The following is a 72089-nucleotide window of genomic DNA, read 5'->3' on the forward strand; positions in this document are numbered from 1 at the left end:
TCGCGTCGTGTCGCTGCCGCAGCCCGCCGTCCCAGGTCCCCGGTCAGGCCCTCCACGCTCGCGCCGCCCCGGCTGCCGCCAGCGGCCAGCCGACCACGCCACGGCGCCAGCAGGCAGCAGCACTGCAGCAGTAGGCAGGCTACCAGGCTTCCACCGGCCACGCGCCAGCCGCCAGCAACGCCGCCCGGTCGTTCGAGTCCGACGAAGGTAACTGCCCTGCGCCCCTGCTGCCCGTAGCCCGTAGATGTCATGTCTAGATGGTTAAGAAGTAGGAACATTTTGGATTAGGAATATAGGATATTAGGATTTAGTTCATAGTTAAATCCATCAATCCAGGATGGTTCATTTGATTTAGGATTTACTCCCTCCGTTTCAGGTTATATGAAACGGAGGAAGTAGGATTTAGTTTATTTCAATCCAGGAATGGTTCATGGTTGAATATAGTATAATGTTGTTTTGTACGTTTGAAAAATGAAGAAAAAAAAAAGCTCCCCTCGGTTAATTTAAAGGCCTTTTTTAAGATAAAGCTGCCACAAAGAAGAGAACTCAAGAATTTTTTTTATCTCTTCTAATTTTGAATACCCAAGTTGAAAATCCTAGGCCCACCCCTGGGTCCGCCCCCTGTTGTTGATGACGCAAATTGTTTCTTGGATTGGAGCAGGTGGTTGGTGAAGAGGGAGGCGAGGCCGTGTGCCCCTGCCGCTCGCCGGGGATGGATAAGCTGGTGCAGTTCGGGAGGAAGGCGTGGTTCGTGGTGCGGGTGCTGTCCGGCTACGAGGAGAGGAGGATCCGTGCTCACAGGCTGCAGATGCAGCAGCAGATCGCGAGGGTAAGGCTGGTGTTTTTTGTTTCTTTAACCATGACACGGCCATTTTCTTGGATGGCATATCTATTCTTCCATGAATTGTGTCATGTGAAAGCTGAAGAAAGCATTTTTACTTTTGCAAGTCTCTAATACTATGGTAAAGCGTGAGACTGAATCTTCTAGTTGTCATCTTTGGGATGACCTGCTTGAAATGGGATAGGGTTGCCCGCTAAGGATGTAGTTATCTTGTTTTCAGTAGAGTTTTGTTAAATTGAAGCTGGAATCTTCTCCTTTAGCTGATTGGCAATTTGGCATGGCACGGATAAGAGATTATTGTTATGGTAAATTGGTCTTGTGTCTAATTGACAAATATGCTCTTTTTGTGTGCCTCACAATGCATATCCGTTGCTGGTTTCATTGATTGTGGAAATATCAGCTATGTCCTGCAAGTGGTACTAGTTACCATCTGCTTTTTATTCAGACAAACCATCCCACTTATTGTAGTCTTATCCAATTTCTACTGCCACAACCACAAGTAACTGTTTTTTATATTTGTATTGGGAATGATTATTTACTTCCATATCTTTTATACATGGTAACTGTGCTTATTTGGCAGGGTTACTGATGCCGACAGTTATGCAGAATACCACGTATTGTACCTATTTTACATACTCAATTACTTTGAATAATTGCTCTCTTTGAATAGGGATTTCGTAATGCAATAATCCAATCCAAGGAGATAGCCAATAGATAAAATTAGCAAATATGCTAACTGATGGCTGTTCAGTCGGTGTGGTTGTTGTGTTAGCTTCTTATATGCACGTCCCTGCTGGCCCATGATGCACTGCCTTGAAGTTCTTCTGCCCCAAAATAACTTCATTTCTAGCAAGTGGTATTCAAATTAGTCTATTATTAATAGGAAAGTAGTATTGTTGGGTGGGTAGGAAAGAGGATATGGAAGGGGATAAAACTCAGACCGGGGGTATGCAAAGGGTATAAATGAACTTATTTTGGGATAAATTTTAGAGGCTAGAAATGAAGTTGTTTTTGGTACGGAGGGAGTACAAGACAATGTGGGTCCTTGTGGGATATGTAAATAAATGGGAACCGATGAATTTGTTTTTAAAAGAAACAAAAGATTACACTTTTCTGATTTTTTATAGTTTTGGTGTTGGTAAGGGTTACGATCACTTATCCTAATTCCAGTATAGAAATTATTAAGTTTTCAGTACTCAGCTCATCAAATGTCTGTAAATGTTGCAAAAACAATGCTTTCAAGGTAGCATGGTTGGTTATCCATGGTGATAACATCAATCATCGTTGTGTATGCATTCATTAGTTGCAATGAGCATGCTGTGTTCATTTACATGAATACTTAAAATATTAGGAACTTTTTCCAGGCCCAAGCTAAGAAGGAAGAGCTTCGGAAGCAGCCAGAACAAATTATTCTATCAGAGGTTCGTCAAATGGTGCAGCAGATGCAAGCCCTCAATCAGCAGCTTGAAGAAACTGTAAGACATCCTGCCACAAATAAAATTACCCAGTCGATGTCTGAATGCCTGCATAAGGAATGTGTACTGTGGTTTTGAGAAAGTGTTACATGTTAGTTTATGAACCATCTCACAACTTGAATCATGAATAATGCTTTAAGTTACCCATGTATACCTGACTGTAAGAGGTGGATTGGCCATCATGCTGTTGGATTTTGAAGGACACCATATCTTCTATGGTTTAATCGATTGTTTGCTTTACTTGTTTGCCATGATTTTATACGATGGAAATTTAGGTGTAACAGAATGGCACATGTTATGTAGTAGTAACTTCTAGAGATGCTACTCTCTCTCTCTCTCTCTCTCTCTCTCTTTTTGTGGATCTATAACGTGCTAACTTGTTCTCCATCCTATTTTGCAGGAAACCGCCATAGATGAGTATTTCAAACCAATCGATAAGAATGCTAAGATCATAACGGACATGCAACCGGAGAAAGAAGAGAAGCAAATAAAGGAGATGACGAAAGTAATGCAAGATCAAATAGCAATGCAAAGAGAAATTGCAAGTAAGAGAGCTCAGGCCACTGCCATAGAGTCTAAAGACACCCAAACGAGTGACAAGATTGCTGAAGGCCCTCCGAAAGAAGAAACCATGAAATAAGTACGGTTCATTGTTAGTCTATTTATTGTAAACAAGTATTATGTGCAAATGGATTCTTTACATAGGCTTTGGTGGGCTAGGCAATAAGTATGGATGCATGGGAGGACAGTTGCCATTTTTTGTCACTAACAGGAGGCTATCCTTTTCTCTGGCAGAGCTCTAACTAGTAACTAGTGTGCTTTACTATTCAAGATTGTGAAATCATGGAACATTTGTTCAATGTGATTCTGCCTTTCAAATTAAAAAAAAATGCAGTGTGAATATCCAGTCTAAGGTTTGGTAGAACGTGCCATAACAATACTCCAGAGTTACTGTTTGTATATTCTTCGCGGGTGCTGTATTAGCTTATTTTTGGATTTATAGGGGATTTATGTGAAAAACATGAATTTGACGCATATGAGATTTGACCTGGAATCTCGGATATATCAGTTATGGTATTTGTGTAGTCTATATGTTGCTACATTGACGTAATCTTGTGTTTTGTTATGGAACAAGAAGAGACATCTTAGGAAAAAAAATGTGATGAAAAACAAAATCCGACCTGGGTTCCAATATTGGGCTCCTGGCGGAACCTTTTGTGTCTTACCACTTATCATCAGAGCGATCTTCTGTTCCTTGCTAATGATTTTAATCTTGTCCGTCTGTTCATTAACAATAATTTTAATCTTATCCTTCTGGGAGCTTCTGTATGTTTGAACAAACATGTCATGTAATTGTGAAAAGGTAAGGGGTTGCACTTTAGTGCAGAAGCAGAATGCTTTCATTTGCTTAATGAAACCTCAACTGTCAAGAAAAAAATGAGAAGGTTAACACAAGGAGTAAGAGATGGTTAACTCTTTTCCCTGGGAAACATAAAAGAAATTTGATCAAACAAATATAGCTTCAGTTAATTACAATACCACACATACAAGCATTAGAGCAAGGTGGATGCATGCATGAAAGCACACATAACCAGCTGCTCTCCTCTGTTCAGAATCTTCAGAATTCTTGTGATAATACAAGTGCTATAAACATTGGTAAAAATCCTGTACAACACTCACGCACCTAGCACATTGATATTCGCTATCACTTTTTGAGAGATCATGTCGAGAAGGGAGATGTGGAATTGAATTTTCACGAAACTGTTGAATTCTTCTCGATTTGTTTTTCTTTGAGGTGAGTTGGGAATTGTTCATCCTTTTGGCATTAATTGAGGGGGAGTTTGGCTCTTTGTTGTATTCATATTTTCTTTTCTTCTTTTGATTCTTCTTTTTGCATGAATGTTTAAATTTATGCATGGTGTGATATAAAATGAAAAAAATAAGAAAAGGAAAAAAAGGAGAAGAGCTTTGTATATTCTTGTGCATTCTAGTAATACTTGTTAGATAATATGATTACTAGACTAGCTGTGTGCATTTTAGTTTTTATATGAGCTTTTGATATTGTTTTTGAGTGATATGACACATGACACATAATTCCTTTATTTGAATTAAGGAAATATTTGAAGTTAGTATTTAGTTTGAATGATTAATGCTTGTAAACACTACCTGTACTACCATTAATTTGGTTCGGCTGTTGCTGTGAAACAGAAGGAACTGGAGTCTTGGGCTCTATCCATGATGTCAGCCATCAAGTTAGCTTTCAATTCACACATCGAAAATAGGTTTGCCGACCCATTGAGTATGGCGGTTTGGGAGTGCTTAATCTGGAGTACATGAGTTGGTCGCTCCGAATACGTTGGCTCTGTAACGTTACAGAAGACTGATAGTGCTCGAGCGTGGCACAGTCTACCAGTCCAGGTGCCTCATGTTTCTCGTGAGTTATTTAGCATGGCGGTAAAGACTTGCATAGGAGATGGACAATCCACCTTGTTTTGGACAGATAGATGGCTGGAAGGGAAAACTGTTAGTGAGATATCTCCTAATCTGACTAAGTTGATGCCAAAAAGACTGTCAGGCGGTGTACGGTGGTGCAAGTCTTGGACAACAAAAAATGGGTAACAGATATTAACAGACCATTGACGGTTCAGGTTCTTGTGGAGTTTCTTTAGATTTGGGACTTGGTCGAAGGGGTGGCCTTACAAGTTGGAGTTCCAGATCAGCATGTTTGGAAGCTCTCAAACTCAGAAATTTATACTTCTAAATCTGCATATGAGGCCATCTTTGTTGGGACGGTAAGGTTTGCATCTTGGAGAAGAATTTGGAAGAGTTGGACGCCTTTGAAATGCAAATTATTTATATGGTTGGCAATTAATAATCGTTGTTGGACAACAGATCGGTTGGACAAGCGAGGACTTCAACACCCGCCTACATGTCCATTATGTGATCAAGCTCAGGAAACCATTAATCACATCCTAATCACTTGTGTGTTTTCTTGACAAGTATGGTGTTTTTGGTCTTACAACGGCTTGGCTACTCTAGCTTTCCAACCTAGATTACTGCTAGGTTTGTCAATTGGTGGTCAAGAACGGTAAGGGGTTTACCTACTTATGAGAAGAAAGTGTTAAACTCTTTAATCATCTTGGTTGCTTGGGAAATTTGGAAGCACACGAACAATTGTGTGTTTAATGGCGCTACCCCATGCTTGGCCGATGTCCTCCGAGCCATCGCTAATGAGGGCGCTCTTTGGTGCCTAGCAGGAGTTGCTAGGGTCCGTGATCTCTTTACTAGAACTGTGCTGCTAATGCACTAGTTTGTGTTTTTTTTTCTTTGGGTGTGTGGTATTATGTTGTATCTTTGGTGGGTGGGTGTCGAAGTCTTTTTCTAACACCGTACACATTTTCTTCTCTATCTTAATAAAATGATATGCAGATCTCCTGCATGTTCTAAAAAAAGATACGAATGTGAGAGCTACACAAATGTTTTAGGGTGAATCTATCTAGGTTGGTGTTGGTATTTCTTATACCCTCATAAATTTGTTTCTTTAAACGTCGTGGGATTGTTGGAAGGTTAGAGGCGCCACGTCATCTGTTTGTTCAGATAATTAAAGATATGCATTAATCAGCGATAGGGCAGCTTAGGTTTTAATTGGTGTAGCGACGAGGGGTAGATGCGTTTGTGCTCCTGTATCGTTCCTATTGGGCCCTGGTTGCTGTGCCGGCCCTTCCTTGCATATGGGCTTCTCGCTTCCTCATTACTTGGCCCACGTTTTATATGTTCCATAAGCGCACAATATTATTGATGCAGTACTTTCACTTCATAGTATTCTAGAGTAGAGTATCGTATTTATATTTTCCTAAAGGACACACTGATGGCATAAAATGTTTCCTTTTTTCTACCTTGCTTTGTCTAAGGAAATTATACTAACCAATCGGGGATAAAATCCAATAAAAGATATGATAGATTAAGCCTACCAATAAAACACACATAGTCTAACCTATCTAGTTGTCAGAGTTTCAGAGAAGACTATGGGTAACCACAAATTAGACTCGAGTTATTCTTGGCGCAACTTGTATTAATGGGGTAAGAGTTTTACTTTAGGCACCAAAGCACCGGTTCCCGCTATGGAAGAACTGGTCTCCCTGGTCTTGTAATGGCAGTGTACTAGAGCTAACACGGATGACTTCAAAGGATGCTTGAAGCTATCACCATCCGACTGACTATGTCCTTTGATGTTTCTCTAGCTTTCCTTTCCTAGAACTATACGACCAAGGCACCACACCTTTGTCGTACAATAAAATACTTCCCTTGATACCTCCAGAATTAGCTAGGTGAACTAAGCCCAGGCAAGAAACATATAAGACTACACAGCAGATTCCTAGTCTAATGCACACACGATCGACCAATCATTCGAGCGGATAAATATTCTGCAAATAAAGTAAAGACTTTAAAGTAAATGCTCAGAAATGTAAAGCAAATAATGTAAATGCTTGTAAGTAAATATTCTGCAGGGGAGGCCATCCGGGCCAGCCTTGGCCTCCTATCTGAAAGGGAAGAGGAGTCGGCCGGGCACCCTAGCTAGGCTGGCCGGCTAGGTCTTGCCCAACCAGTCAGGTCATCAAGCCTAATTGGTCCCTTTTCTTCCTTCTTCCGTGCATCTCTTCATTATTTGAGTGGTACCTGCAAAATAGCTAAGATGCGACAAAACTAGTGGAAATAGAATAGTCTAAACCAAATTGATGCATTGAACATAGTTTTACCCTTTTTATTGTCAAAGGTTGGTGGTCAAAATGAGTTTAATTGACCACCATCAGCTATCTAAAACCGAATCTGAAATGAATCAAAGCCTTCTTCATTTCAAACTCATTTGGAAAGACTTTAATCTGTGGGACATTTACGTAGATGGACCTATTCCCCGTTCAATGCTAGACTTGGAAAAATAGGGATCTAGTAAACAAGTCGCTTAAGACCCACATTCTTCTTCCTTGTTGTTTCTTGTGTGTAACTCAGTTTGCCTATGAATCAAATGTCGTTTGATTTATTGGAAAGTAGATTTGATAAAATTTATTGGAAAGTAGACTTGGTAAGCTTGCAACTATGTAAACCATGTATGCTAGAAACCTCTGAGTTGGTGTAAAAATCATTATGAACTTCATGAACATAAGTGCACCGGATCTTTTGCTTGTGTGCCCCTACCTCCTGCTTAGCCCCACAAGTGTGTTTGTGTGCATGTCAGGACAAAGTTTACTGTGTAATTGGAACGACTGTATTGAGCCTTAGATGGCCAGTATATATAAGAGTATACAACTTAGATCTCAAGTAATCCCTGAGAGGCTGAGATATAGATGGAAACAAATCCTATCTGCCATAACAACCAGATGCTCTCTAGAGTCCTAAGTCCTAACCATATATACTCTAAAAAAATTATGGAGTGACAAATATAGGATCACATTCTCATGTATTCTCTATATTGTTTTAAGAGAAACAAGTTTATGTCTTGAGAACCACGTATAAAGGTGAATATCCAGTATCTAGGTATATCCACATCATGCATTCTTTGTTAGGCACTTAGGTGGTGTTTGGGAAGAGGGACTAAACTTTAGTCCTTCTCACAAAAATTTTAGTTCCTATGGGAGGGATTTATATATGCTTTTGTGAGAGGGACCTCCTTCCCAAACACCACCTTAGGCCTCATTGAGAAGCAGAGAGGTGGCAGGAACAGAGGTGATTTCGTTCATATGGGATAAAATTGTTTTTTCAGCAATTCACCTATGCAAATTGATAAAAAAAGGAAAATAATAGCTCAAGTTGATGAACATGCTAAAAAATACAGTGAGAACATTGCTAGTAGAATAAAGCAATAATTTGATTATGGAAATATAATTGTGATTTTTGGATTGTAATAAACCAGCTTTTTCATGAGGAGAATCACAATAAAATAGATTGTAGATATTTGGCAAATATTCTCTTGTAAGTAACTAATTTTAAAAATACCTGGTGATGGTACTTCAAAGCTAATATATCAAAGCCAGGACAAAATGGGCATGGTTTTATTCATATCCATTGTCCAACACAAAAATGGACAAGGAAATAATCAAGTACCTTGGTTTCAATATTTGTCACTAGAAACTGTTTATATTTAAACTTTAATCGATCTGGTTTTAGTAAAAAAATAAATATTGAAAATTATATTAAAGTATGTTGCATGCTAAATATAACCGTACAACCATCAGTCTAAACAACCTTAACTTATGACTCTATAGTTATTGATAGTCAATGTAAAAATAGTATAGAGAAATGGTGATGATTATTTGGAAGTGGATAGAATATCCGGTTTAAGATATTTTAACCGTTAACCATCAAGCTATGATAGGCACCGAAACAAAGGTGGGAGTACTATCGGTTCAATCGAAAAGACATGCATGGAAAGCTTTTATATCGGTTAACTGTCACTTCGATCCAGGGCAGTGAGGCCCCACCGCCCTCCTCCTCCCCCTCTATTGACAGTTACTAGAAGGCAGGAGATTTGTAGCAATCAAGCCCCTCATTAGCACATGCTATCGTAAATATTCACCCTCCACTGTGCACCGTATGATCCCCAAGGGGGGCTGCCTTCTTGTCATCACCCGATCGCTGCCCAACGACCCAAGATGGCAGGCACTTATGGTCCTTACCATGCTGCCAGTTTTCTCTCGCCCCCATGTCCACGCAACATGGTGTGCATATTCAGAAAGCCTTCATGGAGCCGAGCCACGCTGCGCCGCACAGCCCCCACCGCCCCGAGTCGAGCCAAAATTCGGGTGACACGTCTCATGCGTGCGGCAGCGGGTGTTCGAAGGAGCCGAACCGGCGCCACTCGGCTAAGGCCACAACTCAGCTTGGGGCCCGGGGTAGCGAGGATCATGTGACAAATGGCACTGCAGTAAATAGGGGCTCCCGTACACAGCAGGTTGGGATGGGGGCCTATAAAAGGTGGCCCCACCGAGCACACACATAGACACACTACATTGCTCGCTCCTACTACTGTTCACGTCTCTCTCGCTCTCTCGCTTCGGCTGCCTTCCTTTTTTTTCTTCTCTCTCCCTTCCCTTTCTTCCTCTGGCGAGAGGAGGTGGAAGGAGGAAGAGTGGAGGCGAGGGGTCTAGCTGACCGGGGAAGAGGCTTTTCCTTGCAAGGCGGGGTGACCTCTTCGTCGGTTCCTCCGAAGATCTGCCCGTGCTGGGAAAGCGTGCGTGTGGGACCCCTGCCCGAGTGGTTGCTACGGTTGCACCCCGATCTGCTCCACCGGTGAGGTAATCCTCCTCTGGCCGCTTGGTTGGTTTTCTCCTGTTTTCCTTTCCTAATAACGCTGAAATGTGGGTCGTCTCGCATGTAGCCGCATGGGTGGTTCTTTCTTCCCTTTGTTCATGCGGAGGCAAAGGAAGGGGGGACCATGTTCGTGTTCCACCTTTTCTTTTCTATTTTTTGGGTGAGTTTTGGTGCGTAGAGGAGGGGTTTTAGGTGGGGGAGTCGGGGTTCAGTTTTGTGGTTTGCACTTGGATTGCAAGAATTGGTTTTGTTTGGTTCAGAGGCATTCAAATAGGAGATCTGGGGATGGACAACGACTTAGCACAGATTTCTGATTGAATGCATGTGTGTTGTGTTCTTTTGTTGGATTGATTCTTATGGAATAGCATATCAATTGTGCAGGAAATTATTAGAATGTTTATGCCATTTCTGCTAGAGTATCATGCTCCCAGGATAGACTCGGAAATAAAATCTGCCACCCTAGATAACATCATGCCTAGCTAGTAGATAGAATTGTCTATTGTCGTGAAATGAGATGTTTATTGTGCAAGATACTATTTGGTGGTTTTCCATATCAGTGAAATTGCAATATTTAAGATCTGTGAGAACTATTTCCACCTAATGAAAAAAATATAATAAAATATGGTAGTGGGAAAATCTTTGTTTGGAAGCAAAGTCTTCCGCTCACATGTCTAGTGCTGTTGGGTAGCAAGTGGGACCATGGCATGCTTTGGATTGTGTCGTTTGTTTATGGAAAAGCTTAATTTCAGGAAAAACAATTTACACGAGTATCATGTGTTGTTAAAGGATGAATAGAATCATGATATGGTGCTGCCTGCTGTCAACTGTTTCCGTAAAATCCTAATTTTCAGTTAAAGGTATCAATTAGGATGGGGCGAGATGAGTTGTAAGGCACGAAGGGAAAACCTTCTTTTGAAGCATAGTTCTCTGGTCCCACATTTAGTGTTGTCGAACAGGAAACGGACCATGGCATGTAGGGGGTGCCATAGATTGATCGGTGTTCCCTTAAAATCTTCATTTAAAAGAAAATTGATCGGTGTTCCCTTAAAATCTTCATTTAAAAGAAAAATAACCTCCATGTAGGTGTTGCGGTGCCAAGGGATAAGTATAATCGGCGCATTTGGGTGGCACCGCGTTTGCCAACTGCTAGCACAAAAGCATTTTGAGGTAATGCCATCTGCACGGTATGAGGTGTGAGACGTGGTAGGACAAGTTGTAAGCTGTGACGGCAACAGCAGCTTTGTTTTCAAGCAAAGTCCTCTATGCACGCACATAGCTCTATTGAGTGACAAGTGAACGGTGGCATGTATGTGAGCATGAACTGTCAATTTGTGTCCTTATAACTTAATTGCAAAGAGAAAATCACTACACAAGTGTCATGCATTGCTGAGGAATGTGTAGGACCACGACATCAAGGTGGTGCCGCATACTACCAGTTGTTGCATAAAAGCTTAATTTAATGCACCCTACACGAATGTGTAGGACCACGACATCGAGGTGGTGCCAGATACTACCAGTTGTTGCATAAAAGCTTCATTTAATGCGGTATGACGTGTAGGGTGCATTAGGGCGAGTCGTAGGCTAGGCCAGGCGGGCACATGGTGACCTGGGTGATCACCTCCTTTAGGTTGGTCAGCTTCTCTAACAACTGAGATTATTCCTAGAAGTCGGTTTTGCTCCTTGCATTCTATTGTGATGTTAGTTGAAAGGAGGTGGTGAGTTGGGCTTGGCCAAATGGCATGCGAAATGGGGTCGACCGACCTACTTGTAGATTTGTTTGTCCACCTTTAGGTCGATAGGAGTTGAGCATGTCAGCCCGGGCTGTTGGACGAGGCTGGCCGACATCTTGGTGGTAGACCAAACCAAATTAGTGGTCCGGCCGACCACCCCAAGACTTTCGAAGGCAACCTAGGGTTACATTACTTCAGGCCGGTTGGTCCCAATGTTTTGGTCAGCTAGTCAATGTACAACTTTGAGCTACCTTGGAATGGGAAAGGAAATGAACATATAATTTAGACATGTTCGGGCTACTAGGGGGCGTAATACCCTACTCCTGTGTGTGTTATGTGCTATTCTTTGCATAGATTCAAGCTAGAATTCCCCCAACCCCTTCTCATGGTCTTGGTCCTCCACTTATGTACTCCAGGTGGTACCAAAATGATTGTACCGAAGAGATGGGCTAAAGGTACATTTCATAGGCTACATCTACTTATCTGGTAGACATCCTCCTTTGGGTTTCATGTGCCTCCAACTTGCCTGTAATTATTGTTGTGGTAGTCCTTCCTCGAGTGGAGCTGGAGAGGAGGGGTGAGTGCATGCCACGTGTCCCCCATGATGCCTGCTAGTGTTAGATAAGCTTAATGGGTGGGGGCGTGTTGATGCGAAAAACACACATTGGCCTGGAAGATTTGCTTAACTCCTGAGCAGGTCCAAAATCTTGCTTTTAGGTTCGTGAGCGTGCCAGTTGATTTGATCCTGCAATCAACAAGAATAAAAGACAAGAAAACCGAGATAAAATCCATAAATGATAGCCGATGATATATCGTCAATCGTTGAGCCGATGTTATTAGCATTAGATCGGCAATGAAGAATAAAGCAATATAAAACTAAATCTACTCGATCGGCTGTAGATATCAACGATATATAATCATTCTCTCGATGTATACTTAAACTAAGTGATTGGGATAGATGGAACATCATGTCGAGACGGTATAAATCACTTAAGTCTAAAGATAAATTAAGATCATGATTATATGAACGTTTATAGCATAGCCGATCAGATAGATCTAGCATGTATCGGCTAATACTCCGATACCACTCTATACTAAGATATCAAAACATACATGATATATTAAACTGAAAGCCTAATATACTTTAAAGCAATAAAATCTTAATATAAAGGGCAGATCTAGCATAACAGTCAAGCATATAAGACAAAAATAGCTAAATCAGGTGAGATCGGCTGAAACTCCAATACTATCTCTATTAGCAATCATAAAACAAGCTAGATATCACAATTAATAGATCGAACTCAACTGATGCAGCATTAAGCGTAAAGATAACTGTAAGATCTAAACAAGATGATGAAAACCTCTAAGAGATGGTAGATATGTTATATAATCTAGATTAATGACAAAATCTAACTCTATCGACTACTCTCTAGCAGTAAAAACCAGCCGATTGCAGGTTAGATGATGCAACTAATAAAGATTATGAAGAATATATGATAACTCGACGAATTACATAAACAAGATTAGAGTGCCATAAAGATGGAAGCACTAATCCCGAGAACACAAGCCGGCATGACAAGTTTACCTCTAGTTGAAGATCGAAACCGATGTAGCTCAACCCAAAAGCAAGAACTCGTCGAAATAAACGAAAGTAAAAGGGTGGCGATGCGCCGAAAGTGTTATTGAACTGTTGTTGTTGTTGTTGTTGTTTACATGGGTTCGGGTCATATTTATACCCGGGATACATGATATGTCCTTGCTGGACACGACTCTTATCTCTAACAAACTCTACGATACACATAAGTCTTTACGGCAGACTCTTGCCCAAACATATTTCTAAGGAAACTATTTAAAATATCCTAATTAATAGATACAATCATCTATCTAAGAGCTTATCTCCATCGTGGCAATCCTTGCGTAGCACGTCGATTGATTCTAGATATAGTTTTATAACCACCTCAATGAAATCGGCTGTATCGGCTGTCTTCTGTCCGATCCATCTCAGCCGATACAGACTTCAGCCGATGCCTCCGCAACCGATGCAAACTCTGTTATTCGAACACAATCCTTTGCCAAATCCACTTTGATTCCAATGCCAAACCTGGTTCATATCTTACCAAATTTGGTCATTAGCAGGGCGTCATCCACATTCGGTGCCCCAACAACCCACTTATCAGCGTCTTGGTGGAGTGGGTGAAAAGTAGTGGGGCCGGATGGGCCTGACGGAGTCAACTTCACCGCCTGATAGCCCACACTGGTCCTCGTTGGAAAGGCAGTAAGGGTAGTCTTGTCCCCCACTACCCCCACATTGCATGCCTAGGCAGGCAGATATCTGTCAAGTTTTCCTGAATGGGGGCAACATGAAATTGACTAGGTGGGATGGCATGCCTCACTTTAGCGCATTAAATGCTTTAGTAGCGGTTCGTCCCCCAAACACTCTTGAGGCATCAGGTGGGCAACCATGCTCGGGACATACTGATACTGTCCCCCTCCCCCCGAGCTTGGGAATGGATGATGTGGCACCTAAATGCCCTGTGCCCGTGGTGTGGGGAACCCTAGTTCCCATATCACTAATAGTTAGTGATTGAATTGGTATCTAGCGAAAGTTGTATTTGAAACAAAGTCCCCTACACATGAATCTAGTGTTCTTGAGCGACAAGTGGGACCATGGCATGTAGGTGGTGATATTAAAATGCTATTTGTTTATTAGAAAAGACTAACTGCAACAAAAATGTCTTCTACACAAATAGTGTGTTGTTTTTTTTTTGACCAGGCAAACAGTGTGTTGTTGAGGTAGATACTAGGGAAGTAGTTAATGCCAACTTTCGAAGGACTACAAACTATTGGCATAAAAGCTTAGTTCTGAAAAGAAGCTTTGTACATATGACTATGATCTACCTATGCTTCAAGAAGGCACTAGGCGCTAGTCGGGTGGCTACCTGGCACCTAGACGACCAACTAGTCAAATCCAAGAAAATAGCAAGAATATTACATAAAAACTAGGCAATAAAAGACCAACTAGCAACACAAGAACACTTAAGATAGCTTAGCCGCCTAATACACTATGTGCCTATCACCTAATAGCCGTCTAGTGCCTAATCACGACGGCTACTATGTGCCTATCGCCTAATAGCCGTCTAGTGCCGAGTTTTAGAACACTAGCTAGGTCTTGCTAAGGGATGAATAGGACCATGCCATGTAATTAATACCACATATTATGGGATATTTCCTCAAAACTCTAGCTTTGAAGAGAAGGCTTTTGCTCTACATAGCATTATTGACCAATGAGTAGGACCATACTACATGTTAACCACTAATTTGTTCCTTAAAAGCTTAATTTTGAAGAAAATGCCTTTTGCCCATGTTTTTGGAAGTATTGAGGGGCTAGCACATATGTAAAAGGTTGCGTACCTCCAATTGTTTTCTCTTAAGCTTAATTTCAAAGTGAACTTCTCACATATATATAGTGTTGTTCAGTGATTAATTAGAATCAGGGGTATGTAGCTGGTGATGCAATTTGACAATTTTTTACTCTAAAAGTATAGTTTAAAGCATACACATCTACACACTTGCCTATCTTTGCTGATTGTCAATATAGATTAAGTCCACTTAAAGTGTCAAGTCCACTTAGTTTTAAAGAAATGTCTACACACTTGCCTATCTTTGCTGACTGTCAATATAGATTAAGTCCACTTAAAAGTGTCAAGTCCACTTAGTTTTAAGGAAATGTCTACACACTTTTAAACTAGTGTTGTGGTTTGCAAGGGATATTCCTTAAATTATGGAATTTATTATTGTGGTTTGCAAGGGAATCTAATTTAAACTAAACTCCACTTTACACTTTAAAGTCTACAATCTACACACTTAAAGTAGATATTCCTTAAAACTAGGGAATCTATTGTTGTGGTTTGCAAGGGAATTTAGTTTAAAGTGTCAAGTGCACTTTTTATTGTGAGGGAATCTACATTTCCTTTTAAGTGTTGTGGTTCATTTGTTGCTTCCTTAGAATCCTCACTTAGAGAGAAGATTGAACTATATAAGTTGAAACAAATTTCGCTCAGACTGGGGTTTATTTGTAGAGGTGGGATTTTGTTGGAGGGATTGGGGTTTAGTTCTAGAGTAGTTGCTTGATTATACCCTATTTTTCTTGCTTTAATATTTTGAGAAACACAATCAGAAGTGTAGTTGCATGCAACCAATTTACTATGCCATTTTCATTATATTGTGATTAGTATTGATCTTTTGAATAGTATATGACCATCTAAATTGCGTCCTTATGATATTGTCATAGGTGAAAACGACGGGAAGCTAACTAGAACCGTGCTTCATCTAGACTTGCACCTCTACAGAAGGAAATATGGAAGGTCAATGGTTGCATGAGCCTCACGGCATCAACCTATGCTTCTCAACTTCTTCTACGTTGCCTCGGATGAACCCTTCCATTGAGACGGGAACTAGAAATGTCACACATGTGCCATCTAAAAATGTATCTACTAGTAGTTCACAAGCCAGAAAAACAACAGTTCAAAAACCTAAGAGGAAAAGGCACAGGCCAAAGGTCATCAAAGAAGGAAAAGCAACCCAGGCACACAAATCTACAACTAGTGAGCCTCCCAAGGAAAAGGACAAACCAGCTGGTAAGAGGAAGTATGTTAGGAGGAAGGAACAAAATACTACACCAACAGAGCATCACCCTCCATCTAAAGACGCCGTTGCACACACTATTGTTGTACCAACTCTAGCCAAAAGATGTTTCAACTTTGATGGGAGAGATCATCATGAAGAAAATGTGGATCTGTTATCGCAAACTCGGGTGGAGGAGACACCTACTTGTTATGGGGATGCTCAGCTGTTAACATCTGCCGTCGATGGAAGCAATATCCAACTAGTTCAACCTTGGTGTGGCATCGGCAGCCCAATTTTTGCTTCAGTTGATCCAATGGCCAATATGCGGCAAATATGGGCAGAGAGTAGTAGAGCAAACAGGGTAACTTTTGACCTTAACAATTCTGCAGTGAATCATATTCCAAGAAGGTTTTCTAATCCTACAAACAGCTATGGCCAGAATTTCCAATTTGGTTCAAGAGAGCAAATAAACCAGTACCAACATTTCTACGACGACGACATTCCAGATGAAAGTGTCTCTCATCTCAACAGTTCCTCATGACAACTGCAAAACTCCTCAATTGATCTTGATCATTACTTATGTGTGCCTCAATCATCCACACAAAAATCACCTACACCAGACCATATGCTTCGTGGTTATATAGTTCCAGAAAATCTAGTCGTGCCTGCTTGGCATACTGGAAGAACCTGGATGGTAGGAAATTTCAACCATGAAGCTTCTACAAGAGTAGTCAATCCAATGCCCCAAGGATACAGAGTCCCACAAAGTCCAAGTGAACCTCCCACATGCAGTGAAAGGAACACAACGAACATAAATTTGAGTGAGTTTCCTGCAAAAAATGATCAGTCAAAGTTTGCTACCAATCCTAATGACCAGATTGGAGCTTCTTTTGGCCTTTGTGATTCTCACTTCTCAGATGTTCATGCAATAGGTAAAAAGAGAGGATATGACACTATCACCGATCATCAGGTTTCTTTTGATGCATACCTTGAACAATCGAATAGCAGAAGGCAGTTCTATAGTGACCCCCTCTCCACCAGCTCGGAAACGTATCTTCTAACCGAAACATGCAAGAGGATGAGATCAGAGAATCATAGCAGTTGGTTGGATGGATTCATTGGAAATGTTTCATCCACATCGGCAAATCTGTCTGGTAATTGGAATACAAATAATGTTTTGGCAATAAACCATGGAGTGTGTACAACCTTGGCTGATGTACAAAGGTCGATGGCCCTTGAGGAATCAAGATCTTCCCGGCAATACACTGACCCTACTCTGCCCTGCACTAGCAACACACATTTTATCGGTTCATGTGCACAACACACAAACTCGCCTGACAGTGCCATGAACTCACTGGGAGAAAATATTGGGCACAGGAATGGAGACCATCAACTTGAGTCTTTAGAAATCAGGCCTACTCAGCATTACACCAGTGAGTGTCTTGGTTTACCCAATGAGTGGTCTGGACATTTATCAGCTGGGCACACACATTTGCCCAATGAAACAATGATCCCATCCATAAATAAGAATTGGAGCTGTTCGGTGGCTTGGGCTGCATCTGCAGCACAGCCAACAGCGACAGTGTCGCAAGTAGCAAGTGCTGCAGCAGCCACATCCACAGCCCAGCCATCTGAACAACGCGATTATATCCCAAGCAGTGGTGTTCATCAACCTCAGCCTTTGGAGAACCAGATGGTTAAGGGGCAAGATTTGTGTCAAACACATAAAACTTCCACAAAATATGTCGCTGATGGAAATCCCTCCATTAATACTCCTGTGGAGCATATCCAAAGAACACCTATTGAAGTTATGTCCAGTTTTCAATCAGTGAACCGACCGGCAACAACTAAGAACTGCCATCTAGAGGCTTCTAGAGAAACCACATCAGCTAACCCCACCGAGAAGCCAAAAGTTTGGAGCCGGCCAAGGAAAGAAGTAGAACCCGTTGGGAAGCCAAAAGCTAGGGGCCATCCAAAGAAACAAGCAGAACCCGATGAGAAGCCAAAAGCTAGGGGTCGTGTAAGGAAAACAACTGAAGCTAATGGGAAGGCAGAAGATAGAGATCCTACAATGAAAGAAAATGATGGTTGTGAAATTATACCATCATCACTTGGATTATTTAGAAGCCATAATTGAGAAGTTGAAGCTCTTAAGCATCAACATGACATCAAACAATACCGTGGAAGAGACACCAAAAGATCTTGGTGCATTGGTTCCCTTAGAGGGAAAGGTAAAGAAAAGAGGTTCTCGGGCCGAAGTGAAAATTGATCCAGTCACCAATTTGATGTGGAACTTATTAATGGCGCTAGATAAGTGTGAAGGTGTTGAAGGAATTGATGAAGATAAGGAGAGGCTTCTTGAAGAAGAAAGAAGAATGTTCCGAGGACGGATTGATTCATTTATTGCTCACATGCATCTGGTTCAAGGTATACTATGTTTGTAACATTGTGCTTTTCTCTATTTTCTACTCCCACATTTAATATTTGGCCTATGTTATTTTTAGATTAGCTGCAAGAAAAATAATATCATCAGGTTTTTCATGATAAGTGGTATCATCTAAGTTATACATTTTTTTAATGCCTTTGGAATGTTGTAGAGACATTTTGAAAAATGTCTTATAAGTGTATTTTAGTGAATTGTCTCTAGAAATGTAGTTGGCATTTTATAAATGTCTCTGTGGCATGCAGCATTTTTGTAGAGACATTTTTTTTAATTATGTCTATAAGAAAGTAGGGGCACTTTCCAAAGGCATCCAATTGTGCGATAAACATAGGAAACCATTGTGCTTGTGGCACTTTTGTAGAGACATTTTTATGTCTATAAAAAGTAGAGGCATCAGGACACTTTCTAAAGGCATTCAATTGTGCGATAAACATAGGAAACCATTGTGTCTGTTGCATTTTTGTAGAGATATTTTGTATCTATAAAAATTAGAGGTATTCAATTGAGCAACAATCATAGGAAACCACTGTGCCTGATGCATTTTTGTAGCGACATTTTTTATGTCCATAAAAAGTAGAGGCATTCAATTGTGCAACAAAACATAGGAAACTATTGTGAAAAATGAGAGAAATATATGATCTTGCTAGTGTCAATCCTCGAACTCAACACCTCTTTAGAAAATCATTCTTATCTTCAATGCACTAACCATCTTAACCTCATGTGACTACTTGTTTGATATGAACCTTATGTTGCTGATATCTTGTTGTTTAGTACATATTAACCTCCTAAAAAAATACGTCTACAAAGGTTAGAATGCCAAAAGAAGTACCTTTACATATGCGGCAAATTTTTAAGTGCCTGTACAATTCCTCTACAAGATAAATCTAGCAAAATGTGCTAAAAGTGTCCCTAGCATAAAAGTATTTTAGCCAATTTTTAAAGTGTCTCTACACTATCGATCTCCAATTTTCAATGTTTGTGTGTCAATCAGACTACAGCGAATCAATCTTCTGTACTAATTGCATGTGGGTGGTGTTTTTGGCTTGTACAACAATACATTTAGTTTTTCAGAAGATATTCTAATTTTCATTCTAGGCGACAGGCGTTTTTCACCATGGAAAGGGTCAATTGTGGACTCGGTTGTGGACGTCTTTCTTACTCAGAATGTTTCAGACCATCTTTCTAGGTGAAATGAGAACTTCTATCCTATTTGGAATAAGGCTAATTTTATGCAATTTTGCATGTTCGTGTTTCAATTATATTTTCTTTTGTTCTTTGAAAAATTTCAGTTCTGCTTTCATGGCGCTTGCCGCGAGGTTCCCTGTCAAGTCAGAAGGCCCTGAGAAGCCTGCAGCAGTGGAGAAGTCTACTCCTACACCTCCTAAACAGAAAGATAGTTGTTCTGGAGTGTTGGGTGAATCTGCCAAGTTGCAAGGTAATTTCTTTGTTGAAGAGATAGGTGACTTGGGATCATTCAATACTGTGGATGATGGGTCTCTTGAGGGTGTTCTTTCCTCGCAAAATTCCGTGGTTTCACCTCGGAATTTCTCTAAATATCTTCTAAACGGAACATATACAATGGGTTCTTCTAGCTCATTGGTGAAATTCACACAAGAGGTTGGATCATCAGGATGTCATCAAGTCAGTGTTCTTCCAACCTCAGATCTGAACAAGGCCGCACCGTTTGATCTAGACACGACATATCAGATCTGTACAGGACTTGATCATGGAGTGAATATCTCAGATGTCGCGCAATCCGAAGTTAGTCTCTATCAGCAGCATCCAATTGATGCTTCTATCAACAAAAACAAAGCCAAAGTGACAGATTATTCATCGGGCAGCTTCTTATATGATAATAGAGATGGGTCATTGAGTCAGCACATGTATTCTTCTTTCCCCTTTCAGCCTTCACAGGAAGCTGAATGCTCAGCAACAGTTAAACAAAGCTTCTTCCAGCAATTTATTAGTTCAGAGGAAGTGCCCATTTCTACCGGTCACTCTTTTTATGACAATAGTTTTACTAGTAACAGAACTGAAGATCCATATGTAGAACAGCAGGATTGTTTCAATAATTTGCAAGAAGCATACACTACAAGAACAATCCAGATCAATAGTGAAAGATCTCAACCAGAATGCAGCCAGCAGCAGGACAACGATATCAGAGTTCAAGCAAAAACATGTGAAAAGCATTCCTCTTCAAACTTGTGTGGAAACATGAACTCTCATTCAGATGTTCCCCTAGGAATTGCTTCAGGCTCAATTGGAAAATCCAAACATACTGAAAAGAGACCAAAAGCTAGGAATGTGCGGGGTCGGACTAAAATGAAACATTATGACTGGGATAATTTACGAAAAGAAGTGCTGCACAATCATGGGAACAGACAAAGAAGTGACAAAGCGAAGGACACAATCGATTGGGAGGCAGTATGCCAAGCAAATGTGAATGAAATATCTTTTGTTATCAAAGAGTGAGGAATGAATAACATGCTAGCCGAACGGATAAAAGTAAGTATTGTATAGGGAAGCTTTTAAAAAAACAACTCCATCCGTCCTAAAATATAACAATTTTTAGTTATGAGAAGTATAGTCTTATCTGAAGTCAAAACATGTCCCTTTTCACATTTCAACTTGCACCATTGTAATTTGTTTGTCATTTCTGCACAGGACTTTCTAAACCGGCTGGTGAGAGACCATGGAAGCATTGATCTTGAATGGCTAAGAGATATTGAACCCGACAAAGCAAAGTAAGTCTAATGAATACACTGGCAAATACTCAAAGTATCAAGCTAAAGTAAGTCTAATGAATACACTGGCAAATACTCAAAGTATCAAGCTATTAATTTTCATGCACCCATATTTCCTTTCTCAAACAAGCCTGAAGAGCTTAATAAGTAGTATCTTGATCACAGCTACAAGAATTTTTTTTATCTTTTATTTAAATTTTCTAATTGTTGCCACTCTTGGAATCTAAAATTTGCCATGTCATTGATGATACAGTATGATCTAGGAGGTGAAAATTGAAAAAGTTCTTCCTCGTCGGCTTTTATGCTTAAAAGAACCAATACATTCCAGAGCCTTTTTTTGACCTTTCTAGAACCTTTTCTGACTCTTTTAGGGGCTTCCTTCTGAGCATTAGAGGGCTTGGACTAAAAAGCACGGAGTGTGTTCGTCTTTTGACACTACACCAAATGGCTTTTCCAGTAAATTTTCATTGTTCCTTACTCTCATAGTTAAAATTTCAAATGTATTTCGATTGAATCTTTGTGTGCTAATTTCCTAGGTGGACACAAATGTTGCACGGATATGCGTGAGGCTTGGATGGGTGCCACTTCAACCCCTTCCGGAGTCTCTTCAACTACACTTGTTGGAACTGTATGTGTCTTTATTTTCTTGAGTTGGTTTTATGAGCATAGAGTCATATAAAGACTACAGGGGGTGTTAGGTTGCCAGCCACACTTTGCCTCAAATGAAATATGGTTAGGCAAGTTGTGGAAGCCACAAAAGTGTGATGAACAAATTGCTGGCCACAAAGTGTGACAAAGTTAGGCTGAAAGATGTGTATATGACATATGGGACATACTATTGAAAGTGTGCAAGCCACATCTGTGGTAGTGAACCAAACACATGCATAATAAACTATGACAGCTAAAAAAGTGGTGTGGCAAAGTGTGGCCATGAACCAAACACCCCCTACGTATATCAAACCATGTTTGTGACATCTAAGTCTGATATTTTATTCTTGAAGGTACCCCTTGCTGGAACACATACAGAAATATATTTGGCCTCGATTGTGCAAGCTTGATCAATTGATATTGTAAGTTAAATTCAAGTAGTACTTTGGAATATAAATATTCGTTAACTGGGAACATTTAGTAACTTCTCTCATTATGCAGGTATGAGCTTCACTACCAAATGATAACTTTTGGAAAGGTGAGAAACACAAAATATATTTAAAGATCAATCAAGGACCAGATTTGTAGTGAACTGACTAGCTGGTTTGCTTTCTTCTGATTTCAGGTTTTCTGTTCAAAAAGCAAGCCTAATTGCAATTCATGTCCAATGAGAGCTGAGTGTAAGCATTTTGCTAGTGCATTTGCAAGGTAATACTTTGAAATGCTTGATATCCTAATTAATATAGCTATTGCTATCTTCTAGTTGTCAAACTTTAATCGCATTTCTGCAAGTGAGTCTCAATTTTCTACCATTTAAGCTTTGGTCAGCTAATGCACTTCTTTTTTGCAAAAAAAAAATGTTAAAAGCACTTCATATTAATGTCATTTCTATTACTTGGTATGGTAGAAAGAAAAGTGTTCTGTGTGGACTTTTTTCAAAAAAAATTATAACGATGTGTTTGAATACAGTGCACGGCTCGCTCTTCCTGGACCTTCAAAGAAGACTTCTAAACCAGAATATCCAAATGATGCAGAGAGCAGTCACAAAAAATACACACATTCAAGGCCTATGGGCCAACTTAGCTGGAACACGAACCATCCTGGGCATGTTTATGGTGACCAATAACAACCTATCATCGAAGAACCATCAACCCCAGAACCTGAACCTGACATTGCAGAGGCAAGAGAGGCCGAAATAGAGGATTTTTTCAGTGAAGATCCCGATGAAATTCCTATTATAAATCTTAATGTCGAGGAGTTTGCACAGAACTTGAAAAGTTATATTCATGCAAACAATATCGAGATCGAAGATGCTGACATGTCGAATGCACTGGTTGCCATAAGCCCTCAAGCTGCTTCAGTTCCAACTTCCAAGCTCAAGAATGTCAACCGCTTGAGGACTGAACACCAAGTGTACGGCTTTATCTTGAACAAAATCAATGCCATTGAGAGTAAATAAAGTTTTTTTAATGTTTCCATCATCTATCTTTCTAATATGTTTTATTTCATTTGTTTGCAGTTATGAGTTGCCAGACTCACACCCTCTACTGGAAGGAGTAAGTTTGTAGCAGATATAAACTACCACCTATGTCCCAAAATATAACAACTTCTCGCTATGTACTTGTCCAAATACATAGCCAAATATTGCCATATTTCTAGATTAATGCAAGCAATAAGTTTAGCTCTGCTTGTGTCTGTGCAGTTTGATCAAAGAGAACCAGATGATCCCTCCCCATATCTTCTTTCTATATGGACCCCAGGCAAGCTCATGTGCTCCCATCCAACCTTTACTCTTATACAGGTTATACTGATGATAAAAATTTCAACAGGTGAAACGGCACAATCAACTGATGCACCCAAGACATTTTGCAACTCCAAGGAAACTGGTAAACTCTGTGAGAGTTCGACATGCTTTAGCTGCAACAGTACACGGGAAATGCAGTCTCAGAAAGTTAGAGGAACCCTTCTGGCAAGTTCCCTCTTGAGAGTCCCATAAATATTTATGTGTTGTGTACATATTAATAAGCCATTGTTTTCGTTATTCAATTGAATTCGAGCAGATACCATGCCGAACAGCGATGAGAGGAAGCTTTCCACTTAACGGGACATATTTTCAAGTTAATGAGGTGCGCATTAGCTCTCTTAAATACTTGTCTTAGCCAGCAATTAGAAGTTCAAAAGTCTCTTTTTTTTTCGCAGTAATAGAAAGTACTCCCTCCAATCATTTATATTTGACGTTAGAAGAGCTAAACTCAATCCTCCCAACGTCAAATATATTTTACCAGCGGAAGTAAATATTTTTAATCCATCAGATTTATATGGAATGCATCTATTGTGTTGTAGGTATTTGCTGATCACTACTCCAGCAAAAATCCATTTGATGTTCCACGAAGTTGGATATGGAACCTCCCAAGACGAACAGTTTACTTTGGAACCTCAGTTCCTACAATATTTCGAGGTATTGTTCCTGTAATTAACCAAGTGTTTTGACTTTGCATGACCAAATTGTGTAAATTTGTTCTCTGATATGGATGTCAGATTTGAAAGCATTACACCATAAGACTACAATAAAACAATAGCATAGGTTCGTATTCTTGGTTAAACCATTAATTGGCAGCAATAACACAGCCATACAATCTCTGAGCCTCTGGCAGAACAAGGAAATCGGTTAGCTAAATAAGGTTATTACCTATGAACTGCAAGCCCTGCATATCAAGTTCACCATTAATATGACCTAGTGTACCCTTTTTAGATAATGGAAGAACAACTCCCTCTGCCTTTTCGCCTTTTGCCACTAGTAGAAGCTTTTTAAGTAGAGTGCAAATATTCCAAAAATAGTAGCTTATCTGATTTTGCTATTTTCTCTTCTAAGACATATATTCTCTATCTAAGAGGATTAATTCAATGCAGGTTTGTCAACTGAAGAGATACAACATTGCTTTTGGAGAGGTACACACTTTATTTGCTTACGCACATTCCTTTTTTCAATGTAGGTTTATTTTATAATATATGCTGCAAGCAATTAGTTATGCACTTCACTAATTACTATAATAGTGGTTATATATAGTGCTATTTTTATTATGAGAACTGTATTGGAGGTTAATTTCATGTTTCAATAAGCTTTTTTTTTTTGAAAAGAAGTTTCAATAAGCTTTGATTATTCTAAGTCCTACCATAGTGCTGCATGACATTATATTTCGTGCTGGTTGTCCAAGATTAAACTATTTGGATAAGGGAAGAGACACTTGTAGTACTAAGCAATGAAACCTCACTAAATTTGGTCCCCTAGCTACTTAAGGATCCCGTTAGCTCCTTGACAATCTAGGGCCTTTTTGGATCAATGCCATTGTTAGCCTTGCCTTCTTGTCTCTCTCTCTTTTTTGCCATTTTTGCGATGGCAAGATTAGTAAAGGTGCAAGTTTGGAATGTTGTCAAAATTTTTGGCATAAGTATGTAGGTTAGTATTTCGCTTGGTGCCAAAGGATGCCAATTTTTTTTGTTATAGATCAAATGAGTACCAATTGTTTTAGCAACACCAAAGAATATTTCCTACTACTCCAAATATCTTATCGAAGCTATTGTCCTAAGTCCTGACCACAAGTCATCACCTTCTTCTCTTAGTGACACACACAATTCAAGGGTTAGGCTAGCACTTTTGAGGTTATCATGATCTTCACTATGTGAGAATTGTGTACGTTTATTTTCATAGACAACTAGACGATTTGGTACCAAACCAACATGATTGTTGCATATCACTTGCAAGATCTACATTGTCATCTACTGTAATTTCGCAAAATCAATTTCTTTACTACTCTCATGCATGGTGAAGTAGGGAGAGTGTAACAACCACACTTAGGCTTTGTTCTTCCCCCTTCTTTCCCAGCTCTCCTTCGTCTTTTCCGCGCGCATGCTTTTCAAACTACTACACAATGTGTTTTTTACAAAAGTTTTCTATAGGAAAGTTGCTTTAAAAAATCATATTAATCCATTTTTTAAGTGTGTTAGACTAATACTTAATCAATCACGTGTTAATGAGCAATATTGTTTTCCGTGCGGGGAGATGGAGTTAGTGGAGTTCCAAATTCCACCTCCCGAACTCAGCCTTATTGGCCTCTGATGAGAAATCACAATAGTTTAAGTCAATAACTGCCGAAATGAAAGGGCAGCTTAACTAAATTATAAAAACAAAGTCAAGGAGCATAAGCATTTTTTTTCCTAATAAATTGGTCCTTCAATTTTTGCCATAATCATTTTCACTCTAAACTTCAATAATGTACTTTAAATCTCTCAAATACAAAAATAGTGCAACAAGTATCACAATCGCATGTTGTTGCCTCATCCATTAAAGTTGTGTTCTTTGGTGCATCTTCCCAACTCTACTTCCTTGTTTTCTGCGCGCATGCTTCCCAAACTACTAAACGGTGTTTTTTTTTCATATATATATATATATATTACATAGGAAAGTTATTTAAAAAAATCATATTAATTCATTTTTCAAAAATAATAGCCAATACTTAATTAATCATAGCTAATGAGTCACACCATTTTGCGTTAGTGATGAGGGATTAATTCCCATCCCTTTGAGCCGAACAGAGCCAAATAAACTTCCAATTCTTTATCAACAACATTCAACCATGTCTCTTTGCCTTCGTTGTTGTTTCTTTGTCTCCATTACCTTTGGTGCACTTTTAAACCACCTTATACCCAATGTCACCAATAATACATGGGAGCAACAATATGCAATTTAGCTATCGATAGTTTTGCTAGATTTAAATAACCACATAGACTGCAAGCCCTGCACACAAAAAAAGTGAATATTTGGGAAGAACCTAATATCAAATAAATAGAAGGGGTGAGCCTTTGAACCTAGGCCGGCAAGCCCACCACCTTGTGGAGCTAGCCGGAAGACCCCTGGGCATTTCTCTTCCACATGGTTTCACACACTAAGCATGGGGTACATGTGAAGTGCACACATAAGATAGGTCTATAGAGAAGTTCTCTTTTACCTCTTGCCACACCTCCTTATCCTTGTGTTTAGTTTATTGCCATAGTTGTGACTTGCCACACTTTCTTAGCATCTTGTCCCACATGTAGCTTACAATTTGTAGACCACAAAAGGTGTGGCAATCCAAATTTGACTAAAGTGGGTTATGGCAATGTTAGGTAAGAACAAACAACCCCTTGAACTCTGTCTTGTCCTTGATTCTCTGCACCTAGGGAAAGTAGCAATGTAGTGTGCATGGACTAGGATGTTGTAGTGGACTCAATCTGTCAAAGGTGAGCATATCAAAGCATAATAATTGGGCTCAAGGTTGGGCCTGATAAATTGACCTTCTCTCTTTGTCCATCCACTCTTCTCTATAAGCCTAGTTAAATTTTGATGAAGGATGTATGATACTCTTTATGTTCAAACAATTGGTAGAAGGGCATGATAGGCCACAAAATACATATGGCTAGGGTTTTATGGATCTACACATATTATATTATAGTTTTGGAAGCAATCAATCACAGTTATTAAAACCGGACAGGATCAATGGTTTAACTGGAAAACCAGAATAAAATCTCAACCCAATATGGTTTCCTTTAAAAGTCAGAGATGTAATTGAACAACTTTAGACTGGATGAACTAGATGGTTTTTAGATGAACTGGGCAATAACCAGGGCAGGTTAGATTGGAAGAGGGATAAAGTGCGCTTCTTTACGGGCTGAGCGATGGCTCAATTTATTCATGAACACGTGCTCATAGAAAGTCCAAAGAAGGTAGCGGGGGCAGGATTCAACCCCTGGTCATCCTGCCAGCCCACCGTTTGTGGTCGAAATCACACATATATTTTATATTATTTAACAATCTTGGTTGGACCACCTAGAACGCCGGTCGAACTAGTAGACTGGTGAACCGAGAGCTTAACCAGTTCATACACCGGTCTGGGTTTAATAACTATGCAGTCAATGCACTGTATTATTATACATCTGAAGGGCTAAATATGTTTCATACGTAAGATAATCATAAGCCAAAGTGAGAGTGGGTAGGACTAACACTCTTGTAGCTACTTGACCTATCTTCCCTCCTTTTTTTTATATATTCATGAACTTGAACTAAAACAAGTTTAGTTGAAGGTTTCCTTCTTGGGTTATAGCATTATCTATCCTCTAACTTGTTATCCATAGCCCTTATTTAGGCTTGTCATTGACAATGCACCACAATCGTTTTGGTCTTCCTTTTGTCTCCCATCACTATGGCTGACCACCAGCATTGCAACCTCAGTTCTCATACTACCCTGGCCTTTCATTTTTTATGGAGCCTATCAAAATCAGCCTCGCTTACATTCAAATGATTCTTCTTGTAGCATGTCCTTTGTCATCCTATTTGATCTCCTCACGTTGGCTGAGCTTGACATAAATTTCCATAAGTATCACACCACAAAGACCACATAGAGATTCGGACAAATTTTAAAAAAAATACTACACAATCGAGTTCGCTATGGTTCTACAATATGTGTCATCGACATCATTGATCTTTTGCACCCACAACTTTGTTGTTGTTCACTTGTTCTACAATGTGTCAATGTCACCAGTTGTTAGTTTTTTTTTTTAAAAAAGCCCAAATGCCCTAACACTCATTGAGGCAAACTAGCAAAGACCCAATGAGTAGGGATGAAAACGGGGCGGATATTTCCCGCCCGCCCGCCCGGCCACATTATTTCGGGACAAATTCGGGTACCCGGGACTTTTCACGGATATCGGGTCCGAATACGGGTCTTTTTTGGTGGATATGAGATCGGGTTCGGGAACATATATTGTATCCGATGGATACGGATTATCCGATAAAAAATTCGGGTTTTACCTGGATAATTATGCGGATATTACCCGTATTATGTTTTTGTGAGGCACTTTTTGGTACTATGTATTGGTTCTACTATGATGTATTATACCCTATTTTTTTTCTAAGGTCCTAAGGGCCTAATATAATCGTATTATGGATATATGGCATTGTCAAATGGTTATTGTCTATGTGATATATAATATTGTTGCTTCGACTTGATATCCGAATAAATATTCGTAACCGATAGTGTATGTATCCATTTTGGTATGTATTTGTTCCGTATTTTTGCCCAACATTATCCGAGTTTGTATCCATATTCGATACTATCTGTGACCGGCCCGATTCCGATTATAAAATGTGGGTTAGGATATGGGAAGGGTGAGATGCTTGAGATAGTGCCCAAGACCTTTTGCCATCACCTTCAGCAAGGGGAGATTAGGAAGGAAAATTAGAGGAAGGGATAATGCGAGACCCATCACCGTTCGGATTGAGCCAATTGTGATCCATCATCATGTGTATACAAGAGTGCATCAGGCATTTTTGGTCCACCTTTATCATCAGATTCCTCAGCATTGTTGTATCCAACTAAATAAAAACCACCACCTTGGTAGCATAAGGCGAGATTTAAAGAAAAAAGCAAGTTGTTGTCGTATTATACTTTTATAGTTTGTAGTGATAACAAAATTGGCCAAAGTTTCCCCTTGGGGAAAATAGCAAGAAAATAACTTTTTTATAGGCAATAAACTCCCTATGGAGTACTATGTTTCTGTGCATGGTTCTGCAGGCAAATCTATCATACAATTTTGCCGTAGCTTTGTCACCCCAATTAATATTAATAGCTTCTTAAAGATGCTACCAGAATTCAACAGCCTTAATATTTAGTAACTAGAAAGTTGTACTTTCTGAGCTAGGAATCTTATACATGGTGATTAATTCTCTCAAATCCAATCGCAGGATTTGTGTGCGTCAGGGGCTTTGATAGGGAATTGAGGGCACCAAGACCGCTTTACGCAAGGCTTCATTTTCCTGCTAGCAAGGCTTCAAGAGGCAAAAAGCCTGCAACAGCAAGAGAAGAAGAATAGGTCATTGAAGAGGCCAAAATTAAAGAATACATATAAATGAGCTAAGCAAAGCATGGATAGCCCCCAAAATGGAGTGTTGACCCCTAACAAGTGTCTGAATCATCTCTAAGAAAATGACTTGTCAGATGTAGTGAACGCCAGTACCTTGTGACCTTGTGATGCTGATGTAACTCAATTCAGCAAATGAACAATATAGGTCTTAGTGCAGCCATTGTAATTGTATTCGTCACACTAACAATTGTTGTACAACAGTCTACAGAAGGATGACCCTCAGGTATAGAATGGCCATACACGCCTGTTGATCGTTTGTATAGGCATTGTAAACTCATCGGTAATCAGTCATAAGAACATGTGTTTTTCGAGGATGAGCCCTCGGGTGTGCTTCGAGTTTTTTGTGTTTCAAGAATAATTAATGAAGTATACCATCCTTAAGAGTCCCAACTCGATCGGTTAGTACACATTTCATATCAGTGTGCTAAATGTGACCTGTTGTTATGAAATGTGTTATGCACATTAAGCATTTCAACTTGATCGATTAGTATACATTTCATATCTTGTGTTGTGTACATTAAGCATAAGCACACAGAACAATATGTATGTATGATTTAAACACCAAACAAAGATTGAAGCCACTGAGCACATAATAATGTCAGTCTGGCACCTAATGACCTAAAGGGTGCATTCAAACCTTCGGTTTGGTTTGGAAATTTTGTGGCATGCAAAACGAGGCAAGCTATTAGCGCATGATTAATGGAGTATTAATTAATATAAACTTAAAAATGGGTTTATTTGATTTTTCAAAAAAAAACTTTGATATAAAAAGTTTTTGCTAAACAGTTTGGATAGTGTGCTAATGGAAAACAATGAAGTTGCAACTGCCAAACAAAGAAATGAGCGGGGCCTAAGTTAGAAACTAGTTTATCCTCAACCAATATAGAGAACATTTCAATATGAAAATAAAGTCGAACACATGCAGCATATAGAAAACAGTTCACAGGGTGTTTGCCTCTTGGTAAAACTTTTAACATCAAGAAAGAAAGAAAAAATAAGGCAAAGTTTTGTTCATTGAAAATCGGTGAAACACACACACACATACTCTCTCTCTCTACAACACCAACACATGAAACTACTCCACAAATAGATCTGGCCTCTAGTTGCGTGAATTCCATTCCCTTCTCTAGGATTTATTTATGAAATGGACCCTATTCGGAAATACATCTAAGAAACTGATGAGGACTTGGCTAAAACTTATGAAATTTACAAAAAAAAAAATTAAGGCAAAAATAGTACGTCAAGGCCGGCTAGATCCCATCCACCTAGTTGATTCTACCTTTTGGCCTTGTTTCAAAGCCCGGAAGTAAGGTCCAATTCCCTTTGGTAGGCTAGCATTTCGAACTAAAATTGACAGCATATTCACATGATAGACTGTTATTGGGCCGCAAGGCCTGTATGTCTCACATTCCAATCTAATGGGGCCTACCAATTGGGTCGGCCTATAGGCACACATATCCCAGGCCACAGCGTATGCAGTGATCTGTGAGCCCCTGGTCACCCTGGATCGATAATTATTTTTCCTTTTCGAAGATTGGCTGATAGGCTATTAGGCTGATCTGTGGCTCATGTGATATATTGACTTGTGCGCTATGGCCTACGGGACACAATTTTTTTTATATTGTTGTAAATGTAAAGAGGCTGCTAGATATCGGTATCTCATTCCAAATCATGGAACAGTATGCTCGCATCCATACCATGTGCGTGACATGCAGACCTATTTCTCCTCCCGCAAACTCAACATGGTAGGGTGGCAGGGAGCATAAAACCATAGTGCTTGATATATAGGGTGAGCCTCACGCATTAGCTATAACTTTCTATCTGGTTTGTGCTAGGCCCACGTGTGAGATGTACAATGTCGTGCATGCTGCACATCAACATGACCACTTATCCTTTCCAAAAGTTAGCCAAACTGACTCAAGTATACAAATATACAAGAAAACTAGTTATTTTTTAGGTGAGTTACATAAAACAAATATAGCATGATCCTTGTCAGTCTGGTAAAATCTTCCCATGTTAGTAAAGAAAATAATTATTAAACCCACCTAATAATACCAGCTATGATACCTGCATGTACCATGATGACACCAACTAGGTATCAGCAATGATAGTTATCATGTACCAACACGTTGATGATATTTGTAGGTACCAATTATACTCATAAGTATTGCTGATGATATCTGTTGGATATCATTGAATGTTGATACTTGCTATGTATTAGTGAGTCATGATATCCGCCAAGTGTCGGTGACAGATGATACATATAGGTATTGGTGATGATACCTACCAGTAAATAGATGATTTTTTTTACAGGTACCCATGATAATACTTGCATGTACCTGTGATGATAACTAATAGGTATCAGCGATGATATTTATTAGGTTCCAATACGTTGATGATACTTGTATGAATCAATGATACTTGCATGTACCGATAATGATACTTACTAGATATCCATGAGTGTTGATACCTGCTAGATATTGGTGGGTGATGATATTGGTAATGATACCTATCAGGTATTGGTGATGATACCTACCAGGTATTATCTATAGGTACCAGTGATGATTCCTATCAGGCATCAGTGCATCGATGATATTATTTGCAGGGACCCATGATGATACATGCCAAGTTATTGAGTGATGATACGTATAAGTATCAGAGGTGAAAAATTTTTGGGATTAAATTTTTAAAGGTTGCACCTAAGGAAAGCAATCGATTTATACTAGAAAAAATAGATAAAAATAACAAGAAAAAAGTTAAATAGCCAAGAATTTTGAAGGTAAATTTTAATTTCCTTTATTTTGACTGTCATGTTTCTTATCACTGGCATTTTCCTTTGTGAAGAAAAAGGAAACAAACTTTTGCCTGCCGCGCGTAAGAAAAGATCGATCTTGTATTGTACGGATCTAAACTGTATAGTTGCATCGCTGGTAAATAACAGAAATAAGAAATGATCCAAATTGTGGGGGACAATGGACGAAGAGAGATTTTGAGTACAAAATCTATTAGGTTTAGGTGGGTCTATCCGGTCTACCCTCTATCCCTTTGCCTTTTCCGTGGTGCCACTCACAATGCATATTGAGGCTAGAGGGTAGGGACCTATTTATAGACTCCACTTCTAGATATACACTATATTTGTTTCCAGTACACCGTTAGACTCCTGAACCATGTCACCGGCCACGATCAGACAATTCAGTTAAATGAATCTACAAGTTACAAGCACGCATGTGTGAGTCATATGCCATGATTACATTGTATATGCGATTAATTCTAATATAATCATGTGGGTCAACAGCTTACCGAGCCAATCGTGTAAACAAACCCAGCCATTTCACCCTGTACTGTACCCGGGCATAAACATATATAAATTCCAGTAGAGTATATCTCTATTAATTCCTCTAGTGTATTCCAGTACAGCCGTCCTTGGCACTTTGAGTATTAATTCCTCGAGTTAAATTCCGCATCAATAATTCCTTGTCACATGTAGCATAAATACTTTCCACATTGAGTTAAATAAATATCATAATATATAAATATTAGTATAAGCCATATAAATTAAAAATCCAATAAAATCATCTTCAATTTTTATGATATAATAGATAAAGAATAAGTTAATAGATTGTACATGTGCTGAATTAAATAGGTTAGAAATCATAGTGCAGCTTAATTAATATAAACCTCTCGGAGTCTCTCACAACGTACGTACTTCCCGAAACTGGCAAAATTCGTTCGCCGTCTTAATTATTCCGATTTCCCACCTGATTCGTCCGATCGGTCGTCGGATCAACTAATCCGAAACGGAGACGAACTAGTAAATCCTAAGGCAGGAGGCTAATCTTCTTCTTAATTAGTAATTCCTCTACAAATATACAGGCGACACTACGCGATGCTCTTCGCCTCCAAGTGATCGAACACACGCACACCAACCAAGCTAGCGATCGATCGAGCCCCAGCGTACGTGCCAATTAATGGCGGGAGCGGCGTCGGGCTCGTATCCCGTCGGCGTCGCAGCCGTCGGCAGCGAGGCGCGAATTTTTCAGGATTTATCGGCGTTGTGCTTCTAGTGGTAGGTGACGTACCCGTCGACAGCGAGGCGCCAGTGGTGACTTCGTCAATCTCTCCAGGATTTGCCGGTCTAGTCTTCGAAGATGCTCATAGGATTCGTTCAGATTGGGTTATTCTCATAGGGTTCGTTTAGATTGGGTTATTTGAGAGCTAAGTTCCCTATTTGATGGGCTAAGTTCCCAATTAAAAAAATAACATATAGAGGCTTCCAAAACTATTAAAACCGACTTATTATGCCTCGTAAGTTGTTTGAACGACGGTTTCATCCCACACGTCGCATATGTGACAGGTTAACATAGTTTTCATCTATGTTACATAGAGTGTATATGATGCTTAAGTGACATTATAGTTAGTAAAAATTAATTAAAAATAAAGTGGGACCAATAAGTAAATCATTCATCCAAAACATACGATGAGATCCATCTGTCATCCCCTCCTCTCCACTCTGTTTGTTTTTTTCTCCTCCCTATCCCCTTGCTATAGAGGTCGAGGTGAAGCGTGCGCGCGGAGCACAGAGTAGGCACTACCCGCATAAAATTTTATTTGCTAGCTCATTTTTTACATGGTAGTATAACATTTAGAAATAAAAATAAACTAGAAGTAAAATAAACGGGCAAAAAAAAGGGAGTAGCTATATTTATGACGCAATATTTTTTACCAAAAAATAGTCACCATGTATTTACATTGTAATTTTCTAAATTACATATGTAATTTTAGTGTATTTACAATGTAAGTTTCAAAATTACATATATAAGTCTCTAAATTACATATGTAAGTTCAATGTAATTACAATGTAAGTGCAATACAATGTCTATATTTTGCATTGTAGATTATATATATTTATATACTATACAGATACATATGAGTAGAACCATAAAAAGCTTAAACTAATGAAGCATGTTAAGTTTTAATTAATCGTGTAATGACAGCCGAGAGATGCTAAGGACCTGAGTAGACCGAACAACATCTGACGGTCAGAAATTCGACTGTAATCAGCCATAAAATATGGCGACATCATTTTAGCAAATCCGAAAAAAAAACGCTAGCCTGTCCCGCTTGCATCCCTGAGAGAGAAGGACGCCCTCCGTGAGCTCGATGGACAGATCCATTCAGGAGGGGCCATGGTCACCGCTGTTGCCATCTCCCTCACCTGTCGTCCCGGTAAACAAAGAACCTGACAGAGAAGCCATTGCGGCACATACACCCTACTCAGCGCTTACCACCCTATAAAAAATGCAACCACGGTAATGTGCTCTAAAATATACTCCCTCCGTTTTTAATATATAACACCGTTGGTTTTTTCTATATGTTTGACTATTCATCTTATTAAAAAATTTATGTAATTATCATTTATTTTATTGTTTATGTTTAAATGTTCTTTTAAGCATGACTTAGATCTTTTTATATTTGAAAAAAATCTTTGAATAAAACGAATGGTTCAGAAAATTAACATCATATATCTTTTCTTTACCTACTTAAAAAATTCGTAGTGTTTCTGTCGTTTCATTTGACTTGAAATATTCGTAGTATTTTTTTCGTCTCACCTGGCATACCGTGTATCACATGGGAGCATACCACCCGATGCCAATAGTGCCCGAGTCCGATTGCATGAAAATAGAAAATAAGAAATCTAATCTAACTTGCCGCACAACCCAAGCCACTAAGCTTCCTATTTTAACTTTTTTTCTTATTTATCTTTATCTTTACCTACTTAAAAAAACTGGTAGTGTTGTTATTGTCTATCAATCCAACGGTCGTGACCCTTTGTCCAACAGATCCCTACTACTTGAAACCTCCTCCTCGCTTTCTGCTCCGCCCCCGCTACCTGAGTTGAAGCCAGAGTTGATGAGCAGGAAAGAAACCATGTTGATGATAATTGATTTGTTGATGAATCGGATTTCAAGCCCAAGAGGAGAATTGATTTGTTGATTAATCGGATTTCAGTCACCCTAAACAAAATCGGTATTACCAAAGAAAAAGGAAGAGATCGATCCATGATTTCTTGAGCTGAGGTGATAAATCATGGGCTGAGGTGATTTGGACACGATGGGCAGTGGTGCAATGCGTGGCCAATGTGCAGCAACGTGCGGCTGCAAGAGAGCTCTCGGTCGGTGCCGGCTACTTTGTGAGGAGGCGGCGGAGGGGAGGTCTGGCAGCGGCTTCCTATTTTATCGTTGTTGCATCTTTACAATGACTAGTAAGAGTACATGTGCAACACACATTTTTAAGAGTACACATTATTAGAAATATATAATAAAATATAATAATTCGTAACAAAAACCACTATGCCAAAAAAATGGAAAATAAAAAATAGATCTAAAAGAGTATCGAAGGCTTAAAAAGGGTGGACATGGTCAATCTCTGCCGTCTAACCCACCAACACCATCATCACACACGCACAACTATATATTACAACTTAGAGCAAGTTATATAGTAGAGATGATAACCACCTCCAATTTTACATCATGTACTTGTTAATTGGAATGTAATATCCACATCATGGTTTAGTAATCTTATATTACCACGAAAGGAAATCACATAAATAACAATTAAATGTTTAATGGATAGGGGCATCTCTATCTTTTTAGAAAACAATATAGATAATCCATAAGGTTAAAAAAAACTTATTGTAATCGCATGAAGAATCAAGATTCTAAGTGTTTCAGCCTTTTTAAGCCTTTGTTATTGTCTATCAATCCAACGGTCGTGACCCTTTGTCCAACAGATCCCTACTACTTGAAACCTCCTCCTCGCTTTCTGCTCCGCCCCCGCTACCTGAGTTGAAGCCAGAGTTGATGAGCAGGAAAGAAACCATGTTGATGATAATTGATTTGTTGATGAATCGGATTTCAAGCCCAAGAGGAGAATTGATTTGTTGATTAATCGGATTTCAGTCACCCTAAACAAAATCGGTATTACCAAAGAAAAAGGAAGAGATCGATCCATGATTTCTTGAGCTGAGGTGATAAATCATGGGCTGAGGTGATTTGGACACGATGGGCAGTGGTGCAATGCGTGGCCAATGTGCAGCAACGTGCGGCTGCAAGAGAGCTCTCGGTCGGTGCCGGCTACTTTGTGAGGAGGCGGCGGAGGGGAGGTCTGGCAGCGGCTTCCTATTTTATCGTTGTTGCATCTTTACAATGACTAGTAAGAGTACATGTGCAACACACATTTTTAAGAGTACACATTATTAGAAATATATAATAAAATATAATAATTCGTAACAAAAACCACTATGCCAAAAAAATGGAAAATAAAAAATAGATCTAAAAGAGTATCGAAGGCTTAAAAAGGGTGGACATGGTCAATCTCTGCCGTCTAACCCACCAACACCATCATCACACACGCACAACTATATATTACAACTTAGAGCAAGTTATATAGTAGAGATGATAACCACCTCCAATTTTACATCATGTACTTGTTAATTGGAATGTAATATCCACATCATGGTTTAGTAATCTTATATTACCACGAAAGGAAATCACATAAATAACAATTAAATGTTTAATGGATAGGGGCATCTCTATCTTTTTAGAAAACAATATAGATAATCCATAAGGTTAAAAAAAACTTATTGTAATCGCATGAAGAATCAAGATTCTAAGTGTTTCAGCCTGAACAACTTATTTTTACATTCAATATTCAAAAATACAATATTAAGGTCGCATTTAAGAAGCATAAATGATCGTAGAAGATGGTATCTACAGCAAACTGAAGAACCATGATTTTCTAGATTTCATTTGCTTTAGGCATATGATATATTAGAAGCCCCAGTACCTGAACCAAAAAAAGAAATAATCAAACCGGACAACGATCTGGATTACACAGTAAACAATAGAAGTCATAGTGGTGTCCTCCCGTCACAGGCTTTGCTTTGTTTATCCTAACTTTGCACTGCAGGTTAAGTCATTTCGAAACAAAAATTAAATAGTACAAAACACAAACTGTGATAGTTCATCTACACCAAAATTCAGTAGATTTGCTTAGCACTTGAGATACAGACCGTGCACATCTAACCAGATTATCATTAACAGATCCTTGCTATATATCCTCCCAACAAATGAAAATATTATACCCAAATATTGAACTTAATTTGCTCCACTCCATTACTGCAAAGCTAGCCTAGGAACAAGCAAGCATTCCACAGATCCTCGACAAATTGAGCACACGGGGAGGATGAAGAGGAACCCACTTACAGGAGAAATCAACTTGTGATGTAAAACATTGGAGTTTTTTTACCTCTCGGTACCTACAATCTAAACCATCCATCGCGCTAGATCCAACGGATGACAATGCTTAGTACTGCCAGGTACCAAAATCCCTTCGGTGGTACCTTCCCCTTCATCTGCACGCGTTAAAGTGGAAGGGAAAAATTGGGTTTTCTCATGGTCCGTTCACCCCGAGTCCATGCCGCTCCTCCCCGATGCTGGCAAGCCATTTCTCCCGATCCCCTTGAGGCGCCTCCTCTACATCTGCCCTCCATGGCGAAGGCGCGGCCAAGCTCGCCGGCCATCTGAGCTAGCTAGACACCTTGGCCTGCTTGCTGCAACCTGCCGCCACCATCCTGGCCCATCCTAACTCAACTCCTCCTTCTTGCCGTCAGGCTAGATCTGCCCGACGACGACGACCTCAACGCCACAACGAAGAGGTGGCCATGGCGATGAGCTCAGCGCGGTGGTGACCTCAGGGTGCCATGGGCTTATGTGTGGATATCAAGCACTATGTTTATAGAATAATTAATTTTGATGCTAGTAGAGTGATAATCCTATGGTGTAAACAATGTGGTCTAATCTAGGTTGGCAGGAATAATTGGTTAGATCCTGCGCCACGAATTTCTGGGTTATATTTCTGACCTCCAAGCAATGGGAAGTTTTATTTCTGACCTATAAGCAATGAAGTTCTATTTCAGACCACCTGTTATGGTGTAAGCAATGAGAGGTTTTATTTCACCTTTACATCTTTTAAGTGGAAAAGGGAAGCCATGCGAGGAATCAAGTGTGGTGTAACTGAACCTAGAGGATCAAAATCAAAGGATGTTTCCATGTGGAGAGTAATAGTTTACTTTTGTATGTTTATCTCAGGCATAGCCCTGTCAGTATGTAACATCATGTATTTTGATAACATGTAACCTCTGAATGATTATCCCTTAACCACATAAGCTCTGGATGATGATCTCTTATCCACATAAGCTTCTACATATCTCTTGATTCTGAATTTAGCAGCCAAGGATGTCTGTTACACGAGAAAGGAGATGTATTTCAGATTCTGATTATATATATATATATATATATATATATATATATATATATATATATATATATATATATATATATATATATATATATATATATATATAATATAAGAAGGGCCCTTGTTAAGAAAGGAGATGTATTTCAGATTTTTGCTAGTGATATTCTTACATCTTCACTGGCTGTGGAGAGTAATACACAACACAGGTTAACAATGTTCTGAACTTTTCATAAGTCCTCTGAACATTTAAAATTGCAAACCATCAAACTTGCTAGAGAGCCGGAATGCTCATTTTATTCATAAAAGCAGAAGCTTCACAAACAGTTAACATCTCTGAAGCCTGAACTTACAAAATATCCTCTATGATCGTATTTTCACAAGCTGCCAGTTATATAAGCCTGAACTTGCGGACACGGAATTGCCCGATAGGCACGTGCTCACTCAGCAGATGGCGGAGCAAGAAGCCCTCATCGGAGACGATCCTGTCGACCAGTGTAGGAATGCCGTCGCCGCGGGCGTTCAGGAGGACACACGCACATGGCACGTTGCCGTCCTCCTTGTCATCCTAGTACGACAGCTTGAGCACCGTGAAGCTGTCATGGCAGGCGATAAGCTCCGCATGAATTGCACTATGGTGGCGGCGCCCGTGGCATACTGGTGGCAGCGGCGCCCGCGCGTGGCATACTGCAACTGTCGCACTGAGGTGCTGAAACGGGGTTGGGGATGGATTTGAGGGGGATTGGAAGTGGGGAACGAGATTGGAGTTGGGAACACAGCACACCGCCTGCTTCAGTGCGACGGCGACGCACAGGTGCCCCTGAAATCGGCGGAAGGACACATAGATTAGGGGATGATATCGGACCTATCTAATTGCTGCTACTGTCGCAGCCGCCGGAGGGGATGAATTCGGCGCATGGCACCACAGAAGGTCAGGAGCGTCACAGCCTCGCGGGCGTGGTTTGGTTCGTTCCCTATCCTACCCTCGATGGATGAACGGTCAGATTTAGATCGGTACCTCACGGTACAAAAGTACCTGCTGGAGGTATGAAATGCTGGACCGGAGCAATGCTCAAAACATTAATATTAGCTAAGCAGCATTTAGGTGGTGTTTGAATCTTCTAATAAAAATGAAAATGAAAATGAAAATTAAGTTTTTTACGTAAAACGATGTGATATTAACATATGATTGATTGAGTTTTAATTATTATAAACTTAAAAAATAGATTATTATAATATTTTAGAGCAACTATCATTAGGACAGAAAAAATACAGACCGTCCCGTCCTAATTCTACACGGCATCAGCTACTACTGAATACTATTTTTTTTCCAGTTGACTGCTCAACAGGCGACCCTTTAGCTTGAATCTCCCAGAGGCGACCGCCTTGGCTCGACCGTTGAGCAACTCCTCCAGCCGACGCAGCATCCCCGCCGCGGCCGCCTCGCGCGCGGCGTCGTCCATGCCGCCGTCGCGGCACACGGCGATGATCCTGCGCGCGTCCCACAGGCGGTTGACGAAGCCGGTGGCGGCCATGAAGTTGGCCATCAAGCTCCGGTCGATGCGCGTGTCCTTCCCCTCGTCCTCCACGTCGGCCATGTCCGGGTGGAAGAAGGCCTGGATCATCCTCCGCATGTGCACCCGGTCCACGAACCCGGCCGCGCTCACCGGCGGGTCCTCCTCCTCCTCCTCCTGCAGCTGCTGCTGCGGCTCAGGCGGCTCGGTGGCGTCGAGGCCGACGAAGAGCAGGTGGTCCATGGCGGCGGTGCGGTCGGCGGAGAGCTGCCGCGTCCATTCCAGCTCCAGCTCATGGCAGGGCTTCAGGTAGGCCTCCACGAGCTCCCTGATGTCGTGCTTGAAGTCGGAGATGCAGCAGGCCATGTAGAACCTGAGCAGCACTTGCCTGTGCGTCTCGCGGTCTACCTTGAGCGGCGGGAGGCCGTCACTGCCGTCTCGAAGAAGAACCATGCCATCGGCGTCGTCGCCCTCGCTGGGAAGAACAATGGCTGCAGGATCCGCCGCCATTAATTGTTAACTGCAGGTTCGATATGCACGTTGTTGATCACCGACTTAATTGTTGAACATTGCGTATAGTGTTCCTGTATAATTAATTTATAGACGAGGATCAAAGAGATCGAAGAGGCTATCTAGCCTAGTTTACCCAACTCCGATCCGATACGGATAGATCATTAGATAACTGAATCGGAATAGTTAATAATTGAATCGGAATCGGATTAGATATCCTAGCTAGTTGATTTTGGGAGTTGTAAGGTGGATTTCTATAAATCTGGATCATTAATTTCTTTCTAGCAGGTAGATGCAGCCGCGTTACATTATTTTTGCCGAATCCCATGCACGATTAATCACACTATTTTGATTTGTTATCCTACAGTGACGATGAGCTATGCATATGCATAACTAATAAGGCAATGAATAATTAAAGTTAAATGGCATAATGAATGCATCATGCATGTGCCATGTTTTCTTCTTGGCGTTGATCTCGGAAGAATCTAAAATCGAACGCCCGATTTATCAAAAAAAATAATCTGGTGATCAAATGTTTCAGTTGACTAACAAGTGAAACATTAAAGCAGAAAAATCAGCAATTGAAACATCTATTATCTACTAAAATTCCATTAAATTTCCTATAAACGCTCTAAAGCCGCCACGTGTAACTCCTACAAACACTCCTAAATTGTTACGTGGCATTCTAATAAATTAGAGCAATTCCTAATAATTCTAAAAAAATATCTAACCATTGATTTTAGTTTAAATACGATAAACCCATTATTTTCCACCATTGGATTTACCTTAATAAGAAAAAGCTAACAAAAAAAAGGCCCACAGGTTACATGCACCAGTGCACGTACGGTGCACATATGTACTGATGTGCATACCTCCTCCCCTCCTACTCTTCATGAAAATATATTTTGTGATAATAAATTCCAAACAATTATATGATCATAATTATATAGCTAATATTTTACCACGTTCATCATTAGATTATTTACAACAAAATTTATAATTCAAGACCCAAACTATCTATATTTAATAAGTAAAAGAACTAAAAACACATTTATATAAAAAATCATATAGATACTTTAATGATCTATTTAACAAAACATAGCTTTTAATAGAACAATATGAAACACATAAAGTTAATTAATAATGTTATAATAATAAGCAATTTAATTAGAAAATAGATATTTAACCAGTATATTACTTTGGGTCATTATTATTTTACAAATATAGAAAACTCAAATTGGTAAAACTATTGGATCTATCTCAAAAGAAACAAAACTTCTCCCCTCCTCATGTCGTATGTACATATGCACGTCTTTTGGAAACAAGACCAGAATACGTCCATCTACTATATCTTTATTGATCCATATGTAAATATATATATATATATATATATATATATATATATATATATATATATATATATATATATATATATATATATATATATATAACAAATTGTGTTAATGTGAACCAATTAAAAGGAGTGCTAGCTTGATGGTACATTATTAACAATAATAGTTTTCCAAGATTGTAAAAAAATAGCCTCAAAACATTCAATTTAAAACGAAAAACACACCTTACTTTTAATTTGAACTTAATTTGTTAGATATTTTATTTAAACAAAATAAGTCTACCTTATTTTTAGATTATGAAGCAGAAAGAAATAATTAATTAATTATATAGATGAATTAAATATTACATAGTATAAAGGTAACAAATACCAAAGATAACTTATTTAAGCAAAGCCAAGAAATAAATTTATAAAATAAAATGTACTTCTGAAGCTTTTGGCAAGTGCTACATGTTTAATATTGAATCATTATAAGTTTCTCAAATACAGTGTATGATATACATGCCCGCGTGAATGCGCGGGCTAGCATCCTAGTTTACAAAATTTATGAAACACAATAAGAACATGTGTTACAACTTGCACAATGTTGCTGTCACATATGAAACAATGAGTTTTAACGTACTGAAACATATGTTTTTCTTTCATCGTCATGCGATATCTTATCGTAAAGATTTAGTTATAACAAATACAATGGTATAATCGAACCATAGATTGGATAAGTAGTTTAGGAGAAAATTCATTTTAAAATCTACTAAATCCATGCATGGATGGATAAAATGGAGAGAGAAGCAGGAGAGAGAGTAGAGGGAGATAGTTGTGTGAAATTTATATTACACAATGGAACATACATTGAAACATATGGTAATCGCATATCAAAACATTGAATTTTGATAGGTTGAAACATACATATTTTTTTTCATTAGAATGTAACAATGTGATATCTTGTTGTAAAGATTTTGTTACGACGAATACAACGGTATGATCGGATCGTAGATCAGATAAGTAGTTTAGAAGAAAAATTATTTAAGGTGAGGAGGGAGGGAGAAGAAACTAACTAGTATCTATAACCCCATGCATGTAGATGTAGTAATAGCAGCGCCCGATTTTCTCGTCTAATCGGGCGCCCGTATACTAGTATTCTCCGTTGATCTCTCCTAATGATATATTCAACCTACTGGCAGTAATATTACAGTCTCCATTATCTAAGAAATAAGTAACTACTCATATTATTCTGCTTCCTATTTGTGTTATATTCTAGAACACACATGCCAATTTCCCTATTTCTGCTTCTAAAACACTCGGAAGTCGAACAAACACTCGGAAGTCGAACAAATATAGGATATGCCAACGCACAGTCGCACACCCATGCTCACTACTACCTCCACACGGATGCTTACTACTACCATACTAGAAGAAAAAGCGCGGCTTCACACTGTAAGATCGAATCATAGGAACTAAGCCAACCAGAGGGGGCTGAATGGTTGGTATATCCAAAAACCAAAAACTTTTAGCGAAAATAAAAGTTACCCTCGAAATCGATGGATCGTGGTATGACCGTAGTTGTCCTGCCGGTCTGACCGCCTGGTTGCCGTCGCTCTGACCGAGATTATATCTCCGGTCCGACCGCCGAGATCAGCTGCTGCTCGTTGTCGCCGGCGCCGGTCTGACCGCCGTGCTCCCGCCGGTCTGACCGCCGCTTGTCGCCGGTCTGACCGCCGGTGAGTCGCCGGTCTGACCGCCGGTGAGTCGCCGGTCTGACCGCCGGTGAGTCACCGATTAGACCGCCGAAACCCGGTGAAACCCGGTGTCTCATTTGATTGTCGCATTTACATTTGTGCAATTTACTTTTCCTAGAGATATAATTGAGCCACTATCACCTTTGGTTTGCAAAACATAACTTAGTTGCTTAGTTAGAGTTGACCCTCACCAAGCCTAACAACTTAGGTTAGTTTTGATTAGGTGTCATTTAGTTTTAAATCGCTAGTTTTAAATCGCCTATTCACCCCCCTCTAGTCGACATCTCGATCCTACAAGTGGTATCAGAGCTTGGTCTCTCTTGATTGGGCTTCACCGCCTAGAGAGAAGATGTCGAACGAGGTGAACCATGTAGGGAAGGCTCCCATGTTTAATGGCACAAACTATTCCACTTGGAAAATTAAAATGTCTACTCACCTCAAAGCTATGAGCTTCCATATTTGGAGTATTGTGGATGTAGGCTTTGCTATCACCGGCACGCCCTTGACGGAGATTGATCACTGCATCCTCCAACTCAATGCCCAAGCCATGAATGCTTTGTTCAACTCTTTGAGCCAAGAGGAGTTTGATAGAGTGAGCAACCTTGAGACCGCATATGAGATTTGGAACAAGTTGGCGGAGATCCATGAGGGCACAAGTGAGTACAAGGATGCCAAGCTTCATTTCCTCAAGATCCAATATGAGACATTCTCCATGTTGCCTCATGAGAGTGTGAATGACATGTATGGGAGGCTCAATGTCATTATGAATGATCTCAAGGGGCTTGGGGCAAACTACACCGATCTTAAGGTTGCCCAAAAGATGCTTAGGGCTCTACCAGAGAAGTATGAGACCCTTGTCACCATGCTCATCAACTCCGACATGTCAAGCATGACACCGGCAAGCCTCTTGGGGAAGATCAACACCAATGACATGTACAAGTTGAAGAAGAAGGAGATGGAGGAAGCCTCACCTTCCAAGAAGTGCATTGCTCTCCAAGCCGAAGTTGAAGACAAGGGCAAGGGCAAGGTGAATGAAGCCAATGAGGACTTGGAGGAAGATATTGCCCTTCTTGCTAGAAGGTTCAATGATCTCTTGGGAAGGAGAAAGGAGAGAAGAAGGGGCTCCAACTCAAATAGGAGAAGAAATAGAAGACCCAACAAGACTCTCTCCAACTTGAGGTGCTTTGAGTGTGGTGAGAAGGGACACTTTGCTTCCAAGTGCCCTTCCAAGGATGATGATGGAGACAAGTCATCCAAGAAGAAGAGTGGAGGCTACAAACTCATGAAGAAGCTCAAGAAGGAAGGCAAGAAGATTGAAGCCTTCATCGGGGAATGGGACTCAAATGAGGAGAGCTCCGCCTCATCCGGGTCCAAGGAAGAAGGTGGTGATGATGCAAGCTCCAAGAAGAAGAAGATGGCTATTGTTGCCATCAAGGAGGCTCCATCACTCTTCGCTCCACTTTGTCTCATGGCAAAGGGCTACTCTAAGGTAACATCTCTTAGTGATAGTGAGAGTGATGATGATTGTGATGATGTTTCCTATGATGAGCTTGTGAGTATGTTTGAGGAGCTCCATGCTTATAATGAGAAGGAGATTGTCAAGTTCAAGGCCCTAAAGAAGGATCATGCTTCTTTGAATGTCTTGTATGAGGAGCTAAAGACTTCTCATGAGAGACTCACCATTTCTCATGAGAAACTTAAGGAAGCTCATGACAACCTCCTTTCCACTACTCAACATGGAGCTCTCATTGATGTTGGCATATCTTGTGGATATGTCTAGCTCTAGCTTTAGCTCTTGTGTTTCTATTTGTGATGCCTCACTTGTTGTTGAGAACAATGAGCTTAAGGAGCAAGTGGCCAAGCTCAACAAGAGCTTGGAGAGGTGCTTCAAGGGTAAGAACACTCTTGACAAGATTTTGAGTGAGCAACGGTGCATTCTTAACAAGGAGGGACTTGGATTCATTCCAAAGAAGGGTAAGAAACCTTCTCACCGTGCCACTCGTTTTGTCAAGAGTAATGGTAAGTATTGCTCCAAGTGTCGTGAGGCTGGGCATTTGGTGAATGATTGCCCCGGTGGTAAGCCTCCAAAGACATGCATGTTTGATTCTCATTATATGGTTAGGAAGGCTCATGATGGTAGCATTGTTCCTAGATATGTGGGTTCCCCTATACTCGGTGGTAAAAAGAATGCCATTTGGGTGCCCAAAGCTTTGATCTCTAACCTCCAAGGACCCAAATAAGTTTGGGTACCTAAAAGAGCTTGATCTTCTTTTGTAGGTGAACTACCGCACCGGTGGGAGCCATTGGGTGCTTGATAGTGGATGCACTCAACACATGACCGGTGATAGGGCTATGTTCACCACATTTGAAGTAGGAGGGAATGAACAAGAGAAAGTGACATTTGGAGACAATAGCAAAGGAAAGGTAATTGGGTTAGGTAAAATTGCTATCTCCAATTATTTGTCAATTGATAATGTCTCTCTTGTTAAATCTCTAAATTTCAATTTGCTTTCGGTTGCTCAAATTTGTGATCTTGGCTTATCATGTGCTTTCTTCCCGCAAGAAGTTATTGTTTCTAGCCTTCTTGACAAGTCTTGTGTGTTGAAAGGTTTTAGATATGGAAATCTTTATTTGGTTGATTTCAATTCTAGTGAAGCAAATTTGAAAACTTGTTTAGTTGCAAAAACTTCATTGGGTTGGCTTTGGCATAGGAGGTTAGCCCATGTTGGCATGAATCAATTGAGCAAACTTTCAAAACGTGATCTAGTTGTGGGCTTGAAAGATGTGAAGTTTGAGAAAGATAAGCTTTGTAGTGCTTGTCAAGTCGGCAAGCAAGTTGCATGTTCTCATCCTACTAAGAGTATCATGTCCACATCTAGACCATTGGAGCTCTTGCATATGGATTTGTTTGGCCCAACAACCTATAAGAGCATTGGTGGTAATAGTCATTGTCTTGTGATTGTTGATGATTATTCTCGCTATACTTGGGTGTTCTTTTTGCATGACGTCTATTGTTGCCGAGCTTTTCAAAAAGTTTGTAAAAAGGGTCCAAAATGAATTTAATTGCACTCTTGTGAAAATAAGAAGTGACAATGGTTCCGAGTTTAAGAATACCAATATCGAGGACTATTGTGATGATCTTGGTATTAAACACAAACTTTCCGCTACCTACTCACCTCAACAAAATGGTGTAGTGGAGAGGAAAAATTGTACATTGATTGAGATGGCAAGGACTATGCTTGATGAATATGGTGTTTCTGATTCCTTTTGGGCGGAAACCATAAACACCGCTTGCCATGCAACCAATAGGCTTTATTTGTATCGTCTCTTGAAAAAGACTTCCTATGAGCTAATTGTTGGGAGGAAGCCTAATGTTGCCTATTTTCGAGTTTTTGGTTGCAAGTGTTATATTTACCGAAAGGGTGCTAGACTAACCAAATTTGAAAGTCGGTGTGATGAAGGGTTTCTTCTAGGTTATGCCTCAAATAGCAAGGCATACCAGGTCTACAACAAGAACAAAGGTATTGTGGAAGAAACCGCCGATGTTCAATTTGATGAAACTAATGGCTCCCAAGAGGGGCACAAGAATTTGGATGATGTAGGTGATGAAGGCTTGATGAGAGCTATGAAGAACATGTCTATTGGAGATGTCAAGCCTATTGAAGTGGAAGACAAGCCATCCACCTCCACTCAAGATGAGCCATCTACTTCCGCTACGCCAAGTCAAGCTCAAGTTGAAGTGGAGGAGGAGAAGGCACAGGAACCACCTATGCCACCAAGGATACACACCGCTCTTTCCAAGGATCATCCAATTGACCAAGTGTTGGGTGACATTAGTAAGGGTGTTCAAACTCGATCTCGTGTCGCTTCGATTTGTGAACATTACTCGTTTGTTTCTTGTCTTGAGCCAAAACATGTAGATGAAGCTCTTTGTGATCCGGATTAGATGAATGCTATGCATGAAGAGCTCAACAACTTTGCAAGAAACAAGGTGTGGACTTTGGTTGAAAGACCTAGAGACCACAATGTCATAGGGACAAAGTGGGTCTTTAGGAACAAACAAGATGAGAACGGGTTAGTGGTGAGAAACAAGGCAAGGTTGGTGGCACAAGGTTTCACACATGTTGAAGGTTTGGACTTTGGTGAAACTTTTGCCCCCGTGGCAAGACTTGAGGCTATTCGCATCCTTCTTGCATTTGCATCATGCTTTGACATAAAACTATTTCAAATGGATGTGAAAAGTGCTTTTCTAAATGGTGAAATTGCCGAACTTGTCTTTGTTGAACAACCCCCCGGTTTTGAAGATACTAAAAATCCTAACCATGTTTATAAACTCTCAAAAGCTCTTTATGCTTTAAAACAAGCTCCTAGGGCTTGGTATGAAAGATTGAGAGATTTTCTTTTGTCAAAGGATTTCAAAATTGAAAAAGTTGACACCACCCTTTTCACAAAAATCATTGGTGATGATTTCTTTGTGTGTCAAATTTATGTTGATGACATCATATTCGGTTCTACTAATGAGGTATTTTGCAAGGAATTTGGTGATATGATATCTAGGGAATTTGAGATGTCCATGATTGGAGAGTTGAGCTTCTTTCTTGGACTTCAAATCAAGCAACTCAAGGATGGGACGTTCGTGAGCCAAACCAAATACATCAAAGATCTACTCAAGAGGTTTGGCTTGGAGGATGCGAAGCCCATCAAGACACCTATGGCAACCAACGGGCATCTCGACCTTGATGACGGAGGTAAACCGGTAGATTTAAAGCTTTATCGTTCTATGATTGGTAGCTTGCTTTACCTTACAGCATCTAGGCCGGATATCATGATTAGTGTTTGCATGTGTGCACGGTTTCAAGCCGCTCCTAAGGAGTGTCACTTAGTGGCCGTGAAAAGGATTCTAAGATATTTAAATCATTCCTCTACTATTGGCTTGTGGTACCCAAAAGGTGCTAAATTTAAGCTTGTTGGCAATTCCGACTCGGATTATGCCGGTTGCAAAGTGGATAGAAAGAGCACATCTGGTAGTTTCCAAATGCTTGGTAGATCCCTTGTGTCATGGTCATCCAAGAAACAAAACTCCGTAGCCCTCTCTACCGCCGGGGCGGAATATGTTTCGGCGGGTAGTTGTTGTGCCCAATTGCTTTGGATGAAACAAACATTGTTGGACTATGGCATATCCTTCACCAAAACCCCACTCCTATGTGACAATGATAGTGCCATAAAGATAGCCAATAACCCGGTCCAACACTCTAGAACCAAGCATATTGACATTCGCCATCACTTCCTAAGAGACCATGTTGCCAAGTGTGACATAGTCATTAGCCACATAAGAACCGAGAATCAACTAGCCGATATCTTTACCAAGCCTCTTGATGAAACCCGCTTTTGCAAGTTGAGGAATGAGTTAAATGTCATAGACTTCTCTAATGTGGCTTGAGATGGTGCACCATGGTTGCTTCTTTTGCATATGGTATATTTGCTCCTATTTGCTCTTATGCTTTGGATTTATTGCCATTTGGTTCTTCATTGCAAAAATGGAGCATGTCACATTAAGGGGGAGTTTTGCACTCTTGCATGTGCTCTACTTACCTTTATATGTGAGCAAATCAACTAGTGGTGCTAGTAGTATTTTCAAAATGCCCAAGTCAACATAAGTCAAAACTTTTGCAAATCAATGTAATTTGAAAATTATCTCTTGAAAAATGTTTCAAAAGGTTTCCTATATGTTTTCCAAGCCTCTCATTGCAAGAAAAATGATTTTTAAATGAAAGTGTCATTTTGGCCCTCTTTTGAAGAATCTAGATTCTTAGTTTTGGCCAAAATGAGATTTATCCCTAAAATGAGATCGAGAAGGAATTTGAGAAAAGTTTCGAAACAAAGTTGGTAGAGAAGAAGATTTGAAACGTTTTTGGTATTCAAACCTATTTCAAAAACCAAATCTTTCAAAAGTTATTTGAAAACAAATTTGGCCCCAAAACCCCTATAGACCATAAAAGGTCACCTCCTAGCACTTAAGTGAGTTTTGTTGCAAATCATCATAATCTTGAAATATTATGGGTGGTTAGCAATATTTAAACTCACACATTTCAAAAATTGCTCCAAAAATCTTTTTTTGTTGAATTTTATTGTGTAGGGGGTTGCAGGCTTGTGCAAGGGTTGTGCACAGCTGGCAGGGGGCCTGGCGGTCTGACCGGCGATATATGCGCAGTTTGACCGGCCGGCAGGTGGGCCCAGGACTTTTGTCCTTTTCCTTCTCTCTTCTTCCCCTACCCGAACCAATCTTCTCCCATTCAGCCATCTTCTTCCCCAACTCGAAAAAACTCCTCCTCTCTCCTCTCCCAAACCCTAGTCACCTCCCTCCACCAAATCCCCTCGGTTTGACCGCGGATTTCTCTCCGGTTACACCGTAAGTGATTCTCCTCCGCTTCCTCTCTCTATTCCATGGATTAGTTCGTGTTTTTGTTGAGTTTTTGATCCATGGCATGGAACCCTAGGTGAAGCACGACGTGTTCTTCGATTTGCACCAATAGAGGGTAGTTTCTTGGTGTGATTCAACTCCTCCAACTGGTAAATCACTCTCCCTCTTGTGCATTCTCTTAAATCGATCTATTTCACCCTAGGGCTATAGGTAGTTGTTCCAATCTTGATGAAATAGGTCCAACCCTTTGATGTTCTAGTTCCAATCTTGTGCAATATTGTTCTAGCAATTTTTAGACTAAAATGAGTAGATGTGAAAATTTTTTGGATGCTTGAACTTGTGGGAGGAGGTCTGCCCGGAGCCACAGGCGGTCTGACCGTGGGTCAACCGCCGGTCTAACCGGCGTGTGCGCCCGGTCTGACTGGCCGGCAGCCGTCAGTCTGATCGGCCACCGGCGGGCGGTCTGACCGGCCTGGTGCCGTCGGTCTGACCGGCTACCATGGGCGGTCTGACCGGCCTGATGCCGTCGGTCTGACCGCCCTACTGGCTGCGGTCTGACCACCCCTACACAGGATATAGGCAAATTTTCACCTCTCCAAATTGTTTCTAGAATTATTGCTAATATCCTATCATCCTTTGTTCTTTGACAGTGATGCCTCCCCGCACTCGTCATGGTCATTGTGCGCCCACTCCGGATCCCGTGAGTGAGCCTGAGGAATCGAGCGGAGAGGATTACGCTCAAAGTGATGAAGAGGTTGAGGCAAATGTTGAGGGGGCTAGTGAGGAGGCAAGTGGAGATGATGACAGTGGAAGTGGAGAGTTTGAGGATGAAGGAAGTGATGATATGCACATTGATCCCTCCATCCAATTTGTTGTGAACATGAGGAATCCATCGCAGTATACCATCTTGAGGCACCATGATCAGTTTTTGAGGCCTCGGGACACCCCGGATCCCCGTTTTCACACCGCTTTCCAGAAAAGTGTGTATGAGCAAGTTTATGCAGGGAAAGCTTTTGCAGAGTATAAGTGGATTTCTTGGAGAGACATCAATGAGACTCCAGAGTTTGAGGGCTTGCAAGATCTCTTCAGGACTGTTGGCATTGACCGGATTGTGACTCTTAAGCAAGACTACAATGAAGATTTGATCCGGCAGTTTTATGCTACAGTGTGGGTGGCTGGGGACTATAGTGAGATGAAGTGGATGTCTGACACCCTCCAATGTTCTATCTCTAGGAGGCAATTCCGGCGGCTCCTCAATATTCGCTTGGACTTTGGAGATGACTTGCATGAGGAGCACACCCACAATCCGCTCTCCATAGACTATCTCAGTTTTATGAAGATAGAGTGCGGTACACACATGGGAAGGTTGCCGGCTTGAGGACCATCCCTAGTGTGGTTAACAGGATTGTGAGAGCTACCATCCTCCCTCGCCTTGGCAACAATGATGACATTAGGGGGGTGGCTTGGCACGTCATCGATGTCATCATTCAGGGCCGTCAGTTCGACATTGTGTCTCTCATGATGCAAGAGATTGCCATCTCTAAGGGGACCTTCACTCAGGGTATCTATTATGCCCCTTACATCATGAGGTTGATTCAAGACAAGCTTGGGGCTGCTGGGCAAAATTTGAAGAAGCATAAGCAGTATAAGCCCCGCCTTCAGCTTGGAGCTCCCCGTGCTCCTAGGGTGGCGCCCTCCTCTCATCCTGGAGCTAGCTCAAGCTTAGCACCTCCTCCTCCTCCTCATGGGTATGATCCAACGCTTGTCTACTGGGCATGAAGCTTTGCATGAGGATGTTCGTGGCTTGCGCACGGATGTTGGAGACTTGAATGCTTCCGTGGGGAGATTGCACACTAGAGTGGATACATTGGATTCTCGAGTCCAAATGTTGGAGAGCTCCCAAGCATTTGTGTATCATCGTTGTCATGATGCTTCTCATCCTTCCACTTCGGCGCGTCCTGCTTCTCCTCCACAAGAGTGAAGATCTTTTTGGTGCTTGATGCCAAAAGGGGGAGAAAAGTGTGTTTTTATGTTGGGTTGGGACTAGTAGTAGTGAGGATAGTGCCCTCATATCTAATAGGTTAAGGTGGTTTGGGCTATATTATGTGTGGGTATGGGCTATTACTCTATATTGTGTGTTATTTGTCGTTTTGTTAAACTCTATGTCATTTGGACCCTTCGTGGTCTTGTAATAGCCTATGTTTTATTTGTGAGCCCTTTTTAGGATGTTTTGTGACTTTTGTGAGTTAAATGGTTAAGTGATGTGAACTTATGCAATGATGGATGGTGTATGTGATATTGATGTATATGTGACCATCTTATGCTTATGGATTGAAGTTCACATTGATATATTGCTAATGTGTTTGTGCTTGTTGAAATGTGCATTGGCTCCATATTTGTTTTTTATGATTGATATGCACATGTTTAGGGGGGAGCTTTTGCTTGTCAATGCAATATATGTCCATGTGTTCTATGTTTGATTATATATATTTGTGGTGTTTGTCATCAATTACCAAAAAGGGGGAGATTGAAGCACCTAGGCCCCCGGTGTTAATTTTGGTAATTGATGACAAACACTAATTGTGAACTAACCGTTGTCTTTGAGCTATATATTTTAAGTTAGATACACGTCATGTGTGCGCATGGATGACTATTGATGGATTAAAATTTGATGGCACGAAGCGAAGAAAAGAAAACGGTAAAAGCAGTGTTTTAGTTTAAAAATTGATCGAAGTGAAGGGCGATCAAATTTACTAGTTTATTTTTTAGTTTCGCCGTACTATTAAGAGGGGTAATGACCTAGCAAAGAGATGATTTTAATTGCCACATTAGGTCATTATGCATTTAGATTTGTACTCGCTTTTCATCACACACACACAATCACTTTGGATTTCACTGGACTCGGCCTGACCAGGGGCGGTCAGACCGGCCACATAGTGGCGGTCTGACCGGCATGCCCTGGCCGGTCTGACCGGCCGCAAGAAGGCGGTCTGACTGGTGCATACGGCCGGTCTGACTGGCGCCACATGCGCGGTCAGACCGACCCCCTGGAGGCCGGGATGGAGCTGCTCGGGGTGGCCGATACAGAGCCGACAGAGCCGTAGTCGGTCAGACCGAGCCGATGGCGGTCTGACCGAGCCAAGGCCGGTCTGACCGCCCACACAGCGCCGGTCTGACCGGCCAGGCCGATGGGGCCCTCTAACAGCACTACAACGGCTAGTTTTCTAAGCGTTGCAGAGTAGCACGGTCTGACCGGCCACATACCTCCAGTCAGACCGGCAGAGCAAAATGTTTGGGGGATTTCGCCCCCAACGGCTAGTTTTGGTGGGTGGGAGTATAAATACTCCCCCACCAGCAGTAAGGGGACTCTCTTGGCACCCAATTCAATTGCATACACCCCCTTGCACCTCTCTCACACCCACTTGAGCTTTGTGTTCATCCATCTAGTGTGTTAGAGGGTTGATTAGCCAAGAGTCAAGTGCATTGCTTCCATTGTAGAGCTAGTGTGGCACTTGATTGATCATCTCTACGCCGGGTCATTGCTTGTTACTCTTGGAGGTTGCAGCCTCCTATACGGCTTGTGGAGGAGTTGCCTGGTGACCTCTCCGAGAAGATTGTGGAGGAGGCACGGCGCCGGTTTGTGAGTGGTTTGGAGTTCACCACCTTCGGAGTGAAGGAAGAACTACCCTAGTGATCAAGGCTTTGGTAGTCCTCTCCGTGGGCCGGCTCCCGCCTTGCCCACCCCATGACAAAGGGGCGTGCGGTGGCTTCGTGGTTGAGTGGTGGAGTTGGGCTCGCCTCAACGGGGAGTAGGAAACCGGCGAGTTTCCGAACCTCGGTGAAAAATCTCTTGTCTCCTTGTCTCTTTTGATTGTCGCATTTACATTTGTGCAATTTACTTTTCCTAGACATATAATTGAGCCACTATCACCTTAGGTTTGCAAAACATAACTTAGTTGCTTAGTTAGAGTTGACCCTCACCAAGCCTAGCAACTTAGGTTAGTTTTGATTTTGTGTCATTTAGTTTTAAATCGCCTATTCACCCCCCTCTAGTCGACATCTCGATCCTACAGTATGCAGCCTAAAGCCACGAACCAAACTCATACTAAGAGTCCTAAACACCTCAGGAAACCCTCTAGTCTAAGACACAAACTTAACATAACCAATCGTACCAAATTTGGACTCCTTCCAAATTCGACTCCGCATCTCATACGCACACAATACCTCCATCGTATGCCATATGGAATCTTCACCAACCACGTGCTTCAACTCTAGCCTTAGTATCCCGCATGATATCTGACCACCACGGACATCGTCTTACCACCAAGCCCACTCCCGGTCCATCATCGCAAATACTCTCCCGAGACATCGAGTCACCTACACATGAAACAAACAAAGAAACCATATTCCGAGATCCAGCTATCCCAAACTTGACTCATTAGTAGCAAACAACAGTATTACATACGTATAGTATCCATCTAGAAGCCATAACCATGAAACAATCACGGATATCCAAAGAAACAACCCGAAACCGAAACCGACACAGCATCGGCCGATCAGACCGTGGGCCAGCCGGTCTGACCGCTACACATGAGCCGGTCTAACCGGCAACAACCGCCCGGTCTGACTGGTCCCGACAAAACAGCAAACCCTGTTCATCACCTGAAAATTGATTATCTCCAAAACCACTTCGACGATAATCTCCAAATATCAAAACCAATAATCACATATGCCAATTGTTCATCACAGAATAAGAATCGAAACACACATTGATCTTATAATCTCCCCCTTAATGAACACATTAATGTTTAAGAGCTTAGCATACATATAGCATATCATGTCATGTGTTGCAATAAAAAGAAGATGAACACATCTATAATATAACAAGCATGCATTAAAGTATAACCATGAACCAAAGATTTTACAATTAAGCTTGAATCAACAATCAAAATTCATGATTTCATACGATTTATAATGCAACATCTTAACAAGCACATAGGTTGAAGAATAAACACTAAACACATATACCTATTGCATTTATCATTCTTTCTCAAATAACCTTTAGCACAAAATAACCAAGAGAATTTTTTTAAACTTTTTCTTTTCTTGAGCATTTTTGCTCATATTTTTCTCTTTTATTCCGGATACGTCCCTGTCGTCAAGACTGTTTCCAGGGATTCGACACCCATTATTTTGCTCACATCGAATACGTCCTTGTCGTCAAAACTGTTTCCAAGGATTCGGTATTCATTTTTTTCATATTTTTTATTCTCTTTTTCACAATGAGCAATTAAAGCTATTTGAGGAATAACAATTCAATAAAGCATATATATAAAGCATTTATAGATCAAACCATATGCTAGCATCAATATTGTATATTTTCTTAATTCAAGTGAAAGAAATTAAGTGTCATGCATCATCTCCCTTAAAAGCAATATCTAAGTCTCATGAAAAGACTAGAATACATATAAGCTATGCTAGAGACAAATAAATCTTCAAAGTATTGCTAGCATGCACAAGAAAATACCATATGCATAAACAAAGCTCTCTTTTCTCAATTTTTTTATTGTCATATTTTTGCTTGATAAAACCATGAGATACAAACTTCCCCTCAAAACATGCCAAAAGAATTCACGAATAAGCACTAACTCCCCCTCAAAATAACCTCCAATTCTCCCCGAACAAAAATCAAGAAGAAATCAAAGATTCTGAAAAAGACATCCAATTGCAAATGATATCACCAAGATTCTCATGAATTGACATGTATCCACTTGTATTAATAAAAACTACTACCTCAAACACTAGCATTTGAAAAGCTAATAATTAAGAAAGTAGAACCAAAAAATTATGTCAATCAAAAAGTAAATTGATGTTACCATGAAACGCAATCGTCATCTCAACATTGAATGCTCATGGGGAGTATGCCGCCAAAATACCTACGAACGAGAAGATGTCGAGGCCTCCGTGTTGGGGTTAGAAATAAAAAATTTTGGAATCCAACATTGAGTCACACGACCTGTTGAACCAGTAGGTACAAAAGCACTGACAAAATCAGAATTAGACTTACCTGAAAAATTACGTTTTCGCTTCACAAAAATCTGATTTGAATTTCGCGAAAAATTGCCCCGAGGCCGGTCTGACCGCCACTGTACATGCGGTCTGACCGGGCCTGGCAACCGGTCTGACCGCCGGTTCACCTGCGGTCTTACCGCTGGCCGATCTGACCGACTGGTCAGTGTCGGTCTAACTGTGGTCCTCGAATTAAAACCCGATTTTTGCCAACGTCGTTTTGCAAAAGCAATTTCTCTTTCCTTTTTCTGTTTATGGGCAAGTCTAAAACAAAAACCAACCAAATGTCCATCTTTTCCACAAAAAGAACAAGTGTACTTCTCACGACAAGTTTGTGAAGTAGATGATTTTTAAATTGATGGTTTTGCAACAACAGAAGGTTTTGCATTCACAACATTTGATTTCAAAGAAGATGCATTCAAAGAAGATATGATGCCAGCAGATTTAAACACAGTATTCTTAGGCTCAGTTTCAATCAAAATTTCACCTCTCCCAGCAGTACCCAAAACAGTAGGAGGATGTCTAGCATGATAAGCATAAGAATCAAAATCTAAACCACGATTGTGTGTGCTAACCTTAGATTGATCAAGAATCATGTTGAGGTTCTTTTTACCATCAGAAAATCTTTGCAAAGAACTTTTCAAATAAGAAACCTCCTGAACAAGAATAGCACAATTTTTGAAAGCATCCAAAAGACCTTTTTGTTTTCTACAAGTTGAGCAAGAAAACACCTCATCTTGTTTAACAATTTCTTCTATGTGTTTAACACGCTCTAAAGCATCTTTCAACTTCAACTCATTCAAAACGCACTTTGAACAATCTTGAGAAATCAAAACACCATTGTTTTGTTTTGCCTTATTTGTACATGAAGCATTGACCAAAGAACTTGCACAAAAAGCAACTTTGTATTTTTTTCAAAACGTTCTTTGTCAAAATCAAATCATCAACAACACGAGCATGTAAAGCAAATCCAAGAGCAAAAGAAGATTCCAACTTTTTAGATTTTTCAATCTCAAATTCCAATTTCTTGCAATTAACATAATTGACATCTCGCAAAGCATTAATTTCAGAAAATAAAACTTCACAAGATTGACAATTATCATCATTAGGAATCAAAGATGTTAATCTAGCAACTTCAGCATTAAGAATCTCAATAGTATGATCCTTCTCATCAAGCACAATAGAACATGTTTGAAGTTTCTTAGCAAATTTGTAAGCAGCATATTCTAACTGATCATAACTAAGCTTTTCTTCATTATCATCATCAGATTCATCAACATCAGAACTTGCATTACGAGCAATAAAAGCTAGATCAACAACATGCTTACCTTTGCTCTCATCTTTATCTTCTGGTTCATCAAAAACTTTTATGAGTTCTTGGATTAACCATTGCATACAATGCTTCTTCTTCTCCTTCTCCTTCATGTTCTTCTTCTTGTTCACGTCATCATCTTTGACTCTTCCATCATCTTCCTTCTTTCCTCGCCCAAGCTTAGGACAATGCGAGCGAAGATGATCAAGTGCTCCACACTCAAAACAATGATTCGGTTCTCCTCTTTTCCTGTTCCTAATATTTTTCATAGCTCGAGAAAATTTGTTAGATAACAAAACCAAGTCCTCCTCCTCGAACTGTTCGAGTTGATCATCGGACATGGCATTAAATAAAGCAAGAACAGAAGACTTCGATGAAGAAGCACCAACATCCAAAGAAGTCGAGGAAGAAATCAAAGCACTAGACTTAGAATCAACTTTACGAGCAAGAATATTCATCTCATGAGTTTTCAGTTTTGTGTAAAGCGAATCCAAAGTCAAAGAAGACATGTTAACAGACTCCTGAATAGATGTAACTTTCATCTCCCAAATAGATATGTCAAGATCATTAAAAAAGTGGCGAGAAATCTCAGATTGTGGATAATTAGCATCATAAGAAGAATCAACAGATCCAAGATCACTCAAAATTTTATTAAACCGAGAAAGATAGTCATCTAAAGCTTCGCCAGGTTTCATCTAAAATTTAATATACTCCTTTTTGAAAAGATCACGATGAAGTTCTTTAATATTATTTGTTCCTTGATGAAAATTACTCAAAGCAGTCCAAATCTCATGAGCAGTTTGAAGATGAGCAACATGATCATAATCCGAACAAGAAATACCACTCAAAAGAATATTGCGAGCTTTGCAATTTTGTTCAAAAGCAGTTTTTTCAGCAGCAGTATTAATAGCTTCAGGAATCACATAAGGATGAGAAACGTTTCTCCAAATATCATAATCTTCAGCCATAATATAAGATTGCATCCTACTACACCAATGAGAAAAATCCGTTCCATCGAAAACATGAGGCTTAGTTGAAAACCTAGCGGGAGTAGCCATGGCAAAAACTCTAGATCGATAAAAATCCAAAGAAGCAAACAAGGCTCTGATACCACTTGTAGGATTGAATCACAAGAACTAAGCCAACCAGAGGGGGGATGAATGGTTGGTATACCCAAAAACCAAAAGCTTTTAGCGAAAATAAAAGTTACCCTCGAAATTGATGGATCATGGTCTGACCGTAGCTGTCCTGCCGGTCTGACCGCCTGGTTGCCGTCAGTCTGACCGAGATTATATCTCCGGTCCGACCGCCGAGATCAGCTGCTGCTCGCTGTCGCCGACGCCGGTCTGACCGCCGTGCTCCCGCCGGTCTGACCGCCGCTTGTCGCCGGTCTGACCGCCGGTGAGTCACCGGTTAGACCGCCGAAACCCGGTGAAACACAAATCGAAGAACTCTCAAAGTAGATGACAACTTTATTGATTCTCTCTGTGTTTACAAAGTGCACCAACAGCACTCCTTACAAAAATTTTGACTAAACTCCAAACCCTAACTCAAAACTCAACTCAATTGCTCTCAAAAGCGATACAAAAGCGATACAGGGAAGTCTCACGCTCCCCCTCTATTTATACATGAGGTAGGCAGCCTAAAGCCACGAACCAAACTCATACTAAGAGTCCTAAACACCTTAGGAAACCCTCTAGTACAAGACACAAACTTAACATAACCAATCGTACTAAATTTGGACTCCTTCCAAATTCGACTCTGCATCCCATACGCACACAATACCTCCATCGTATGCCATATGGAATCTTCACCAACCACGTGCATCAACTCTAGCCTTAGTATCCCACATGATATCTGACCACCACGGACATCGTCTTACCACCAAGCCGACTCCCGGTCCATCACCGCAAATACTCTCCCGAGACATCGAGTCACCTACACATGAAACAAACAAAGAAACCATATTCCGAGACCCAGCTATCCCCAACTTGACTCATTTGTAGCAAACAACAGTATTACATACGTATAGTATCCATCTAGAAGCCATAACCATGAAACAATCACGGATATCCAAAGAAACAACCCGAAACCGACACAGCGTCAGCCGGTCAGACCGCGGGCCGGCCGGTCTGACCGCTACACATGAGCCTGTCTGACCGGCAACAACCGCCCGGTCTGACCGGTCCCGACAAAACAGCAAACCCTGTTCATCACCTAAAAATTGATTATCTCCAAAACCACTTCGACGATAATCTCTAAATATCAAAACCAATAATCACAAATGCCAATTGTTCATCACAGAATAAGAATCGAAACACACATTGATCTTACACACACCGTGCATGTTAATGTTCTCATAGTTTTAGTTCAAAGTAACTAAATGAGATACGGAATCATATAATTAAATACGTCATACAGTTAGCATCACGAAGGGGAAGAGTATACTTTTTTTAAGTAGTAGTTGTAGTAATAATAATAATAATAATAATAATAATAATAATAATAATAATAATAATAATAATAATAATAATAATAATAATAATAATAATAATAATAATTTGTTGTATGTTACAAAGATAACAGTTATTTAAATCCGTTACAAATTTTTAGAAAATAGAGTATGCTGTTCTTAATAGGAGCCAGGATAATAGTGAGTTATAAGTACAAGAATTCTCAAGTTAACTTTCAAGTAAAATAGAACTACACAAAAGAATAAGAGATCTTGTCTAGTCAAATCAAATTCAGTGTAATGGAACAATAGGGATTATACAAAGAGATGAAAATGGATTCATCAATTTCAGAGAGAAACCGAAAACAGTTGGATATCTTGGTTCTTTAACCTTCAAAGATAAAGTGAACTATTACTCCGTGCATCCCAGAGGCGAATTGACTTGGCAGCAGCTGCCGTAACAACTGTATCAGGATGCTTCGGATCCCAGCAAAGCTGATCTACATAATATGTGTGATATTTCAACTCAAAATCTTTAACCCTGGACTGTGCAATATAGAAACCTTAATCAGAACAGTTGTGATTTGGTACTCCCAGAGAAATAGAAACAACCTTAAGTTTTTTTCCCCTCCTATGAGGCTACCAAAAAGTCTTAACGTTCTCCAACCAATATAATTTAATTAGCTAAGAATTCATTCACAGCAATTGTTTGCATAATAAAGAACATTCAGTTACAACAGATAACGTAACTTGAAGATATGTAAAGAGACAGATTTTGATGAGATATTTCCAATTAATTATTATATTTATCTTTCAAAACTATAGAAATGTTCATCATAAAAACTGGGAGACAGTTATTCATAGTGACTGTCAATAAATTATATTCATCAAAACAAGGAATATAAGCTCCTTGCTCAAAGGCAAAATGAAGAAAATAAATGAAGGCTAGTTTACTTAGAACATACTTCCTCCATTTCATATTATAAGACTTTCTAGTATTGCCCACGTTCATATACATGTTAATGAATCTAGATATATATATGTGTGCTAGAAAGTCTTATAACCTGAAACGGAGGTAGTAGTAAATATCTTGCATACCCAAAGGCGCATGCAAGTATGTTTACACAAATACACCACTAATTGGACTTTTAAAATATCACAAAACTAAAAGAAAATTCACAATTGGTGAATTTCCATCCAGGATGCAGTGTTTTTTTTTTTAATTCACGGTGAAGCTGGACATCCTTAGGATTTTAATTAGGTTTACATATGTGAGGTAACAAAACTGAACATTTCATCGATTGCAAAACTCTTCATCCACTTTATGAGGGTGCCAGATGCCAATGATTTTTGTTTCACTGGAAAGGAGAAGGTAAAACCTAGTTCTCTTTGGTTACCCTCATGAAGATGGCAGTCTTCGCCTTCAGAGGCAACAAATATTGCTAAAGCTGCAGCAACAAAATCAAGCAATTGCAGTACTTTCAGTCAAAAAAAAAAAACAAAATCAAGCAATTCCTAGAGCAAAATTACATGAAATCTGACAGACTTAGTCACTTAGTATAGAATCCTAAAAATGATTGGAATTAACAAACAAATTGCAAAAAGTGGGAAATGGTTTACATGTGAACTGCTGGACATTAAATGTTGTGGAATGGGCCCCTTTAGTCTTGCTTGATAACTCACTGTTCCTGCCTCCTAATTGTACCCGTAAAACACAGAAATTTGTTCCTCCAAGGTCAAGTGCAAAAAAAAAAAAATCCCTTTCTCACCCCTTCAATAATTTTCTAACACTGATCAGATTTATTGTGCTGAAAATGCAAAATCCATGCAACAATTGAAATATAAGATACCCATGGATGCACAGTTCAATTATTCCAGTCCATTTTGTGAAGTTCAGTCACAACCAGATGTAAACTGTACTGTTAGACAAGAGCTGCAGCCGTATAGGTCCTATGCGAAAACTGGTAAATACCTATGCTTGCAATTGTATTCCACCCGTATCGAACATACAAATCTTCATCGTCTCCTCCGTAATTTTGACAAATTGACCCTTTCAAAAAAACTTATTTCAAAAATAAATCGTGCCAAAAACTAATTTCAAGAATAGGTTGTGGCCTCAGCGCCATCGGGATTGGCGCTGAGCTAAAACGTCCCAGCGCCATCGCCGTTGGCGCTAAGATTTTTGTCCTCCATAGCACGAGCTTAGCGCCAAATGGGTTGGCGCTGATACCAGTGTTAAACCCGTGCACAGTCCACATTAGATAAGCAAGTGCAGCTAGCTTGGTGGTAGTATCATTAAGTTTGAACATGAAGGTCACTCGAACCACGTTAGTGCAGTATTTCTTTTTAGTTTTTCTTTTACTCCGTGAATTATTGTCCTATTAATTTCTTTTCCAAAGAATTATAAATATAAAATTTTAAACTTGAATCGTATAATTTTGGTTCTTATATTTGTTCCCTCTAAGTCTAAAAATAAAATGAGTTGTAAAAGGCACGTGAACATTGAAAAGAACAAATAAAAAGAGCAAGTTGAGAGAAACAATAATTAAAATGAAGAGGACAGGAATAGAACTCCTGTGATTTCGATTGCTACTACGCGACACCACCACTGGGCTATCTACACTTCCTTGCTTTTGAAGCACCCATGCGATTTTACGGTATACAGAGGTCAGCGCCGTGGAGTGTGGTGCTGAGCTCATCATACCTGACAAGTTTGTACCAGCGCTGAGACACCACCTTAGCTCAGCGCCAATCACAATGGCGCTGAGACCACGGCCTATTCTTGAAATTAGTTTTAGGCACGGTTTATTTTTTAAATAAGTTTTTTGAAATGGTCAATTTGTCAAAATTACGGTCGTCTCCTTCTCCGTTGGTCCCTTGCCTTGGTCCGAAGAATTCAGCGCCGGAGCCTTACCTTTGTCAGAGGGATTCATCTCCGGAAACTTTAAATTCATACGCGGGTTCGGATACTGGAGCTTCATTTGGATCACGGAATGAGGACGAGAAAATCAGACGAGACTACCGATCGGTCGCCCGATCTATGCGTGGAGAAATCGGGCGCTGAGATCAGCATGAATGCATACGTGCAAAACCACTTTGAACTATTTTTTTCTCTTAAATTATTTATCCAAATTATGATTCAATTGCACCATTAAATTTGTTGCAATTAAATCTTTAAAACAAGACCACACATGGATATATTCCGACGAAAAAAAATTTAGCTTATTATTAAATTATTTTTAAATGTTGCACGATATTCCACCAAATATACCTGAATTGTTTCACTAAGTATATCAAAAATGTTTCATTTGTTTAAATCAGACGTTGTTTCATCTTACATAAAAAACAATATTTTAATAAATAGCGAAAGAATATTTCAGTTCACTACAAAATTTGATCCATACATAGTGAAATATTTTTTGTGGAACAAACAATAAAAAGAATCCAAAATATGTGGGTGATTTGTTGCAAAAGAATATTTCCATCACTTCATTAGAAGATCTAATACATAGTGAAACATTATGAGTACACTAGCCAAGTGAAACATTTTATGTGGAACAAGAGGAGGGACATGTGGGTGGACCCAGGGAATGCGGGCGTGGGGGGAGGGGGTGCGACCGATTTTCTCCTTCCCCCGGTCGACCAATTCTAAGCATTTGCGGAGAAAATCAAAGAAAAATTTTCTACGCCTAATGACTCCAAGGCAAACAAAATTGCAGAGAAGAAAAAAACAAGCAACAAACAGGTCAGACCTCAAGGTAGACAGAGGAGGAACCGAGGAAGAAAGCTAGAGGATCACATCGTAAATCGTGGTCGCCGCCGCACCCTTTGTTCGAGCTCCACCTACTTGAGGACCCAGAAGCAGCAGCATGCCTTCCTCGGGATAGATGAATCGGCCTATGCCGCTCAGAACCTTCTCAGCCAAAGAAACTGGCCCCGCCGCCACTCTCCTCCGCGTGCTTGAGCACCCGCTCGCCTTCTCCAGCTCAGAGGGGAGGACGGACGCCAACTCCAGCATCGGTGGAAGGCGACGGCGCTGGAGAGACCGCAGCGTGGGCTGGGTAAGGGCAGGAAGGCAACGACGGGGTGAAGAAAGGAGAAGGAGACGGTGGGGGAGGGAGGATGGCGGTGATGGGGGAGGGCAGACTATGGCGGCGGCTAACCCGCGCCGACGCCGGAGTCGGTGGGAGGCGGCAGCATCGGGGCAGGGAGGCGACGGTGGGGGGAGGTAAGGAGGCGGCGACGGGGACGGCTGGCCTGCACCGAGGCGAGGGTGGTCGGGCGGCGGCGGCGGCGCTGGCGAAATGGGGGATCGGAGGAGATAGGAATTTTGGGTGAGGGAAGGACATTTTGCAGAAAACCCCCTATATTTTTCGTGTTTACAGCGCTACCTCTGGAAACGGAACTTTCTCTTCTTCATGTTGTATTTTTCTGGAAGACGAGGGGTTATACGTAAGAGAATACCACAGGGTGTTAGGTGGTCCGAGGACGTATGCGATATTCCATCAAAAACGAGGAGCTTTTTACAAAAAAAAATCCCAACACGCATAAACCTCTTCATGAAGCCAAAAAAGAATTCCAAAAAACAAGAAAAACGCTAGCTTTTCGGCTGTTAATGGCTAGTTATTATAAGAGAGAATCCACTCGGTACCACTGAGTTTGTCACCATTCTACAATCTACCACTGACATTGTAAAGTTCTATAATGTACCACCATATTTTGTTCAACCTCTACTATGTGTCATCACCGTCTAGTTAACCTCTGTTAAAGCTCTAAAAAGACCTATTTACCCCTAGCCAATTCTACAGGCATGGCTACCTCCTTGTTGTCATCAAGGAGGGCCAGCTCCTTGCTGGCGGTGGGCGACTGGTGGCAGCAACGCTGGGGACGGCGGTTGCAGCGGCGCCGGGGACGACAGTGATGGGGACGGAAGCGCTAGGACACCGGCAGTGGAGGGGCGGTGGGCGGTTGGACGAGGCGGCGGTGCTGCGGGCAACGAAGCCAGGATGCTAGCGGTGGAGGTGTGGTTGGCGGAGCATGGGGAGAGCGGCGGCGCTGCGGGCGACAGCGCCAGTACGCCGACGGTGAAGGCGTGGTGGGCAGAGGACGGGGAGGGCGCCGGCGCTGCGGGCGACGGGTAGGGCGGCCGCGCTGTGGATGACGGGGAGGGTGGCGGCACTGTGGGCGATGACGCCAGGACACCGACGGTGGAGGCATGGTGAGCGGAGGACGGGGAGGGCGGCGGCGCGGCGGGCGACGGCGCCAGGACGCCGGCGGTGGAGGTGTGGTGGGCGGACGATGGGGAGGACGGCGGCGCAGCAAGCGACGGCGCCAGGACATCCGCGGTAGTGGCGTGGTGGCGAACGACGGGGAGGACGGCGACGCGGCGGGCGACAGGGTCAGGATGTCTGCGGTGGAGGCCTGGTGGGCGGACGAAGGGAAGGGCAGCGGCGCTGCGGGCGACGGCGCCAAGATGCCGGCGATGGAGGCATGGTGGGCGGCGGTTCCAGGACGCCGGCGGTGGAGTCGTGGTGGCCGGATGACAGGGAGGGCAGCGCCTGGTCGCCGGCGGTGAGGATTTGGGAAATTTGGGCTAGGTTTTAGTCAATTAGTCAAAGGGCATTTCAGGCATTAAGAGAAAAATCAACACTACAAACGGAGGGCAACTAACGGTTCGCTGACGGCGATGGTACGCAGTAGAGATTGAACAAAACACGATGGTATATTATAGAACTTTACAAAGTCAATGGCAGATTGTAGAAGGGTGACAAACTCAGTGGCACTGAGTGGATTTTCTCTTATTAGAAGTCACAAATATCAAAGTTTATATAAAAGCATAACACATCTCCGACATAAAATAAATATATTATGAAAATTATATTCAATAATAGGTTTAATGAAACAACTTTGGTGTTATATACGCTTATGGGTGTGTTTGTATGCCACTTTCCCAACCCCTCTCCCTCATTTTCCGCGCGCACGCTTTTTAAACCGTTAAACGGTATGTTTTTTTGTAAAAAGTTTCTATACGAAAGTTTCTTAAAAAATCAAATAAATCTATTTTTAAAAAAATAGCAAATACTTAATTAATCACATGCTAAAGGATCACCCCATTTTACGTGCGCACGGTTTGCACAGTTCTCATCCCCTTGTAGCGATTGATCAATCTTAAAAGAGATTTAACTTAAGATAAACATAAAGTGATTTATAATATGAAAAAGAGATAATACCTCCGTCCCAAAATACTTGTTTTACTTATAAAGTTTGATCATTTGTCTTATTCAAAAAATTATAGAATTATTATTTATTTTGTTTGTGACTTGCTTTATTATCAAAAGTACTTTAACTATGACTTATCATTTTTTATATTTACACTAATTTTTCAAATATGACTTATCATTTTTTATATTTACACTAATTTTTCAAATAAGACAACTGGTAAAACGTTACAAGCAAATGGTCAAAATGACCACTAATTTGGGAGGTAGTAGTAGTTTCATTTGAAATTCAATCTCTCCACTGCTGAAAATTCAGACATTTTGAACCGCTCCAATTCTCCATGCATATCATGTGCATTTGTAACCCTCCATTACGTTGATTTTTATTAACCAATCTAACATATACACAATACAATATTAAAAAAAATATTAAAAAAACACCATGGTCAACTGGACATGTCAATGGGAAAAAAATCAACACTGAAAATATGAATTCAATTACATTCTTGTCTTTTTACATAGCAGCAACACTCTGCACAAGTAATAGTAGCCTTTGGAAAGTCAAGACACCCTTCATCATGTCGTGACCTTGGATGTTACCATTTGGACTGAATCCCGCCAATATTCCAAATAATCACGTAATCTGTGATTCCTTAGAACAATTGATAAACAGGCTCTTGAGTGATTGGACAGACATGCCCATGCAGGGTAAACCACTCTTTGATGTAGACTCGTTCAAAAGTCTGATAAAATAAAATTGATTTAGATTACATAACTGTATATTGCTAGGAAAAAAACAAATACAGTTACAATTTTGCTAAAAATCTGTAGACACATTTTAATTGAGAAATCAGTCAAATTTCTAACCAGGTTGTCTGATATGCTCATAAGATTAGCGCATTAGCTATATAGGCCTAGTGGGCTTACCTCGATCATAGGATGTCTCCAGAAAAAAAAAATCATTTTTTAGAACAAGGCAAGCAAGAAGTAGCATTCTAGTTGACTTGCATCAGTACCTCTATAGTCTATACTACATGTTAGCGACTTAGCGTATATGTACCCTCAATTATATTAAATGCATACTTATGAATTACTCCTAAGAAATATCTAAAATTTACATTGAGCACCTAAGAAATTTACGATGGGTATATAGAACTTACACTGTAATATGTTAAAATTACGAGTATCTATGAAACTTGCAGTGGAACATTTGAGACTTACAATGGTATATATAAAACTTACACTGAAATATTCGAATTTTATAGAGGCCTATCAAAATTTACAGTGGACATTGAGATTTGGAATGATAGGTCTTCAGGATCCTATATAGTATTAAACTTGCTGGTATTAAACTGCTGCATGGATTAACACCTAATCACACTATTAATGCATCGCAGGCCGGCCCAATGCAAGGAGTAAAACCAACAGAATTCCAAGAGGAAATATGGCAAGAACAGTATAGATAGTTCCATACAGTTACCTGGCCGGTTGCAATTATCACCGGGTACTGCATGATTTTTCCTGACAAAGGACAGCGGAGCAATTTTGGAACCATTGCAGTCCATGGCAACCCTGTACAGTTGCTTGTATGTATTTTTCCCTTGTATGTAGTTTTGATACCGGTCACAAAACTCGAGCTTTGTCAGCATTTTCTCTTGAGCTCTGAGAGGCCTCAACCTACGAACTATCCTTATGTCAGTCCATTCTCTTCTCTACACAACAAGATAGATTGCATTACTACAATGGAAAATTGAGATGTGGCAAGCATAATATTTTTTTTCTCGAATACTCATGATAACATAATTGATAATATACCCTTGCCACTTTGCTTGTTGAGATAGGCCGACCAATGGTAACTTCGGCATATAAAGGGTACCAAATCTGATCCTGCAATTGTGTAGAAAGAACTTATGACAAATGCAGGAAAAAGGATACCACAACTGTATTAAAGGAGAAAATGTACTATTATGGCTTATAAATACTTACATCATCATCCCGCCACTTAACAACAAATTCCTTAGGCTTATGAGAATACAACCTTTGTGACAAAAGGCTTATTATTTCAATCAGCTGAAACATTGTCTGCATTGGCAATTCATTTGAGGACAGCTCTCGCAACCACTTCATAAAATTCTCCATGTGCTCCACCTTCATTTTACTCACATCATTCTGAGTAATGACCAGAATCAAGGAAAGTGCAGAGTAAATGCCTTGAGATGTTACCAGCCCACTTTCATGTTCAGCCATAACAATGTTAACCAACTGCTCAACTACAGTCTGATTGCAGATCACCTCCAGCACACATGGACCTTTTGGCAGATAGTCAAGGAGAAGCAGGACATCATCAGTGACCATGTTGTTTCCAATATATCCGCAGAGTGCAAGAACAGCAATGGCAGCTTCTTTTCTTACAGCGTCGTTCTCAAAGTTGAGCAGATTACACAACAGTGTCACTACACCAATATCCAGCACACTTTTCCTGAACATGTCAAACTCTGACAGGATGGAAACTATAGAAGCTACCTTCACCAAAGATGCTGCTGCACTAGCACCAGACTCAATTGCCACTTCAACAGTCTGTTTGAGGAAACATGGCAATTTTTTCTGCGCAGCTATCCTCTCCCTGTTTGGCCTGTGAATTGACAAACTAAGGACAATGCTCAGCCTCTCTTCCTCAAGAGCCCATGTCCATATCGATTTCCATTCCGTAGTTAGATCTATCAACACTTGTATCATGTCTGGGCACTTGTTGAGGAAAGATTGTGCTCCCTTACTGGAATCGCAGAGTATCCGAATCTGGTGCAAAGCCTCTGTACACAACACCGATTTCCCTAAGTTTCCTAGGATAGCTTGAATTTTTTCCTCTGAAGGTACCAACAGGCTGGACAGTGTTCCAGTAGAGGCAGATGGAGAAAGGACAGACTGATCATGGTACACTGCAGCAATCACGTCAGCGACTAAGCTAGTGCTTTTTTGAGAACATAACCACTGCTGGTATGATTCATCCACAAACTGCAATGAAGCAAATAGAAAAAAGTTAATGATAACTAAATGGCGGAACAATTCCAGAAGAATCACCAGACTGAAACACATTTACACTAACAGAACACAATAACTGCATGTGGCCATTCAGAAAGTACCGATAAATCATTTTGAACAGGATACACGGACAACCATTCCTAACAAAGGAAAAAAGCACTTTGATGATTGTAAACAGTCACACGACAGTTCCATAAATGTTTCTAAAAGCAATACAGTGAATCAAGATGCAATGCACAAATGGAAATAGACAATACTAGCAAAAAAATTCTTCAGTTCCTCGTTGCATGCTTCTACTTGTCAGAAACATGACATACAACTCATGAGTTACATATTACATTCCAATATTATAGCACAATATATGAAGGGCAACATGCTGGATCATCATAAGGCAGGAGTTTAACAAAACCCACAATTATTTGCAAAAGATAGACCAGCAAACGTAAGTAGCAGCACAAAAGTCCCTTTGAACTAGTTCTACATAATGTATGACGTGCATGTTTAACTAATTATGAAGATAAACGTTATATATCAAAAGAAAGACAGCAGAAATTTGAAGCATTCATTCTGAGTCGCTTACCTCTAGCACTGGCCTTGATGTGCCTGCAGATTCAGGCAACACCTGCTTGTCACAAAGGATTCTTGCAGCCAATCTTGAGGGGGAGGAAGAGTACTTAGCGATGCCAAGAACCTTCTTGGCTTCCTCGCACATCCCTTGCCAGAATCTTGATTGTGGTAGCAGGGCAGAGGAGGATCTACCTTGATTGCCTCCTGTGTAAGCCCTGTTTTTCTCGCTCATTGCTTTCTTTGTGATGATACGAAGTGGTTCTCCCATCTGATGAGGTGCAACAGTTTTACATGAGGCCATTGGACTAAATTTTCTCCCAAATAAGTGTAATAATCCAAACATTTCCGGGGAGCAGTGTAATAATGCGTATGGTTGTGATTATGTTAGGGCCAATAAACTAGGCGGTGGGTATTCCTAGAGAACAAAAACATACAGAGCATAATTGATTTCCTAAAGAGGCACAAGAAAGTTACAGAAGTTTGATTGTGTAAAGCCAATTATATAGGGCAAGTAGAACAAATAGTGTCTTGTTCTTGAACCAAAATACATAATGGCCCTCAAAAAGGAGTGACTTGCCCAGATAGTTCCAGAAGATACCGCCGGACTGAAACACATTTTACAATAACAGAACACAATAACTGAATGTGATCATTTAGACAGTACCAATAAATCATTTGGAACTGGAATTTACATGGATAACCAGACCAACAATTTGATGATTATTTCTTACAAAGAAAGAAACACTATGATGATTGTAACCGGTCACATAAAATTTTAGCATAACTATTTTTAAAAGCAATACAGGGAATCAAGATGCAATCATGCAATGCACAGATGGAAATGGAAAATACTAGCAAAATATTCTTTAGTTCCTCTGTTGCATGCTTCTACTCGTCAGAAACAAGATGACATACAGCTCAAGAGCTTGAGATTACATTCGACTATACAATACTGCAGCACTATAAATGAAGGGAAACAGAAACATACAGAGCATAATTGATTTCGTAAAGAGCTCTCCATATTGTGCAATGAACATCAAGAGGCACAAGAAAGTTTCACAAGTTTGATTGTTTCAATGAGATTATATAGGCAAGAAAGTTGAACAGCAGCTCGTTCTTGCACCATAATAATAGATAAAGGCTCTCAGAAATCAGCGCAATTGGCTTCCCGTAATAGTTCCTCACCGCGAATGAACAGGAAAGGAAGAAGAGTGAAACAACCCAACAGAGACAAAACCTGACCAGCAAGCAGTAGCAGAGTTGCAACTCAATCAGAATGCCAAGAACGCATAGAGCACTCACCTCAGGTGCTGGTGGTCTTGACGTGCTTGCAAGTTCGTACGATGTCTGTCTGTCGTGGCGGATGAGTCTTGGTGCGAATCCGAGAGGGGAGGGGGAGTTCTTGGCGTATTCTTCCTCGAGCCCTCCCTGCCTGAGCACTCTTGACCGAGGAGGCGGTGGAGGCGCGGAAGAGCTCTCCCCGCGGCTGCCTCCCATGCCGTCCCTTGCGTTCGCCTCGACGACGCGAAGCAGTTCTACTTCTTCCACGGCCGCGCCCGTGCAAGCGCTGGCGAGTTCTTGGGCGGACCGCATTCCCGTCCCGCCTCTGCCTTTCCCTCCTCCCGGCGAAGGAGCCCCCGTCCCGTGCTTGCTTGCTTCTCTCGCTCGTACATACCGCGGCAGAGCCGAGCGCTCCCCCGTCCCGTGCGCCGCGCGCGTCGCGCTCCCGGCTTGGGGGCTCATGGAGCTCGCCGCCGCCGCCGCCGCCGTCCCCGCAGCCATCCCGGGGCGAGCGCGCGCGTGGGCTGGCTGAGCGC

General features: G+C 40.6%; 4 protein-coding genes and 1 pseudogene across 5 annotated transcripts in view; 4 read left to right on the forward strand and 1 right to left on the reverse strand.

The window, feature by feature from the left end:
* The window catches only part of LOC4329401 (uncharacterized), a 3352-nt gene extending 123 nt beyond the window's left edge, over positions 1-3229 (forward strand). The window contains exons 1-4 of the mRNA XM_015768348.3: positions 1-207; positions 662-829; positions 2206-2316; positions 2717-3229. The exon at positions 1-207 is cut by the window's left edge and continues 123 nt beyond it. Of these exons, the coding sequence (XP_015623834.1) occupies positions 713-829; positions 2206-2316; positions 2717-2956 (468 nt within the window). The 5' untranslated portion in view covers positions 1-207; positions 662-712 and the 3' untranslated portion in view covers positions 2957-3229. The remainder of the gene's footprint in view (positions 208-661; positions 830-2205; positions 2317-2716) is intronic.
* Positions 3230-9313: 6084 nt separating this feature from the next.
* Positions 9314-16543, forward strand: LOC107280105 (protein ROS1A-like). Of its 2 annotated transcripts, none has more exons than XR_010739177.1 (2): positions 9314-9605; positions 10705-10988. XR_010739177.1 is itself a non-coding variant. In XM_015769570.3 (2 exons), the coding sequence occupies exon 2, from the start codon at positions 15709-15711 to the stop codon at positions 16516-16518; it is 810 nt and encodes a 269-aa protein (XP_015625056.2). In that variant the 5' UTR covers positions 9314-9605; positions 15643-15708; the 3' UTR covers positions 16519-16543. The 2 variants fall into 2 exon arrangements, 1 of the variants encoding a protein (XP_015625056.2); XM_015769570.3 differs by lacking the exon at positions 10705-10988 and adding an exon at positions 15643-16543.
* LOC136355099 (protein ROS1A-like) lies at positions 16543-18256 on the forward strand. Its single transcript, XM_066307259.1, has one exon. It carries the CDS (start codon positions 16603-16605, stop codon positions 18112-18114), a length of 1512 nt encoding a protein of 503 aa, XP_066163356.1. The 5' UTR covers positions 16543-16602; the 3' UTR covers positions 18115-18256.
* Positions 18257-19383: 1127 nt separating this feature from the next.
* LOC4329402 (protein ROS1A-like) lies at positions 19384-30149 on the forward strand (annotated as a pseudogene).
* Positions 30150-67017: 36868 nt separating this feature from the next.
* Positions 67018-72089, reverse strand: part of LOC4329403 (uncharacterized) — a 5304-nt gene continuing 232 nt past the window's right edge. Inside the window, exons 1-6 of the mRNA XM_015767156.3 lie at positions 71575-72089; positions 70286-70540; positions 68653-69678; positions 68482-68553; positions 68147-68378; positions 67018-67409 (exon numbers count right to left, since the gene is read on the reverse strand). The exon at positions 71575-72089 is cut by the window's right edge and continues 232 nt beyond it. Of these exons, the coding sequence (XP_015622642.2) occupies positions 67402-67409; positions 68147-68378; positions 68482-68553; positions 68653-69678; positions 70286-70540; positions 71575-72089 (2108 nt within the window). The 3' untranslated portion in view covers positions 67018-67401. The remainder of the gene's footprint in view (positions 67410-68146; positions 68379-68481; positions 68554-68652; positions 69679-70285; positions 70541-71574) is intronic.

The sequence above is a fragment of the Oryza sativa genome, chromosome 2, assembly GCF_034140825.1.
Source record: "Oryza sativa Japonica Group chromosome 2, ASM3414082v1".
NCBI lineage: Eukaryota > Viridiplantae > Streptophyta > Magnoliopsida > Poales > Poaceae > Oryza > Oryza sativa.

Bases quoted from the DNA above. Each gene is read 5' to 3' on its own strand.
- LOC107280105 (XM_015769570.3), top strand. From the start codon at position 15,709: ATGGAAGGTCAATGGTTGCATGAGCCTCACGGCATCAACCTATGCTTC.
- LOC136355099 (XM_066307259.1), top strand. From the start codon at position 16,603: ATGCTTCGTGGTTATATAGTTCCAGAAAATCTAGTCGTGCCTGCTTGG.